At 38.8% G+C, this 72,089-nt stretch overlaps 1 protein-coding gene and 1 long non-coding RNA gene across 2 annotated transcripts; both read right to left on the bottom strand.

The window, feature by feature from the left end:
* Positions 1-37,229: 37,229 nt before the first annotated feature.
* On the bottom strand, positions 37,230-40,658 carry LOC110927054. The gene is made up of 5 exons (XR_002585487.2): positions 40,207-40,658; positions 38,802-39,149; positions 38,401-38,713; positions 37,793-38,064; positions 37,230-37,610 (listed from the first exon to the last, which is right to left on the bottom strand). It is a non-coding gene; the product is annotated as an uncharacterized LOC110927054 (long non-coding RNA).
* Positions 40,659-43,722: 3,064 nt separating this feature from the next.
* On the bottom strand, positions 43,723-52,693 carry LOC110927053 (ABC transporter G family member 28). Its single transcript, XM_022170645.2, has 14 exons — positions 52,527-52,693; positions 51,983-52,059; positions 51,398-51,682; positions 50,860-50,923; positions 50,633-50,779; positions 50,478-50,512; positions 49,398-49,471; positions 48,535-49,319; positions 47,714-48,010; positions 46,323-46,787; positions 45,523-45,671; positions 44,977-45,266; positions 44,547-44,683; positions 43,723-43,879 (listed from the first exon to the last, which is right to left on the bottom strand). The coding sequence occupies exons 1-14, from the start codon at positions 52,691-52,693 to the stop codon at positions 43,723-43,725; spliced, it is 3,129 nt and encodes a 1,042-aa protein (XP_022026337.2).
* Between the last annotated feature and the right edge of the window lie 19,396 nt (positions 52,694-72,089).

The raw sequence follows: 72,089 nt of genomic DNA, 5'->3' as shown, positions 1-72,089 counted from the left end.
ACGGGGCCGTGTCCAGCCTTCTGTTCAGCCTATAAATAGAGGAGCTTGGTTCCATTCTCTCTCATCCCTTGGCACACCACCTCTCTCACACTTCATCCACCACCCATCACCACCATAACACCATCATCCACCACCATCATCCATTGTCCATCGTAGAGTGTGTGAGTCGTCTCGGGATCCAAGATTGATAGTAAGAGTTCTTGACAATCAAGGCCATGTTTGCCTAAGTCTCTTACATCACTTGGTGAAGACAAGTGTTTAGTATAATACTTTTTATTTTTAATCTTTTGCACTTTTTATTTGGTTTTGTATTAATGACTTTAATAACTAGTTACTTATGTTGAAGGTGATCTTTCCTTATCGTTTGTCCGTGGTGTCTTGGCATTATTTTACTGTCTATATAAAATAAAAGATTTTCACCATTCATATCTCCACGGTCTATATGGAGGTATGTTGGCTACCTGGTCGGGGGTTAAGGGAACGGTTTGGTAAGGGTCTTGCCCTTGTTCAGCGTTTAGAGGTCCTGCTTGGGACCTGGTCAATTTTTGTAGGATCTCCTTCAATGCCCATAGGTATTGGATGGCGGGGATCCAAACTCTTTGACCCCCTCATAAGTTAACTACTATTAATACTATAACCCGGCTATTTAGGACTGTATCCCTGCTGACTCAGACTACTTAGCCGAGGGTAACGTCACCGCTAAAAGCGGGGCCTACCACAATTTGCATTAATAACTTAATTCATTATCTTTCAATAATCTGACCCTTTAGGATTGTATCCTTGCTGACTCAAACTACTGGGTTGAGGGTAACGTCGCCTTCAAAAGAGGGGCCTACTACAATAACTAAGATAATCTCTTAAACAAGTGCAAAAGTGCGAAAATAATCAAAGGTTATACTAATACACATGTCGGATCCAAGTGATTCATCTTGTCTATCTGTTTTTATTTTATTTTTATTTTTCAGCATTTAGTTAGTTTTTATTTTTCTTAGTTTAAAACATTTTTTTCACTTTTTGATTTGATTAGACGTTGAGGATAAACCGGTACTAAAAGCTCTTGTGTCCTTGGACGACCTCGGTATCTTACCAACACTATACTACGTCCACGATGGGTGCACTTGCCCATATGTGTGTTTAGTGTTAGTGAATATCGTGTTTTATAAATTTAAAACTTGGCTAAAAGTGTAAAAAAAAAGGGGCTTAAATACTCATCAAAAATATATCGCACCGACACACATCAAGTTTTTGGCGCCGTTGCCGGGGACACAAGGATTTTAAGAAAGTTAGGAATCAACGGCCTAATCATATTTTTATTTTTCTTTAATTTTTTTAGGATTTTTTCTTTAATTTCCAGCTTATGCAGAGCTCAACACGGGGCCGTGCCTGCTGAACACGCCCCGTGCTCAATCATTGGAACTGGCAATCCTGTTTTAAGTCAGACAGTAGGCTGAACACGGGGCCGTGTCCACTCAACACGCCCCCGTGCCCAAGATTCAGTTGCTGAAAACAGAACCGTTAGATCCCGGCGGTTGGTAACTTCTGACACAAACATGAGTGATAGTAATTCTTTTTACTTTTGGCACTCTTATGGTTTGTGGTGTCGATTATGTGGAGGCGAACATGAGGATTTAAAATGTTATTTTCTCACTTATAGGCCCCACTATATAGACCCACCGATCCCTTGTAACCTTAAGAGGGGCGAAAGTAAAAATAAGCACTATCTCTCCCTCGAATGCGCCCAGCCAGATATTCTAGGAGAAATGCTCCTTGACGAGTTATTTCAACTAGAAGAACTAATTCTAAATTGGTCAAAAGAACTTAGGAAGGATTTTATAGATCCATCCCAAGATGATGACCATGAGGAATTGTTGGAACCGCATTCCGACAACCTCGTTGCTCCCGAAAATACCTTCATACCTAGAAAAGACGTGGACGATAGTCGTCCCTGTGTCGATTGTGCCGTGAAGGACTCCCCATCGACTTCGTTCGGTGCATACATAGACCTGAGCGATTCGGCATACACCTTCTTTAACGAGAGCCCGGAAAAGGGTTGGACTTGTCCACCTAGAATGAAAATAGGAATTACCCTCACCGATAACCTCTTGCGTTCTCGCCTTAGTATAGGACAATTAAGGTATCTTAGGCACTTTGGGGTTGTTCCGACAAGTCAAGAGCCACCCGATATAAATTAACTCCTTAGTAGAGACAAAACTCCATAAAACAGCCTGCCGACACGGGGCCGTGCCCGGTCAACACGCCCCCGTGCTCACTCAGAAGATTCTCTGCTGATTCTGTCAGAATACGGACAAAATGTGTCAGGATTTTCTCTGCACACGGGGCCGTGTCCAGCGGACACGGGGCCGTGTCCAGTGTGCTATCGTTTTCTTTAAATGCAGCCTGAATCCTGCTCATTTTTTACCACTTCACCAAGCAGAGATTCCTGGGATCTTCACATATACCATCCTAGGTAAGTGCTAAAAGAAGGTTCCTAAGGATCATCTTGTCTTTTCCACTTTTGTTCATTTCTCCTTCTTCCAAAAATTTTTCAAACATCACCTCCATGGAAGCTTGGAAACTCATGATTCCAATCTTCTTTGAAAGTTTTGTAAGATTTTTGGCTACGGATTCTTGTTTAAAGTTAGTTCTATAACTTTATTTTAAATTATCTGAGCTTAGAACACAATAAAAGTGTATTAAAATAATTTAAAAACCTAGAATCGTTAGACAAAAATCCTGCAGACAGCTGAACACGGGGCCGTGCTCGCTGAGCACGGGGCCGTGTTCGAGGTACTGTTTTGCAAAAGTTTAGTTATCTTCGGCTTATTTCGCAGAAAATGGCCAGCAGAAACAGCGGAACATCTTCAAGAAATAACCGAAATGGAAGGAGGTCGTCCACGGCGGAGGATTCCCTAGTAAACTACGTTTACGCTTTGAGGGAAGCCATAGACGAGATGACGGGAGTAGAAGAAGCTTTGGTGGATCGTATTAGTCATCTGATGGTAGGTTTGGTGGGCTGCCTACGAGAAGTAAATCTCCTGCACCAGAGATTAAACCTTCTCGCTTCCCCACCTTTGGTTCCGGTGATAACCCAAAGGGCGTGGAATGTAGTACCCGAGGTCATCATTCCAGCCGAATGGCACGCCATGCACCAAGTACCTCAACCAAGGGTAGTGCAGGGAGTCCCGGTGAGCGTCCCTTCTCAAGAAACCGAAGAGAATGAAGCTACCTTCTACCTCCCAAGGGAGATAGAAGAATGGCTTTGAATGACAACCGAGGAGCCATCGGCTAGAGAGTGTTACTACATCGGGAAGTTATTCCCGAAATTTTCCTAAATAAGTAGAACCCTTATGATAACCTCATGTATCCCCTAGTTATTTAGCTAACTTTATGTAATGTCTCTCTATTTTCGCAATGCTATGATGGTTTTTAAGATTGATGGTTGTTTTGAGAATAAAACACACTCATGGTGGTAATGGATGAAAAAGGGAACGAGAAAAATGGAACCATGCACGAAGAACAGAGCAACCCGACAAAAATCTCCATCACAGAAGGCTCAACACGGGCCGTGCCCAACCAACACGGCCCCGTGCTGAGCCCCCTGCAGAAAATCACCCAGTTCAGGTAACTGGACACGGGCCGTGTTCAGCGGACACGCCCCCGTGTCCAGGCTTCTGTTTCAATTCTCTAATTTTTGTTACTGGCACTTGACCACGGGGCCGTGCCCGGTCAACACGGGGCCGTGTCCAGGATGCCAGTAACACAAAACTTTGTTTTTAAACCCACTTTTACACATTCTAATCAACCAAAAACATTATTTTTGGACACATTGAGGACAATGTGTAATTTAAGTGTGGGGGGGGGGGATGCTAAAACCTTGAATTTTGCAAATCCTAAACACAAGCCTTACACAAAACTCTATTGGAACCGCTAAACACCCCAAATTTTTTCAAAAACTTTTTTATTTTTTATTTATTTACTTGTCTTAGTTTAAGTTGGGAATAACAAGTTCTAAAAAGGTTATATTTTTACAAGTTTACAACCGATAGCGTCGTGATAACAAAGAACCAACATAAGAAAATTATGAAACGGCATAACAAGTCTAATTAAAAATTCGATTATATATACTTGATCACATTAAAAACCCATTCCCACAAAAGTGAGTTTTGAGCCTTTATTGAGCATAAAAATATACATATTTAGACTAAATGCTCATTTTTCGTTTCTTGTGTGAATAGCCGCTTGGTTCTTACAAATCTAGAACTTGCCACGACGATACATTCCTGGTCCTTACCAACTTAAACCCAAGTAAGTAAATGATAGAGGCATTAGGACTAACCATTTTTCTTTCAAAACCATTATTTTTCATTTTTTTATCACCTACCCAAAATCCCCCTAGATAGCCCCTTTGAGCCTAAACCTTTCATTTCATTACCCCAAAAACCCTTTTTTTTACCCACCAAAAACCTTTTTATTTTTCACCCTTTATTTTAGTAACAAGCTCGGTTTTTCGTAAACTCGCCTTTTTTATGTGAAAAAAAAATGATGAAGTAAAAAACAAACAAAAGCTATATAAAAGCTTGTTTGGAGAAATACTTCAAAATAAAAAGTCGCTAAAAACAAGGTATTTTACGAAAACCGACGCTTTTTACGATTTTCACCCTTTTTACTAACCACTAACCCAACCACCCACCTTTAACCCAAGCCTAACCCTTCACCCAAAAGTCCTCTTGATATTTACAAAGGTAAAAAGTTAAAAAGGAGGAGGATTGATTGCTTGGCAAGCCTATGGAAGGCGTAAGTTCCATGCCGCTCTCGAGTGATTCACTAAAAATATACACCTTCGGCCGAGTGTTGAGTGATCCCCCGTGAGGTATGTGAACTTGTATATAAATGGAATTTTAATAAGGCATGCTATGCCCAAATAAGTAATTTATCTTATGAAACGTTCAAAATAAATCATAACGAATAGGATTGTAAATAAATAAAAATAAAACTTACAAAGACCTTGGATTCCCGACACTCTAGGACAAGCTAAAAAAAACTTCTCTTCTACCTATTCCATTTGGGAGTGTAAGCCACATTTAAAGAGTTTTGCTCGAGGACAAGCAAAAGTTCAAGTGTGGGGGTATTTGATGTGTGTAAAATGCAACATATAAATCACATCAATTAAGGCATAAAACTAACCCTTTTTAAGTACAAATGTTGGAAAAAGAGTGTTTTTGTCTTCCTTTTGTATTTTCAGGATGAAATGAGCTCAAAATCACAAAAGAAGCAAAAAGACAACTAATTCTACCATAAATACAAGAAAAGGAACAAAAGTAGACTGCCCGGACCCTCAACGGCACCTCCCAAGGCAAAGGAGAAGAAACAGAGTCTGAACACGCCCCGTGTCCAGCGAACACGGGGGCGTGCCCAGGAAGCAGCAGAAAAGACAAACCAGTAGAAGCTTCCATTGCCCACCACGGGGCCGTGTCCAGCGGGCACGGGGGCGTGGTGAAAGTACAGCAGGCGCATTAATTGTAATTGCGAATTACAATTAATGAAGAGAGAGAATGTCAGACGGGCACGGGGCCGTGTCCAGCGTACACGGGGCCGTGTCCAGCCTTCTTTTCAGCCTATAAATAGAGGAGCTTGGTTCCATTCTCTCTCATCCCTTGGCACACCACCTCTCTCACACTTCATCCACCACCCATCACCACCATAACACCATCATCCACCACCATCATCCATTGTCCATCGTAGAGTGTGTGAGTCGTCTCGGGATCCAAGATTGATAGTAAGAGTTCTTGACAATCAAGGCCATGTTTGCCTAAGTCTCTTACATCACTTGGTGAAGACAAGTGTTTAGTATAATACTTTTTATTTTTAATCTTTTGCACTTTTTATTTGGTTTTGTATTAATGACTTTAATAACTAGTTACTTATGTTGAAGGTGATCTTTCCTTATCGTTTGTCCGTGGTGTCTTGGCATTATTTTACTGTCTATATAAAATAAAAGATTTTCACCATTCATATCTCCACGGTCTATATGGAGGTATGTTGGCTACCTGGTCGGGGGTTAAGGGAACGGTTTGGTAAGGGTCTTGCCCTTGTTCAGCGTTTAGAGGTCCTGCTTGGGACCTGGGTCAATTTTAGTAGGATCTCCTTCAATGCCCATAGGTATTGGATGGCGGGGATCCAAACTCTTTGACCCCCTCATAAGTTAACTACTATTAATACTATAACCCGGCTATTTAGGACTGTATCCCTGCTGACTCAGACTACTTAGCCGAGGGTAACGTCACCGCCAAAAGCGGGGCCTACCACAATAACTAAGATAATCTCTTAAACAAGTGCAAAAGTGCGAAAATAATCAAAGGTTATACTAATACACATGTCGGATCCAAGTGATTCATCTTGTCTATCTGTTTTTATTTTATTTTTATTTTTCAGCATTTAGTTAGTTTTTATTTTTCTTAGTTTAAAACATTTTTTTCACTTTTTGATTTGATTAGACGTTGAGGATAAACCGGTACTAAAAGCTCTTGTGTCCTTGGACGACCTCGGTATCTTACCAACACTATACTACGTCCACGATGGGTGCACTTGCCCATATGTGTGTTTAGTGTTAGTGAATATCGTGTTTTATAAATTTAAAACTTGGCTAAAAGTGTAAAAAAAAGGGGCCTAAATACTCATCAAAAATATATCGCACCGACACACATCAATTAAGAAGTCACACCAAATTAACCACGCTTCCGCAAAGCCAGGGTGTGACAAGTTGGGAGTACTCGGAGTACTCGGGGAGTACTCGGAGAGTACTCGGACATGTTAAATATAAAGAAATTAATTATTGGATATTTTATATCTGTCAAAATAAGCGTAATTCATGTCAAAACTATCATTATTCATGTCAAAATTAGCATAGCTCATGTCAAAATTAGCATAATCCCGAGTAGTTGCCGAGTAGGCCGAGTAGTCGGCCGAGTAATCCGAGTAGTCGGTGAGTATTCCAAGGTTCCCACCAAGTATTTGACCGAGTATTCCGAGTAGTTGGCCGAGTATTCCGAGTAGTCGCCGAGTAGGCCGAGTCTGACCGCCTCCGACTTATAAGGCCGACTTGTAGCAACTCTCCAAGGTATGGTTCCGAGTACCGAGTAGTCGCCGAGTACTCGGCCTTGGAATCCGACTTTTACAACACTGGGACCTAGTAACATGTTAGTATAACCCTCTGTGATTATACGGCTTAGTTCACTAGTTGTCTAATTATTATGCAAATTTCCGTTAAATGCCCATATGTTGACTATTATGCCCAAATGTCCATAAAATATGATTTTTGAAGATGTAAAAGGGTAAACATCTTAGTTACTGAATTATAGAATTGTAACCAAAATTTGACATCAGTTTGAGGTCTAGGTTAAGAGTTATGCTCATTAGCGAAATTAGAAGCTTTCTTAGTAATTAATTAGCATAATTAGCATATAGCCTATCTAAACCCGATTTTTATATCAAAACTTTATACCCACTGATATATAATAATATTTTGGGAATTTTGAAGATTTTTATTTAGTTTTAGGCTGAGCATAACTTAGTGTTCTAAGCTTAATTCGGCTAATGCCGATTTTGCCCTTTTGGGCTATAAAATGAGTTTTATAAATCCTTTTGACCTCAAACCTTTTTCTACTGATTTATTATGATAAATGTATTATTTTGAGCCTTCTAGAATTATAAAAGTATCGACTTTTCTTTGAAAACCCGGAAATGGCTCCAAATCGCCTTTTTAGGCATTTTACGACAGTATGTATCAAAACTAGTTTATATATATATGAGTTGATACCTACTGAAATATTTAGTAAAATTTTATATTATAACAGTAAACTAAGGTTTCAAACTCAGATTTCCAGTTTTGACCTTTTAGGCTTATGTGAAATTACCAAAATGCCCTTTCAATGCATAGGATGGTTATACTTAATAAAATTCACATACATATGATATCATACTGTTATAACATAGTAAACTAAGCATATTTACTGATTTATTCAGATATATAACTCAGGTTGCTAGTTTAACTCTTTTATACCCTTTTAAATGACCAAAACGCCCTTATGTGGCATAATTTGAGTTTAAACTTATTATGGGCATAATTGGACATATCTTACTGATATCACAACATATTTAGTGCATATAATCTCTAGAAACTTGAATATGATTCATATGGTTACCCGTTACGCATTTTCGCGTTCGGATCGGCTTATGTAACTAGTTTACGCATGTTAGCCGAAACGGGTCAAACCATATCATCTTTGTCTCAAAATCCAGAATGTGTTTAGTTTACCCATATTATACAAGTCTCCAAACTTGTTGGGTCTCAAATCATATTCCTTCCCAGTTTTCGCCTTCCATGCGATTAAACCGTATTTATCCTTTGAAACTAACCGGTCTAAGCTTCGGCTAAATAAAAGACCCGTTAGGATTCTAATAGGTTATTATAAACCTTCGTTCCAGAATAGGAGACCAGTAAAAGACACTTGCATTTGCTTGTTGTGGTTATTACTTGCTCAGGTAAATACTATTAACTTATCTTCCCTTATACGGGCTTGGGGTACGGTATATAAAATACCGCTTGGTCGGGCAATTGACCCTAACTCATTAGTAGTTGGGTATTATCAATGTGACCCGTTTAAAAATTGGTTTTGTTTGTTTTACGCCTTTGGGAGCTTAATGACCATGTCCTGGATATTCTTGGCATCATTCATGAAATGACCACGACCTTGACACGCGGGTGTAGGCGTACACCCGACAATGTGTCCATATTTATTAAGGTATAACTGTTGGTTTCCCACCGCGGATTTATACTATGTGGTGTGTCTATTAATCTTAAACCCGGCACGAACCGGGCGACTGTACGCATAACAGACATGTAATTCTTTTACAAGTTTAAAGTTTATTAATTACCCCAAGTTATTAAGAATTTTGTGCCATGTGCATTCAAATCAATTTTTAAAATATTTTCAAAATGAGTCAGTTAAATTGTATTTACCAGTGTAAACTGACGTATTTTCCCCAAAAAGATTAAGTGCAGGTTCTACACGTAATAGGCTGGCTACTCCTTAGCATCGTAGAGTCTCGTAAGCTTGGATGCCATTTATCTGTTGAACAATTCTCCTTTGTATTTTGATCCGCCTGTGGATCTATTTCAGCTACATTGTGATACTTGAATATTACATTATGTTTGGTTGAAATAAATCTATCTTATTGCTTCCGCTGTGCATTATAATTTGTGTTGTATGACTATGATGATATCAACTACGTCACGATAATCCCCCACCGGGCCCCCTGGTGACACGTGGAAATTAGGGGTGTGACACTTATGCTTCTCAAAAGCAGCCTTATCCTTTTCAAGCTGCTCCACACCCTCGCGAGCAGCTTTCACCAACTTTTCCGCCTCGGCCCGCAAGCGCGCAGCTTCCTCCTCCCTGCGGCCCAATGCCTGGTAGTCCTCCAAAATGGCATTCGCCATTATGGAACTCCCCACAAGCATGGAAGAGAGTTGGTTGACCCGGAGCTCACGCGGCAAAGCGCAGGCTCGGTTCACTTCGAACGGGGTGCCCACGCCACCCAAAATCTCCTTGCAGAAGAAAGGATTATTTGCAATATCATCCCCCTGCATAACACTCCATGGGGGGCGATGATAGTTCACAGCCCGGTCCTCCGTGTAGGTGCGGTAGTAGTGCTCCAATTCAGTCTCTCCAGGCTGAATCGGAGGCCCTTCATAACCCGCACCCCTAGAAGCGGAACCAGAAACCTTCTCGGCGGCAGGAGACTTGTGCTTTTCAGCATCAGATTTTTGTTTTCCAGCATCAGAAAACCTCAAATTCAGATCATCAGCATCAGTTGGGGTGATCAGATTATTAGAAGAATCAACAGTATTAAAAATCTGAGCCCCAGTCTTCTCCCCAGTACCCTCTACCTGCACAGAACGCTCGCTCACCACCTTGACAAAAGGAACGGCAAATTCTTTATTAACCCCCGCATCAGCAGCTGTGTCATGCGGGGGAGAAGAAGGCACATCAAACAAAGATGAGAAGTCCTCTTGTTGCGGTTCTGCAAACAAAAAAGCAATAACCATAAAAAACAAGTTGCAACTGAAAACACTTACAAAGGTTATAAATCGCTTACCAGAACTAGCCGCAGGTTTCTTTTGCGTCGCACCAGTTGACCTTTTGGTCTGTATCCGACGACGTTTTTTCTCACTAGAAGCAGCATCCTTCTCTTCTGGTTTCCTCTTCTCACCAGCAGGTTTGGAACCCGCAGAGGTCCCACCTGCAGCCGCACCACCACCTGGAACACCCAAACCCTCAAGGGTGTCAGATACTACCACGTAATCGGTATATCTGCGGTAACAAGAACGAGAGATACCTGCCACCTGCGACACCAAAGGAGGGGCAACAGAACCCTCAGGTTTTTCCTTACCGCGACCCCGCGCGGGTTTCTTTACATGCTTCTTCTCCGCATGTTTCTTAGGGACAGTTTTCGCTTCAAACTTCCCCAGGGCCCCAAGATTACCTACGTTTAAACAATCAAGCAAGCAAATCACAAGGGTGAACTTCAATTAACAAGGAAATCTTAGAATATACCTTTGCCTTGCGGCAGGGGTGCATTCAACACATCACGTGTGGGAACGCGGAAATTGCCAACAATCTCCAAGTTAAAGCCTTCACGTTCCCCACACGGAAGCAACTCAACCTTGCCCTCGAAGGTTGGATCAAACATCCTCCACAAGGGAGCATTCTCTGATAAAACACATGCAAAATCAGTACAACAAATAAGGACGCAAGGTAACCGCACAAGAGTGAAAATGCTTACCACCACTTTTTTCCCGCAGAACGGGCCTTGCCTTCCTATCCGGCCTGGTCAGCATCATCCGCAACACCCATAGCTCATTGTTGTCCAGTTTCTTGAGCTCAATAGCTCTCAGCCGTGGGAACCAACTCACTGTATCAGCAGTAGGAAGGGCAATATCTTCCGCAAGAATGGTCTCATTCATATTCCGAAAAGTCATCTTCGCGGCCACCGCAACAACTTTGACATAGAAGAACTTCGTCTTCCATTTTGTCAGACCCTTGGGAGGTGTCATCAACTTCATGTTCCCATATCGTTGATTAAAAGAAAAGAATCTGGTGTTTACCGTTAACTGGTAGAACCGTGTAACAACCCTCGTCAAAACCATTATGTATTGTATTATTTTATTCAAATAGGAAGACCTAATTGAAACACCCAAGTAATTCTGCACAAACCCTGAAAGTTTCAGAGCAATCGGAATCAGGATCAGGGCCCCTAAAACTCAGGGGGGGGGGGGGGGGGCAAAACCTAGTTGACGATTATCTTCATAAAAACGTTGTCTAAATGCTATTGGCCGAATTGTCGACTCAGCTAGCCTACCTATAAACGTGGCAACCCTATGGTGAAAAGTAACCTGTCGCGCCACGCGACAGGAACAAGGGGACCCCTCGCGTGGCGCGAGGGGGACTAATTTCCAGCTATAAATAGTAGAGGTTGGGACTGGCTTCTGGGCGTTGGTTCGACGAAGAAATTCACTTCAGGCACCGATTTCTGTTCTGTTTATCACAATTAACACACACAAACCTCAAAACGATGCCGCAATCAGGGTATTAGCACAATCGCTGCTACGATTCATTTTCCGACGATCAATATATCCAATGGATGTTTAAGTGCCGCCCATATTGGGTTATACTTTGTCGTTTGTCGTTAATTCGATAAATGAGTTGAAGTATTATACTTTGTCGTTTGTCGTTAATACGATAAATGAGTTGAAGTATTGCACTTTGTCGTTCGTTGTGAGAATTTGATCTCGTGAGTTATCGTAAATGCTGGATTGATTACTAACCCAGAATTGTGTGCTTGTTATTAAACTTAGGATAAAAAGGCAAATCAGTAGACTAGACTCTGCTCAAATTGAATCAGCAATATATCAAGGATATCTGTAGACTAAACCTTGCCCGTAGAAATCTGCAATGTGAGTTCATTTCTCTTTTCTCACCGTTTGTGAGTCCATACTCTTTTATCACATTTTTATCACCTTTTTGTGATACAATTATATTACAAATGCTTTCTAAAAATCCTAAATGGTTACCAGTTATACTTACAGTGATTAAGTTATTATATTTTATAATAACTACTGGTATGAGAGGTATTATACATTATTTGATTCTCGTTACTATTACCCCGAAAGTTAACATGACCACAATTATAACTAATATTATTCTTAAGATTAAATTATTATAAATCTAAATGGTGCATACCATAATAAAATAGTCAAGTATAATACTTTTAGTCAGGTTACTATACCCTGATATTACAATTAGTAAATTAACATATTTTGATAAGTTATAATAGTTGACATAAAATGTCATTATTCTGGATTGCATGATTTGGTGCTAGAGATAACATATTTGACAAAGTAATAAGACATCATTATGTCCAAAGTCACCAGCTGAAAGAATGATCAGCAGTGATATGTCCAAAGACACTAGTTGAAAGAATGATCAACAGTGTTATAATTAGAATCACTAGTTGAAAGAATGATCAACAGTGATAATGTCCAGAGACACTAGTTGAAAGAATGATCAACAGTGTCATGAAAGAATGATCAACAGTGATATGGCCGGAGTCACTAGTTGAAAGAATGATCAACAGTGATATGACCCAGTCATAGGAATCGCCTAACGACAGATAAATTGAATAACAGTAAAGTATAGTTATTTGATTAATTCACTATTAGATGAAAGTAAACCAATGAGTGATATTATTGCTGTTATATTGGAATTGCCATTATGGGACAAAATACTGATTAAGTAGGGTAAATGCAAATAAATATAAAACCTTAATACTGTAAGGTATAACAATATATTGTATAAAAATGGAATGAATTCACTCAGTATTCCCGCTGACAAAACCTTTTTCAAACATGTTTCAGGTAATTATCATAAGGCTGGATACGGCACTGAAAGGCATCAAGAAATGGCTTATTAAAGAAATATTGTTTTATAAAATAAAATTTATCTTTATTAAAGCTACCATTTTAAAATAGGGATTTATCCCATCTATTTAAATCAAATCCGGTGTTTTCTAAACTCTGATATTTTTCCTAACTCACGGTCTTGATGAAAATTCCGCTGCAATGTTTTTCAAAAATAATCACCGGTACCACGGGACTGCTCACGGCACCCGATTCCGTCCACGGTGGGTCGGGGGTCGTGACAGAAGGTGGTATCAGAGCTAAGCCACTACTTTGAGCCTATAAGTGTTGTGATAATAATATTTAAACTTAAATAAAAGAGTTAGGAGATTGCTATTAACTGGTAGCACATCTGATAATATTCAAAGGTTGAATAAGAAAAGATGCCTTAGTATAAGTTAAGCCATTTGTTTAAGCTAATTAGGTGTTCTTTAATACCTAAACAATAAAGTTAGGAAATTAATACAAATTAACTTATGTGTTGTACATGAATATGTATATGTCAATATGCACATATAATATCCTGGAGGTATTATTTGGTTTTAATTATTATGTGATATTAATAAGTGAAAATATTTGCAATCCAGATGTCGAATGAAGTATCATATAATCCAGAAGCTCATACTAATAATGAAAATCCTCTGGATAAAAATGCTATAGAAAATCTAATAGCTCAAGGAATAGCTAAGGCTTTACCTTTAATAATTAAAGCTGTTAAAAATCCCATAGAACCCACCAAAGATATGAGTAGTAAGCATACCCGTGACGATAGTTTTAACCATAGTGTCAATAGTGATAATAATGATATTATCAAAACCCCATTTCCTAAGAAGAAGAAGGCGATGACTCTCGGGTGTACCTACAAAGAATTTCTAGCCTGTAAACCAACCGAGTTCGCGGGCAGTGAAGGTGCCACGGCTGCTCTACGATGGTTGGAAAAGACGGAAGCTGTTCTTACGATCAGCAAATGTGCTGAAGAAGATAAGGTGATGTATGCATCTAATCTCTTTAAGGAAGAAGCCTTAGAATGGTGGAATACTATTCTTCAGGCAAAAGGAAGGACCATGGCTTATGCCATAAACTGGGAAGAATTCAAGGAAGTAGTAGAAAGAAAATTTTGTCCTCCTTATGAAAAGGAACGAATAACTAACAAGTTCCTAAATCATAAAATGATAGATGTGAATTGTCGTGAATATACAACAACATTCTTCGAATATGCAAGAATGGTACCAACTCTGGCTTCGCCAGAACCCGTACTAATTTCTCGTTATATTTGGGGATTAGTTAGCGAAATCCGAGACATAGTCAAGGCCGTTAGACCACAGACTATTGAGGAAGCAGTTGAACTAGCTAACATGCTGACAGATGGACTAATCCGCACAAGAGAAGAAAACAAGAAGAAAGAATTAGCCCAGAAAATTTCCCAAGAACTCAAGAAGAAAGAAACTGAACCGTCATTGGAGCAACCTATCTGCAGAAATAGTAACAAAACGCATTCAGGACGATGTCGTTTTAGGAACACACCCTACTGTGACTTCTGCAAAATGACTGGGCATATAGAGGAAGAATGTAGAAGGAAAACTAACGTCTGTTACAATTGCGGGGAAACCGGACACATCAAACCATATTGCCCGAAACTAACCAAAGCATCTGACAACAAGGCTAGAACAACAGACGGAGCTAAGAAGAACGCGCTAGCATACGCACTTACTACAAAAGAAGTAGAGATGATTCCAGACGTAGTCACTGATATATATCTAAGTTAAGTTATTATTTGACCCTAGTACAAATAAAAGTTCATAAATAAATACATTCCGTCAAATATTTCCTCTATTTCAGATCCATAACAAACTTGTTTGGTTTTCACTTTCGTCGAATCATTTATTTGGTCACGATCACCTTGTGGTGACGTTTTCACAAATTTGAAGCTTGTGCTAATCTCGTTGCACCTCTTACATACGAGTTTAATTATTCATTTATGTTGAATCCGCTTTGATTTATTCTATCAAATCAATCTTAACACAATCGTGTGCTAAGATAATGATACACAAATTCATTTCATATTTCCGTGTATCTGTTGAGCACTTCGTAATCTTTGTTGCTTTATCATTTTTGATCATTCCAATTTCAATCCAAAATCCTACTGGATTTATTTGAACCATTCGGATTTACTTCATTTGATTTACATCATGGTGAAACCTGTTTCATTCACCACTACTATTTCAATCCCTATGACACCTTGTGGTGTCATAATAAATTTGTAGCTTGAGCTATTTTCATTCCTAATATACGAAATTTTAATTTTTGGTTCATATACTTAATTAGTCTTAATACAACTATGTGTTAAGATAACAGTACACAAATTCGTAATCCGGTGTACTTCTTAAACGTTTCTTTCATTATTTATCGAAAATTTTAGAGTAATTCAATTGGTCTTTTTCATTATAAATTGAAACTCCTATTTTTGAATATCCAAGTTTTCTTCATTTAAACTTTCAGTTGATTATACGGTGAAATTGTTCGAACACCATAATTATTGAAATTATTCCGATCATTACGACACCTTGCGGAGTCGTTATAAACTTGTAACTTATCATAAACATACGAATCATTCAAAACCCACGTATATCTTCCGTTTGACTCATCATTTAAAAATAGTCTTGATACAATTGTGTATTAAGACAATGATACACTAAACTTTATTGCAGTCCAGTGTATCCTTGCAATGTCAACACACTGATTTTTCTCTTATAATTCGATAATTAACAATCATCTTCGTGCTATTATTTCATTCTGACCTTATTGATTCTGAGTCTTCCCCAGTTGCCAATCAAAGTAAGTTTTCTTTGGACCATGAATTTTATTCTAAAAAGTTATTCACTAACTGTAAACAGATATCTATTTGATCATATATCTGTTGACTTGAACCTAGTCCCATTTAAAACCATATCATTTCATCTCATTCGGTTATCATCAATTTCTTGAAATAATTCAGTTGAACCATTGAGTCCTATTTATTGGTATTCACAAAATTTGTATTCACTTCCGTGTCATTTGTTGACTAAATTAGGACATAAATCTAACTGAAATATCATAACCCAAATCTCGAGGACGAGATTTTTATTAAGGTGGGGAGGATGTAACAACCCTCGTCAAAACCATTATGTATTGTATTATTTTATTCAAATAGGAAGACCTAATTGAAACACCCAAGTAATTCTGCACAAACCCTGAAAGTTTCAGAGCAATCGGAATCAGGATCAGGGCCCCTAAAACTCAGGGGGGGGGGGGCAAAACCTAGTTGACGATTATCTTCATAAAAACGTTGTCTAAATGCTATTGGCCGAATTGTCGACTCAGCTAGCCTACCTATAAACGTGGCAACCCTATGGTGAAAAGTAACCTGTCGCGCCACGCGACAGGAACAAGGGGACCCCTCGCGTGGCGCGAGGGGGACTAATTTCCAGCTATAAATAGTAGAGGTTGGGACTGGCTTCTGGGCGTTGGTTCGACGAAGAAATTCACTTCAGGCACCGATTTCTGTTCTGTTTATCACAATTAACACACACAAACCTCAAAACGCTGCCGCAATCAGGGTATTAGCACAATCGCTGCTACGATTCATTTTCCGACGATCAATATATCCAATGGATGTTTAAGTGCCGCCCATATTGGGTTATACTTTGTCGTTTGTCGTTAATTCGATAAATGAGTTGAAGTATTATACTTTGTCGTTTGTCGTTAATACGATAAATGAGTTGAAGTATTGCACTTTGTCCTTCGTTGTGAGAATTTGATCTCGTGAGTTATCGTAAATGCTGGATTGATTACTAACCCAGAATTGTGTGCTTGTTATTAAACTTAGGATAAAAAGGCAAATCAGTAGACTAGACTCTGCTCAAATTGAATCAGCAATATATCAAGGATATCTGTAGACTAAACCTTGCCCGTAGAAATCTGCAATGTGAGTTCATTTCTCTTTTCTCACCGTTTGTGAGTCCATACTCTTTTATCACATTTTTATCACCTTTTTGTGATACAATTATATTACAAATGCTTTCTAAAAATCCTAAATGGTTACCAGTTATACTTACAGTGATTAAGTTATTATATTCTATAATAACTACTGGTATGGGAGGTATTATACATTATTTGATTCTCGTTACTATTACCCCGAAAGTTAACATGACCACAATTATAACTAATATTATTCTTAAGATTAAATTATTATAAATCTAAATGGTGCATACCATAATAAAATAGTCAAGTATAATACTTTTAGTCAGGTTACTATACCCTGATATTACAATTAGTAAATTAACATATTTTGATAAGTTATAATAGTTGACATAAAATGTCATTATTCTGGATTGCATGATTTGGTGCTAGAGATAATATATTTGACAAAGTAATAAGACATCATTATGTCCAAAGTCACTAGCTGAAAGAATGATCAGCAGTGATATGTCCAAAGACACTAGTTGAAAGAATGATCAACAGTGTTATAATTAGAATCACTAGTTGAAAGAATGATCAACAGTGATAATGTCCAGAGACACTAGTTGAAAGAATGATCAACAGTGTCATGAAAGAATGATCAACAGTGATATGGCCGGAGTCACTAGTTGAAAGAATGATCAACAGTGATATGACCCAGTCATAGGAATCGCCTAATGACAGATAAATTGAATAACAGTAAAGTATAGTTATTTGATTAATTCACTATTAGATGAAAGTAAACCAATGAGTGATATTATTGCTGTTATATTGGAATTGCCATTATGGGACAAAATACTGATTAAGTAGGGTAAATGCAAATAAATATAAAACCTTAATACTGTAAGGTATAACAATATATTGTATAAAAATGGAATGAATTCACTCAGTATTCCCGCTGACAAAACCTTTTTCAAACATGTTTCAGGTAATTATCATAAGGCTGGATACGGCACTGAAAGGCATCAAGAAATGGCTTATTAAAGAAATATTGTTTTATAAAATAAAATTTATCTTTATTAAAGCTACCATTTTAAAATAGGGATTTATCCCATCTATTTAAATCAAATCCGGTGTTTTCTAAACTCTGATATTTTTCCTAACTCACGGTCTTGATGAAAATTCCGCTGCAATGTTTTTCAAAAATAATCACCGGTACCACGGGACTGCTCACGGCACACGATTCCGTCCAGGGTGGGTCGGGGGCCATGACAAACCGCCGGAAATTCTCAACAGTAATTTCCAAACCAAGAGCACGGAAGGTGTACTCGAAATTCCTGATCCGAAACATCCCAAACGGACTCAGTTGGGAGATATGAAGGTGATAATATTCTAACACCTCGGAAACAAACACCGTCACAGGCAGTCAGAGGTTGCCATCATTGAAGAACTCAGCCCACAAGGTGATGAATCCCGCCGGAGCATCGGCACCGGTGTCACCCTCTTGTGGGTAGGTGGCCCCAAAATCCTTGGCCATTTGTATACTGGTCATCAGGATCTCAAATTGACCCTTTGACCACTTTAATACCGGTAGACCATCACCGGGTGCACCACCATCATCTTCATCTTTATCAGCCGCCGCCAATGACTGTTGTTCAGGGTTCTCACCCTCCACATTGTGTGGATTCGATGGTTCAGCCATTGAAATATAGAAGGAAGAAGAAGAAATGAGTACGAAAACTCAAGCAATCTCACCGGAATTTCAGAAAACTTATCGGAGATGACGAAGGAACTCTCTTTCTCTCACCGGAAAATTTTGAAATTTTGAAGCAAGTGAGGAGAAACCACAAACGGTTTCCCCTTATATACTCATCGCAATAAATGCGGAGGGGTAACTGAATCATCACGTTCAAAAAGGACGAATTACGCAACGCACGTGTTCAGCGACGGTTCCGCTGACGGTTACCACGCGCGCGTGGCCGCACTCGCGCCTGACAAAGGAGACGTTTACACTCCTGCTACAGTGCATTTATGACCTCGGGCAGAGCAAACGTCCTTTCATTTCAGCACATGCCAGGAAATCTCACCAACTTCCACCAACTCACACGTGCGCTCAGCCACGTATGCAACAAAAAGCGACAACATTATCCAAACACAAGCGGCATGCGGTTTCCTTGGTATACCGCACCATAACCCATACCGCACGTCGTTTTTTTACATACCCCTCAAAAAAAGCAAAAAATATATATCTCTACATTATATAATGGGATATAAATTATACCCGCACATACCCACGAGCACACGTGGAATATGCGGAAATGACACACACGAGCCCGGACAGGTGTGTCAGATGCTCAGAACCAGCGTTGTTCTTTGGACTGAACCGCATCTCAGAAACAGGTAAACCGCATTGCCTTCATTCTCTTCAAGCTTCAAATCGCTCGTGTCCGGTTCACAACCACAGAGGGTGCGCAAACAGCTTCTCCGTAGGGAAAAAGGATGGGAATGTACGCGGCCACACATCAGCAACCCTGACTCCTAATCCTTCAAGAGCCGCATCCGAGCAACACACTTTTTTCAAACGAGTCTTGGGTTACAAAACCGCAGACACTCATGAGTCGCTGCGGACACACCTACAGCTCCGCAAATGGTTGCTACGGAAGAGCCACAACTAAGTCATCACACAGATGAACGAAGCTACTTCAAGGAAAGCTCCCCGGTATTGGAGCGTGAAGGAAGATGGCTACAGAACAAATGCGGACGAAATTTCCAATCATCTAAAAAGATCTCGTTGAACAACAAGCGATCGAACCGCGGTAACAAGTCTGCTTATGACTTCGTTTGCCCACCTATGCGCCGCATAGAATAAACAATGGTGGGCACAACCTTGCCCATAACCATGTTTATTGGCCCATAGTACAGATTCAAATTGTTCGACCAAACATGGCCAAACAATGACGCAACGAGGTAACCGCAAAGGACGTGCGGTTACTTGAGAGCTAAACTGATGAACACGAACACCCCACAAAAAAGGGATCATCATTACATGTCCAATTGCTGAACATAGAGCTTGAGCAAAGCACTTGCAGCGTAGATATCTTCGATCACCGTCTCAAAGGTTGGTTCGAAGCCTCCTCTCTTCTTCATTCACCACCTCAGAGGTTGGTTCGAAGACGGAGACACGATCTCAGAGGTTGGTTCGACACACCAACAGGTGGCAACCAACCTGATGACATCAGAAAAAGGTAACCCGCTACCCAAACGGCTGAGAATTTCGCATCAGACGAAACTTGCTCACCGGTACGGAAGAGACGTCACATGACTCTACCAGATCTCCAGCTTGATTTACGAAAAGCGAACGCCATCTACATGGCCTAGAATTTTCTCCAGGCTGGAAACTACCTTCTAGACACCATAGTCCAGTGCTCCTCCCACATGCAACTTGCACGAGGCAACAACACTATACTGGGGGGACTTGAAGGGGTATGGTCCTAAATCTCGCGCCACCTGACCGCGAGCGACCATTACCCTTATCAAAAAAACCCCACCAGCAAAGAACTGCGTCCGCACGGACGCATCCTTCGAATCCAGTCGGTCAAAGGATAAGAAAAAGCCTTACCTTGTGTATGAAAATAGACGTGCATAGCGATGCGGCTGGCACCGCATCATATGGACATTTTCGTCACGACAAGGGATCTGGGCAACAGTCACCACAGACGGCGATGCGGCTTGGCACCGCATCCCGCATATGTCTTTGTCAAAGCATGGAGCGCGAGAACATCAAATTTTACCGCACGCACCGCATGCTACCCACAAGGCAAGTGGGACTGACAAACACAGAGCAAGTGGCACCATTGGCAGCCGCCTGTCAGGCCATACGTAGGTAGCAAACTGACACTGCAGTAGGACGTGGCTTCACCTCCACAACCGACAAGCCTGACACACCTGCAAAGGGGCAGCACGTCGTCAGTCCGTCCCTTCAGCTCCTCCTTCACTCCTCAGCTATAAATACCAACCCCAAACCAGGTTTGAGGTATCTCTTCACAACTCTCTCACTACTACTACTATCACACTTTGCTTCCCAAGCAAATTACTGATTCTCACGCCGGAAAGTGGTAACAAGGAGCTCCCCCACCCCTACCTCGTTGTTACGAGTCACGGCTTGTTTCCTTGTGCAGGAGATCAACCGGCGGACGATCCAGCCAGCGATCCTCGAGAGGAAGGGATTAACCCTTCTTGACGAGACCAGTGTGTTAACCCTGGCCGGTTAACCATTGTTTCATCAATGGCGAAAGACATTTTTGGCATCCCGATCACTACTGTGGCTTCTGAATCAGCCTTTAGTGTTGGGGGCGTATATTGGATGACTAACGGAGCTCTCTTTCAAAGAATATGATGGAACTTCTTGTTTGTAGAAGTGATTGGTTAAATGTCAGCTCAAAAACAACCTTAAAAACATTGAAAGTAAGCTTTTATTACATTTATAATTTACTTATACTTTTGTTGTTTAACAAACCATAAAAGTTGTTTTGTAATGTGTAGAACTTAATGGTTTTGTTTAATACTTGTGTTTATAGGTTATATATGTTGATTTGAAGTTGAATTTTGTGGATGTAGATGATCAAGCTTAAATAAGAAGTTTATGGCTTTTGAGCTAAATGACAATTTGTATTTCGCACTTTATTTTGTGCTTCTTGATATTATTAAGAACATTTTTAGAATTATGATTTTAGTTATGTATTGCTTTTTGTTAGTAAGGTGTTGGACATGTTTTAATTAAGTTAGGATTTGTTTTTGTTGAATGCAACCTTATAATAGTCTTGATTTTTTTTTTGTTTTGCTACACATGTTTTAATTTCGGTGCTGATAAAAAACGAGCGAAAACGATCCGCTCGATTCAAATTCAATCCGAGCATGAGCATCACTTTTGTGCTCGGTTTTGCAAATTTGATCCGATCCGATTGGATCAGTTGTAATTCAATCCGAGCACGAGCAGACCCTCGATCGGATAGGATCGGGCTCATGAACACCCCTAGTTTGACAAAGTGTGCCCGGGTACCAGTAGCGTAGCGGTACCACACAGAACGGGTATCGTAACAATATTCAGTATGACTTTTTATACGCACGTTTTTAAAAATTCAATATCAATATTTTTAGTTTGGTATCGATCTCGTCGTTGAACTAGTTATAACAATAAGAGAAAAAATGTGCTCTTTTATTAACTAGTGATAATAGGCGTTTATGTTCAATAAAAGTGGTGAGTATCCACTTTTATAAAGTAGTTATAGTACTTTAGAGCCAATGAGCTTGTGGTGGGGTGGTAAGGAAGAGATTTGGGTTTTTAAGAGACCCAAATTCAATTCTTGCTTCTTCGCATTTGTTTTCAGTGGCACCTGGTGATGATGGAAGACTAGGCGAGTAGGCGGCGATCGCTAGTTCGATTCTTGAACTGAATGAGTTTTACCTAACCGCATTGTCGTGCTTTTGGGCGAGTGTTCACTGGCTTCTACCCTAGGTTAGGGTTTTCCCCAGTTTGAAGGCGAGTGTATCCCGATATAGTGAATTTCGCCAGTAGTCCATTTATAGGATTTGTTACCTGTTTAAAAAAGAGTTATAATACTTTAGAAGTGTGTTTGTAATTTAAAAATTAAAAGTTAATAGATATTATTACGCTTTAATATATAGCATAGGACATTAATATAATGCTTTAATATATAGCATAGGCCATAGGATGACATAAACAAAGACTACAGAAGGAACAAACGTCACAGTGGGTTTTTCGACATCTTAAATGATGACGTAATCTTCGGTAGCTCCTATTCGGCTATTCTCCGTTTGCTCCTGTAATTGAGGTAGCAGATTAAAAAAAAAATTGATGTAGCAGCAGAATTATAATTTTAAATTGATCCATATTCATATACTTTTAATTATTGTTAACTTAAAATTTTTAAGCTTTTGCTATTTAGTGGAATTAAATTTTTGGCTAAGTTTGATTCTCATTTCTTAATGTTGATATTGTAAGCATTAAACCGACACGAGTTTGTCACGATATAGAAAAAAAATGCATAAAAATCTAACATGATACATTTTTTTTTTAACGGCGAAACTTCTATAGAAAATATAGAAAGACAGACCAGCAAGGAACTAGGACCCGATTACACAATTACATCCTGGATATTAAAGTCACACCATTTGTCCCATTTAAGATTACAAAATTTAGATCTAGAGCTAATTAAAAGAAAAGAAGTCTCTTTGATAATGTCCGTCGTTTAGTTGAAGTTGATGTGCCAGTCATTGAATGTCTTCTCATTTCGAGCTTTCCAAATCTCCCACCCCATTACTTGCACAATCGCCCTTATAACTTTCTTCCAAGACCTCGAGCCATTCATCTCCTTAGCCACTCCCAGAATTTGATTAAAGGAAGAAATACGGTCTGGAAAAGGAATCTTTATCCATGTGAAAATAGCCGACCCCACCGATTTCGCCATGAGGCAATCACACATAATATGAAAAAGAGTAAATTACGTTTTTGGCCCCTGTGGTTATGTCAGTTTTACTATATTAGCCCAAAATAAGATTTTTTAACGTTTCTGCCCCCATGGTCCTTATATCTAACCATTTTGGCCCCTAAGTCTAACCAAACCCCTAACCCTGGTTAATTAATTGGCACATGGGTTGCACATGATGGGTAAAATTGTAATTTCCCCTTCCCCTTTATAAATAAAACCCTAGATATTTTTTTGGCACTTCATCTTCTTTCTGATTTCATCTTCTTCCTCATTTCTTCTAAAACCCCCCCTCCTCCTTCTTCATCTTCCTGCAACTTCTCTCTCTACATTCTCCCTCTCCATCTGAAATCAAAAGCCATCATCATCCCTGTCATTCGCCAAATCAAAAGCCACCATCGCCACCAGATCTAGCCAAAAACCCCCCAACATCTCACTTGAAAAAACCGCTTCTTTCCCGGCGGTTTAAACATTTGATCACAACAACAACAAAGTAAGTATGTCGCAAAGCTATGACCCAAACAACCACCCCAAACCCGACCCGTTACCTTATGGTTCAGATTCAACTGGTTCACCTGCAATACCTCCGTTCAGATTCAACTGGTTAACCTGCAATACCTCCTTGTGAACTGTGACGAGCAAGGAAAGTTCCAGATGGATCAGAAGCAGTTTCTGTTCTTCGGCTCATAAAACAATGGCAGGTGGTTCTCGAGCTCAAGTCAACAAGTAGCCTAAGACTCGTTTTGCTTGTTCATCCGGATGAAAACTCATTCAATCAAAAATTTTCATACGAGCATCACTGGATTTGATAACAAATTTTCATGATGAAAATCGCATTCAATCAAAAATTTTCATGGTGAAAATAGCATTCTTGTTCATACGAGCATCACTGGACCTGATCATACATGATAAGCTTCAGATCTGGATCTGAGATCGATTTTAGATTTGAATAATCTATATTTTTTGAACGATTTCAGTAATTTTGTTGATTCGATATAGCTTTTGATTGCATTTCTTGAATTCTTGATGAGGCTAGTGATTATGGTCCAGATTTGTGGTTTAAATACTTCAAAAATTGCTGAATCGGTGGCTTTCAATTGCAGTTCTGGGTTTGAAGATCTGAAAGTGGGTTTGAAGATATGGGTTTGAAGTTCTGGGTTTGAAAGTGGGTTTGAAGATCTGATGTGCAGATGATAATTATTGTTTCTTTTATTTTTTATAAAGTCAATAAAGTAATGGGGAGGGGAAATTACAATTTTACTCATCATGTGCAACCCATGTGCCAATTAATTAACCAGGGTTAGGGGTTTGGTTAGACTTAGGGGTCAAAATGGTTAGATATAGGGACCATGGGGCAGAAATGTTAAAAAATCTTATTTTGGGCTAATATAATAAAACTGACATAACCACAGGGGCCAAAAACGTAATTTACTCTATGAAAAACGGTTTCAACTCTAAGCCCACATCTTGAACAAAGCATATTATTAAGCGAAACCGCTCTGCAACTCAGGCCCGTTTTGGAAGGAATCCGGTTCAAACCCGCCCTCCAACTTACTTTTGGGCTGGTCCAGTTATTCAAGAACATCCACGGGTCGGAAGTAGGATATAACAAATTAAAAAGTTTCCTTCTAATTGCGGCCACATTAAGAGAATCATGCCCATCATCACTCCAGGCCCAAAGGTCCATATTATTGCTTAACGATACTCCTTGCAGAATGTTTTTAAGTTCCGAAAAGGCTAATTAATCGGCTCCTTATCCACATGTTTGTGCTCCTCTCATCGACATAATCTCTGATCTTAGCACGTTTATTACAAGCCAGTTTGAACAAATCTTTAAAACGATCCTTGAGCAGTCCTCCGGCTAACTAATTATCAATCCAAAAACTAATGTTTTTACCCGACCTGACTATACCTTTAAGGTTAGACTTTAAGGATAGGTTGAGACTAGCAAAATCTTTTTCAACCATACTGATGTCTTTCTAAACTCTCCCGAACCAGTTGTTAAAAGGGTAGGAATGGTACCCATTTTTCTTGAAATGGACTGCGTGAACCACTTTAGTCCAAAGCAGGGGCGGACCCACACTTAGTGGGTCGGGGTCCACGGACCCCAATCTTTTTTAAAAAAAGCAATAGAAACGAGATATAAATTTTTTGAAGGACCCCATAAAATTATTTCAAAGGACCCCATTGAATGAACTTCAATCTTGTTGCACTTGTAAACCCCTTGCATCTTAAACGAAAGGTCTCAGTTTCGAGACTCCCTACCAACTGTTTTTTTTTTTTTAATTTCCCTACTAGCATGCAAGTGTCTTCTCTAGCTTCTCTATACAGATCACTAAGTAAAAGTCAACAGCTTATGTTGAGCATTGGTAGTTTTGGTAACTATCCATATTTAAATAAAAGTCAACGGGTTTATATATTCTTAGTTGTAAATGTGAAAATAATGTATTCTTTGATATTAATTATTGCTAATGCTAAAGTTGTTTTTTATTGATGAATCTAATACTAATACTAATAAAGAAGTCCTCTTAATGCCACATGACATTTTCTTATAATAAAACATTTTATCAAAATGTCATGTGTCAATTTATTATACTACATCAACCATAATAAATAATAACAATAACTAAATATCAACCATAATAAATAATAATAATAATAACTAAATTAATATAAAAACCATTCTCCACCTTAATAAATAATTTTTTATGCTTCATCTCATTCAAAAAAAAAAAAATTGATATACCATGATGCTTAAGTTAATAAATTATACTATATGATATATAGATAAAAATATAAGAATTACTTTATCTCTTGAGTATACTGATTTTACATATTAAAGATCAAGATTATCATCACCTCTATGACATACGATAAAAGGTCATTATATTTTTTTAATATGTCTGTATTTTAGATGAATATCCTTTAAAATCAAAAGCCTTTTAATCATAGGTTTATCATCTATAACAAAACTATAATTATTTTATTATTATTATTATTAATATCCCCGATTTAATTATTTATACATTATTATATTTACTTTATTTGATAATATAACACTTCATTAAGATTAACCACGTATATTTTTAAAACTAAATGATTTAAAATATTAATTATTAATAAAGATGATAAAGTAACAAATCTACTAATAAAAAAGTCTCCTTAATGTCACATGTCACTCTAATTTAAATTTTAATAAAATAAAATCTTATTTAACTTTAATATAAGATTTCAATTATTGTCACGGGTTACCCTCTCCTTCAACTTTACAATTTAGACTTACATTTTATTTAAAAATATTTCTTTAATCCTTATCCTTACTAATATAATAAATTTAATTTAAAGATGTTAATAACCATATTAGGATGCACTATTTAATTAATTTTATAGATAAATACAATATATTTTCTTAAATGTTATCGTAAAATAAAAAAAAAGACAATAATTAGATCTTAATACTAATTAGAAACATGCAATAATTAGATTATACTATTATTACATTTTTAACTATGTAATCAGGATTATATAAAAGTATGATTTACAAAAGAATTTTTATTTTACGTGTGTAATACACGGATTTATAACACTTATTAAATAAAATATTATTCAATCTAAGTTTTTTTATATTTAATTCGTGTAATACACGGGTTTATAAACTAGTCCAATGTATATAACAGTGTTGATGTGTCACACCCCCAAAATCCACCTGCGGAGTATCACCGCTTGGGAGCGTGACTGACCAGGATCAAGCCATCAATCATATTGAACATAGCATAATATAAATAAGATAGTTCGTAAAACCCAATTCAATACAATCGATGTTCTAAACCAAACATAGTATCAATAGCGGAAGCGTAATAATTAAAATCCAAAGTATGTAAGTGTAAACCCAAAGTAATGTTAAGTTCGATTGTTTAAACGTTTTAACATGGCATCCCCGATCCATGCTCCACAACGACATGCTCCTTCCTAGTGCAAGCTCCATAAATACCTAAGGTCCTGCAAGGCATGCAGCAGAGAGTCAACAACTAGTTGAGCGAGTTCACAGTTAACAGTTCAGTAATAGTATAGTGTAAGTAGTAGTATGTTCGTTCGTTATGTCACATATCGTATTAGTTTCCATCGCGGCCTCCCAGGCAGGTGTGTGAAGCTAGTAGGGGATGTTCTTCCCAAGTATTCTAGACTAGGTTTATTTGTATCGCGGCCCCCCAGGCAGGTGTGCGAAGATTAGTAAATTTAGTTCGCGGCCTTCCTAAGGCAGGTGTGCGAAGTCAGTCATAATATCGCGGCCAACCCTTGGCAGGTGTGCGAAGATCAGTTCAATAAGTGTTACTAGTCTAGTCGTATCTTGTTGTTAGGTTCTATCATTCGAGTATATACAATAAGTCATCCAATCCCATTCCCACCCGGGAACCCATGCCTTGGCTGTGTGAACTCACCTTGGTTTGCTCGGCAGATACACAGAAAGTTCGAGTAAGCTATAGGGTGATCAACCACGTCCTAGCATGGTTATCATACAAGTCAGGTTCGTATTCGAATATAGCACATAGGTTCTACACGTATTGTGGCAAATGTAATCATGGCATACACAAGTATTTATAGCAGTCCAATAGCAGTCACGTAAACAAGTCCAAGTATCCGGCCCAATCAATTGGGCTCGTGACAGTGCAAGACCAATAATAATGTGCAAGTGTTCATGATCTCGAGTCGAGACTAACGATCCCGAGTCGAGACTAAGCGGTCTCGAGTTGTACTGGTTTCGAGGTCTCGAGTCGCAACAAGGAGGTCTCGAGTGGTCATGGTCAAGTCGAGACTACACGGTCTCGAATCGCAACGGGACTCGCAAACGCTGGTCTCGAGTTGTGCTGTTTGTGTGCGAGTGTTGTGGTCTCGAGTCGAGACTAAGGGTTCTCGACTCGCAACCCTGGTCGAGACAAGCAGATTGTAACAGTTTCCTTATAATCAGCTCAATCAGTTCCGTAATATCAGCAAACAGATTAGGCAGTTTCGCAAACAGATCAAATCAACAATTAATCGATATTCAAGCATGTTCATAAACATCATCATCAAGAACAAACAATCGGATCAACATACAACCCTAAACCGAATCATTTAACTATTATGTAACCGGATTCTAGACCAAACATGCCATCCTAACCCGAAATCATATTATCACAGCCGGTTTAACAAGCAATATTCGGAATAATTATCATATTGCCAATCATACATGCAGCCGATTTCATGAACACTAAGAATCAACAACATAATAATTCATGCTAACAAGAACCCTAGATCATGTAATCCGATTAATAACAACATCATACTAAACATGAAATCAGTAAACATACACTAACCGGATTCGAAGAATAAAAACCCGTAAGGTCTCGAGTTGCAAGAGGGTTGTCGCCGGCTTCAAGAGAGAGAAGGAGAGTGTGTAGGGTTTGTGTGTGTGAGGATGTTTTGTAAAAGTGTGAGATAGTTACCACATCTCAAAGTTTATGCGATTAGGGAATGGGGCGAACCCTCTCTTGGGCTGCCCCATGGTCTCGAGTCGGATGTGTGTGGCCCGAATGGGCTTGTGTAGTCGAGTGGGTCACGCAAGCATATAAACAAACATTCACAATTTCACACAAGGCACGTATAACAAGTTATTCAAATAGAGTTCACATAATCACGTAACGTTACACAAAAGTAGGTTCGAAATACGAGTTGTCACATTATCCCCAACTTAAAAGAAATTTCGTCCCGAAATTTGGTACGCACTCACTGAGGAAGCTAGGTGAGTTGTATCGTTCACTGGTTTTCCTGGGGTGTCACATCCTCCCCCCGTTGATCTGGAATTTCGTCCCAAAATTCCGCAGTAGTAGCTTCAGCCTCAGTAGTGGTTGTATTGGTTCCGAATAACTAGGGATACTTTTCTGTCATCTGGTCTTCGCGTTCCCAGGTGTACTCTGGGCCACGTTTGGAGTTCCAACGAACTCGGACAAGAGGGATTCTCTTGTGTTTGAGGACCTTAACATCCCGGTCCGTGATTTCAACTGGTTCCTCGACGAAGTGCAGCTGTTCGTCGATAGTGAGCTCTTTCAAAGGAATTACGAGGGTCTCATCTGACAAGCATTTCTTTAGATTCGACACATGGAATACGTTGTGAACTGCCCCGAGTTCAGCTGGTAGGTTCAGTCTGTAGGCTACTTTGCCTATTTTCTCTATGATTTCGAACGGTCCGACGTACCGCGGATTTAGTTTGCCCCGTTTGCCAAAACGTACCACACCCTTCCAGGGTGAGACTTTAAGTAAAACCCGGTCCCCGACCTGAAATTCCAGAGGCTTCCTACGCTTATCCGCGTATGCTTTCTGACGGTCGCGTGCTGCCGCCATGCATTGTCGTATCTGTGCAATCTTTTCCGTGGTGTCCACTATAAGTTCTGGACCCGTGATCTGACTATCCCCCACCTCTGCCCAACAGAGAGGTGACCGGCATTTACGCCCGTACAATGCCTCGAATGGAGCGGCTTGGATGCTGGTGTGATAGCTATTATTGTATGAGAACTCCACCAAAGGGAGATGCTTTTCCCAGCCGTTGCCGAAATCGATAACACATGCCCGAAGCATGTCTTCTAGAGTTTGTATCGTGCGTTCAGACTGTCCATCCGTCTGAGGGTGATATGCTGTGCTCATGTCTAACTGTGAACCAAAAGCTTTGTGTATCGCTTGCCATAGCTCTGACGTGAATCGTGCATCCCGATCCGAAATGATAGAGGTGGGCACCCCGTGCCTTGAGACTACTTCCTTCAAGTATATGTCTGCAAGTGTGGAAAACTTGTCCGTTTCTTTGTTTGCCAAGAAGTGAGCCGACTTGGTGAGTCGATCCACGATCACCCAAATAGTATCGTTACCACGCTGAGATCTAGGCAGGCCTGTAACAAAATCCATGGAAATCTCCTCCCATTTCCACTGTGGTATCTTTGGTTGCTGAAGTAAGCCTGCTGGTTTCTGATATTCTGCCTTGACTCTTGCACAGGTCAAGCATTTGCCGACATAAGTGGCAATGTGGGCCTTCATGCTAGGCCACCAATAAGTAGTTCTGATGTCGTGGTACATCTTATCCGAACCTGGATGTATCGAGTAGCGAGACTTGTGTGCTTCATCCATCACAAGTTCTCGTAACCCGCCATAAAGTGGGACCCAAATACGCCCTGTTACATAGTAGGCGCCGTCTTCCTTTTGTTCCATTCGTTGCCTTGAGCCGCGTAAGGCTTCAGCCTTGACATTTTCTGGTTTCAATGCTTCCACCTGAGCATCTCGTATTTGTGCAGGAAGTTCTGACTGAATAGTGAGCTGCAAAGCTCGTACACGGCTAGGTAGAGTGTCTTTCCGACTGAGAGCGTCAGCCACAACATTGGCTTTGCCTGGATGGTACTTGATGGCGCATTCATAATCGTTCAGAAGTTCAACCCATCTTCGTTGACGCATGTTCAAATCCTTTTGCTTAAGGATATGCTCGAGGCTCCTGTGATCGGTGTAAATTGTGCACTTGGTACCGTACAGGTAGTGTCGCCATATCTTAAGCGCGAAAACAACAGCTCCCAGCTCTAAATCGTGTGTCGTGTAGTTCCGTTCGTGAACCTTAAGTTGACGAGAAGCGTAGGCTATAACTTTATCCCGCTGCATCAATACACAACCAAGACCCTGTATCGACTCGTCACAATAAACCACAAAATCGTCCGTGCCCTCTGGTAATGAGAGAATAGGTGCGCTGCAAAGCCTATCCTTTAGGTACTGAAAAGCGGTTTCCTGGGGACCTCCCCAACGGTAGGTGACACCCTTCTGGGTCAGTAGTGTAAGCGGTTGTGCGATCTTGGAGAAATCTTTGATGAACCGTCTGTAGTAACCCGCCAAACCCAAGAATTGGCGTATTTCCATTGGTGTACGCGGTGCAGGCCAGTTCCGGATCGAATCTACCTTGGATGGATCGACATGAATCCCATCCCTGTTCACCACATGGCCTAAGAAGTGGACTTCACGAAGCCAGAAGTCGCATTTAGAAAACTTGGCGTACAATTGCTCCTTTCGTAGCAGTTCCAAGATAAGACGTAAGTGCTGCTCGTGTTCCTCCTGACTCTTGGAGTAGATCAGAATGTCGTCGATGAAAACAATGACGAACTTGTCTAGATAGGGTTTGCACACCTGTTCATAAGATCCATGAAAACTGCAGGCGCGTTCGTAAGCCCAAATGGCATGACTAGAAACTCGTAGTGACCGTAACGAGTTCTGACTGCTGTCTTGGAGACGTCCTCCTCTCGGACTCTCAGCTGATGGTAACCCGACCTTAAGTCGATCTTGGAGTAGTAGCACGACCCTTGCAACTGGTCGAATAAGTCGTCTATGCGCGGAAGAGGGTAACGGTTCTTCACCGTCACCTTGTTCAGTTCCCGGTAATCTATGCACATCCTGAAAGTGCCGTCCTTCTTTTTCACAAATAACACTGGGGCTCCCCAAGGCGAAGAGCTTGGATGAATAAAACCCTTTTCCAGGAGCTCTTGTAGTTGCTTTGACAGTTCTTCCAGTTCAGTTGGAGCTAAGCGATACGGTGCTCGAGCTATGGGTGCTGCTCCTGGAGCGAGCTCGATTTGAAATTCGACCTGACGATGAGGCGGTAGACCTGGTGGATCTTCAGGAAACACATGAGGAAAGTCGCGTACAACTGGAATGTCCTCTAATCTCTTTTCCCTCGCTGATGCATCAGTAACGAGTGCCAAAATAGCGGTGTGACCCTTGCGCAAACATTTCTGCGCCTTCAAGAAAGAGATGATGCCAACCACAGCACCACTCTTGTCGCCTTGAACTTCGAGAGGTTCTTGACCAGAACGTGGAATACGAATGATCTTCTCGCTGCACAAGATCTCTGCCTGATATTGGGACAACCAATCCATCCCTATAACGATATCGAAGCTTCCCAAGACTATGGGAATAAGGTCGATGGAGAACGCTTGACCGGCTAAGACAATCTTACAACCCCTGACTACTTGCGTGGCTTCTAGACTCTTACCATTAGCTAATTCTACTACATGTTTGGTGGGTAAGAGTGTTGGTGCACGTTTTAACAATTTACTGACTTTTAGCGATATATAACTTGTATCAGCACCCGAATCAAACAAAACGGTAACATAAATATCGTCGAGAAGAAACTTACCCATAACCACATTGGGGTCATTCATTGCGTCGCCCCGACCCAGCACAAAAGCACGACCCCGAGCTTCGTTGCCATTGTTGTTGTTGTTTCCTCCATTGTTGTTGTTCCCATTGCCCTGGTTATTGTTGTTGTTGCGATTCTGGTTCTGGTTCAATTGAGGGCAATCACGTTTGAAGTGGCTTTCTGCCCCACACTGGAAACACCCCCGGTTTCCACGCTGTGGCTGCTGCTGTTGATTCTGTGGAGCTGGCGGTGGGAGTTGCTGGTTCTGATTTGCTGGTCGCGCACTTCTACAATCCTTGGCCTCATGACCCATCTTGAGGCATCTCTGACAACGTTCCCTGCGACATCTTCCACTGTGGTGTTTGTTGCACCTACTACACCATGGGTGAACTCCCCGATATCCACCCTGTCCCTGACTGCCTGATGATTGCTGATTCGGACTCTGGTAGTCATTTGGCTTGCGCTGCTGTGCTTGAGACTGAACAGAAACTGATCCCTTGCTGGAATCCCCTCCCATTTTCTCTTGTTGTCGCTGGGAGTAGCAGAAGTAGTGACAGCAGTAGTGGTAGCACTGATGCGTTTGGGCAGCTTGTTCTGTTCCACCGCCTGATCCGTAAGGCGATGAGCAAGAGGCTGGATGTCTTGGATGTTGTCGAGGTTTGCCGATGTAACATGGCTCTGAATCTCTGAGGCTAGACCCTTGAGGTACAATTCGATACGCTTGATTGGAGGGTCCACCATGGTTGGACACAAGATGGCCAGTTCGTTCGACCGTTTCGTGTAGGCTTCAATTTCTGACCCCGTCATTTTTAGATGGTAAAACTCATCTTCCAACTTGTGGATGTCATCCCGCGTGCAGTATTCTCGTTTGATGAGTTCCTTAAAATCGTTCCAAGGTGTGGCGTTAGCAGCTGCCAACCCTAGAATCTGAACTTGCGCGTTCCACCAGGTTAGCGCGATTCCTTCCAACGTACCAGTGGCGTACTTGACCCTGCGAGCCTCAGGGCATTCACACATCTCGAACACTGACTCGAGCTTCTCAAACCAATGGAGTAGTCCCACTGCTCCTTCCGTGCCACTGAACGTACTTGGACGACAGTCCATGAAGTTCTTGAAAGTGCAAACTGGTTGCGGTGCGTGTTGACCTCCTGCTTGTGCGGCTGCAAATGCCGCAGCAACTTGTTCGTTAATGAGAGCCGTCAACTGGGCTTGAGTCATGTTAATTCGTCCAGACATGATCTTCATAGCAAAGATAACATCGGTAAGAGAGAGGTTCGCGTAAAGTGCGATGACAGAAGAGTGTAAGCACATAAGTATTCTCATGTAATAGGGTCATGTGTATCTAGGCATACTACGAGCAAAGTTCTACGAAATTCTAGCAAGCAGGTAATAAACATAAACCATATTACCTAGGATGTCGAGTCTTGCACGTGGAGCGAAGCGTCGTTGTGGATCGTTGAGAGCACTGCTCTGGTTATAGTCTGGTTTTAATAAAACGTTTTTCCCCTTATTAAAACCAAGTTCTCTATAACCAATGGCTCTGATACCAATCTGTCACACCCCCAAAATCCACCTGCGGAGTATCACCGCTTGGGAGCGTGACTGACCAGGATCAAGCCATCAATCATATTGAACATAGCATAATATAAATAAGGTAGTTCGTAAAACCCAATTCAATACAATCGATGTTCTAAACCAAACATAGTATCAATAGCGGAAGCGTAATAATGAAAATCCAAAGTATGTAAGTGTAACCCAAAGTAATGTTAAGTTCGATTGTTTAAACGTTTTAACATGGCATCCCCGATCCATGCTCCACAACGACCTGCTCCTTCCTAGTGCAAGCTCCATAAATACCTAAGGTCCTGCAAGGCATGCAGCAGAGAGTCAACAACTAGTTGAGCGAGTTCATAGTTAACAGTTCAGTAATAGTATAGTGTAAGTAGTAGTATGTTCGTTCGTTATGTCACATATCGTATTAGTTTCCATCGCGGCCTCCCAGGCAGGTGTGCGAAGCTAGTAGGGGATGTTCTTCCCAAGTATTCTAGACTAGGTTTATTTGTATCGCGGCCCCCCCAGGCAGGTGTGCGAAGATTAGTAAATTTAGTTCGCGGCCTTCCTAAGGCAGGTGTGCGAAGTCAGTCATAATATCGCGGCCAACCCTTGGCAGGTGTGCGAAGATCAGTTCAATAAGTGTTACTAGTCTAGTCGTATCTTGTTGTTAGGTTCTATCATTCGAGTATATACAATAAGTCATCCAATCCCATTCCCACCCGGGAACCCATGCCTTGGCTGTGTGAACTCACCTTGGTTTGCTCAGCAGATACACAGAAAGTTCGAGTAAGCTATAGGGTGATCAACCACGTCCTAGCATGGTTATCATACAAGTCAGGTTCGTATTCGAATATAGCACATAGGTTCTACACGTATTGTGGCAAATGTAATCATGGCATACACAAGTATTCATAGCAGTCCAATAGCAGTCACGTAAACAAGTCCAAGTATCCGGCCCAATCAATTGGGCTCGTGACAGTGCAAGACCAATAATAATGTGCAAGTGTTCATGATCTCGAGTCGAGACTAACGATCCCGAGTCGAGACTAAGCGGTCTCGAGTTGTACTGGTTTCGAGGTCTCGAGTCGCAACAAGGAGGTCTCGAGTGGTCATGGTCAAGTCGAGACTACACGGTCTCGAATCGCAACGGGACTCGCAAACGCTGGTCTCGAGTTGTGCTGTTTGTGTGCGAGTGTTGTGGTCTCGAGTCGAGACTAAGGGTTCTCGACTCGCAACCCTGGTCGAGACAAGCAGATTGTAACAGTTTCCTTATAATCAGCTCAATCAGTTCCGTAATATCAGCAAACAGATTAGGCAGTTTCGCAAACAGATCAAATCAACAATTAATCGATATTCAAGCATGTTCATAAACATCATCATCAAGAACAAACAATCGGATCAACATACAACCCTAAACCGAATCATTTAACTATTATGTAACCGGATTCTAGACCAAACATGCCATCCTAACCCGAAATCATATTATCACAGCCGGTTTAACAAGCAATATTCGGAATAATTATCATATTGCCAATCATACATGCAGCCGATTTCATGAACACTAAGAATCAACAACATAATAATTCATGCTAACAAGAACCCTAGATCATGTAATCCGATTAATAACAACATCATACTAAACATGAAATCAGTAAACATACACTAACCGGATTCGAAGAATAAAAACCCGTAAGGTCTCGAGTTGCAAGAGGGTTGTCGCCGGCTTCAAGAGAGAGAAGGAGAGTGTGTAGGGTTTGTGTGTGTGAGGATGTTTTGTAAAAGTGTGAGATAGTTACCACATCTCAAAGTTTATGCGATTAGGGAATGGGGCGAACCCTCTCTTGGGCTGCCCCATGGTCTCGAGTCGGATGTGTGTGGCCCGAATGGGCTTGTGTAGTCGAGTGGGTCACGCAAGCATATAAACAAACATTCACAATTTCACACAAGGCACGTATAACATGTTATTCAAATAGAGTTCACATAATCACGTAACGTTACACAAAAGTAGGTTCGAAATATGAGTTGTCACATGATGTTACTCCAAATCTTCTGAATTCATTAACAAAAATAAGCACCATCAACAACAAAGTCATGAAAAATAAATTTTGAAACTCCAACATATTTGAATCATTAAGACACTTCTGATGGTATATGGGTTTAAGAACTACTTAGTCGCCCCGCCCCGAAATTCTAACTTTTGTTGTAAAAAATTTGAACACTGAAAAAAGAGGACCCCATTGAAAAAAAATCCTGGGTCCGCCACTGGTCCAAAGAGCCGTATCATTAGTCTTTAACTTCCACCACCATTTAGCGAGAAGCGCTAAATTCAATCTACGAATAACATGATACAGTTCAAACAAAGTTGAAATTATTTATTACTAAAAACTACGTTGTTTCAAAATCAAATGATATAACTGAATCAGTTCAAACTGTCACATACACTTCGTTTTCGTTGAGGGATTTGCTATTTATTGAAATTAAAATTTTGGTTAATATTAGTTCTCACTTCTTAATCTTGAATTCGTAACTATTAGGACACCCGGGGTGGTGCAAATTTTGTGCGTGATGGATTTTCTTCACGCGTGGAACAAGGCCAAACACCACTGCCACCCCTCTAATCACTACTAGAAAACCGGGTATTTCCGACCGCATTTACAGTCGCAAAACAGTCGCAATTGCCTTGTTGCGACCGTTTTGCAACTGAAAATGTGATTGGAAAAACACTTGTCGCAATTGCCCTATTGCGACCTAGTTGCGACCACTACTGCATTTTCTGCGACTTGTGTTTGCGACCATAAGAACGGTCACAAAATTTGCGACTGTCCTGATTTTTATAACATTCTTCGACTTGTTGCGACTGTTTTGCGACCGCCTAATTTTTGCAACCGTTTTGCGACCCTTTACGATTTACAGACTTTGCGACTGTCGTTTAATGGTCGCAAAATTCTGTTATTTTAGTATTATTATTATTTTTTGCATTTTCAGCTTGTTTCTCTTTTAAACCTGCTAATAATATTCATATTTTCAATATATATAATAACATTCCACTTAAGAGTTACAAACTCAAACATCAAAAACTCGAGTTATGTTAACATAATTCATATGTAATATAAAGAGTTTATATCCTAACATCAAATACTTGGTACAGAGTTTCAAAACTAGCCATGCCTTCGTTAGCTGCCCCATGTTGAGTAGATTATAACCAGTCCGTAGCTGCCATTGCCATACCGCTTCACATGATCACACCACATGGCCTTAGTTTCCAACAATTTGCTAGATAGAGCACTGTAAGATGTATACCTCCCCATGATTTGTTAAAAAGACGGTATCTCCATGGCTTCCTTTCCGATGGTTATGGCCATCATTAGTTGGGATGATATGTAGGAACATATGATGATGCCTGCATCAATCATAAGAAGGGTTCTATCAATAAAGCTTTTATAAACATCTGTTGCATAGAAAAATGGCACCAAATTTTCACAAACAAATAAGAATATCTACACCAAACCACATAGAGATCTGGCCACGCATACCGCTCCTGCATGTAATTTGTTACTAAATACATCACTATTAGAATTTCACCTTCTTACTCTTGGCTGATTTAGCAAAATTTGCAGCTTTTCCGATAAAATTCGAAATCTTTTTAGTTGGGTCTTTTCCTGGAGGATGGCTTTCCTCTTGGCTTGTGGAACGGGTAGTTTGAAATTTTTCTAGGTGTATCATCTCACCTATCCTGCCCAAGACGGAACTTTTCAACTGATTAAAAAGAGGAAATTTGAGAAACAATTGCTTTATACCACCCAGTGATGTGGCATAGTTTCAAGAATTAATTCTCTAAACTCCCTGCATTCAAACTACAGTTGAAGAATGCTCAGCTAAAGATAATATCAAATATTTAGCAATAGACATTGTTTATATACCAAACTTATGTTGTGAAATAAGGACATCTCCTGGTTGGCGTCTATTAAGAACATGGACATCAAGCTTATAGTTATGTTGTGAAATAAGTGTTGATTCATCTAATGGAACTGCTTCAATTTTCTATTATTACATAGATCAATTGTTAATAAGCGTAGAAGATTTAAGATAGTATACTTTCATGCTCAACATTAATTTGAAGTAAAAACAAATTCCCATTTCAGCTGTATGCTACCAACCAAAGTTCAAATAAAATATAAAATTCAAAATACCTCATTTTTTCTACTCCAGCGGAGTGTACCGGTTCGCCCCGCAAAAGCATAAAGGGCAAAAGGGCAAAATGGCACGAGCTAAATCGGTGCACATTTTTTCTGCTGTTGCTAATAAAGGTGCTTGTTCCTCATCATCTGTGGGCCCGTTTTCATCAACTGCACGAGCTAAATCGGTGCAAGATGAGGGGCCCGCCATCTCCTCTGCCTGACCGGAAGCTGCTTTTGATCAAACCGAGAGTCTTTTCACCACGGACCAAATCAAAAGTGTAACCGCTAACGCCAGGCAAGGAAGTTAGCGTTTTGAATGCTTCAGCTGGAGCACATCAGAACACATACAGTATAACAATCAAATTACGGTGCAAATCAACATACGAAAACCTCAGTGTGATTACGGAACTTACGAGTTGGTGTCAAACCACTTGGCCATTTCCATAGCAGGAACCGAAGCGTTTCCTCTAGCCATGGAGAAGTAAGTGTCGAAACCGATTTCACCGTCGTTCTAGTTGTATCTTGCGGGGACGGCACCGAGCATGGCGGTGGTGTCGAGAACTTGATCGTAGTACGAAAATGTGTTGCTAGAGATGTACTTAATGCCAGCATCGGACATCTGTTTCCAGATGGATGATCTGAGATCAGCAGCCACCTTTTGCAAATCTTCGGCGGTGCTCTTGCCGTCCCAGAACGATTCGAGAGCAATTTCAGCTCTCTCTTGGGGCCCATACGTGGATATCCAACAATGTGAGATGCCACTGTTTTAAAGGTCGTGTAAATAAGGGTCGGTTCAAAGAAGACTAGATTATTTATCTAGTCTTCTTTGAACCGACCCTTATTTACACAACCTGTTTTTGGCCCTCGTAATGAAAAACATTGGATCCGCCACTGTTTTAAAGGTTGTCCTACACTGCTACTCTCCAGATTTCGTTACACTTAAAGTCACCAAGAATTCATCTATCTCATATGAAAGCGAATCAATCAAAATGTATGATGAGAAGCTCTATTCTATATATAGGAGAACGAACTACAATGGAGCTACCTAACAGACTAACCGAAAGGTAACTGACAATCTCAGGCTATACAACTACTCCTATACAAACACTAATACAGTAATACACTACCTCTAAAATGGCATGTTATGAAACAGTATAGACATACTCAAATGTAAAAATAAAAACATTACTTGTGTCGCACACTCACACTAATCATGATCATAGTAAAAAAAAACCTCTGTGTGTATATATATAATAACATGAAGTTATCATGTCACACCTAATATATTGATCTACTTTACGAAACCGAGGCAGATGAAAACTTGTTCGATTTGCAGCAAAGCAAGAACAGAACAAATCATTTCATATACAAATTATACGTAAAATCAAGATCCAGTTATCGATCGATAGCTCTCGAAACCGTAGATCACCACATATTATCCCATTATCATTCCATCTATGTGTAAAAATACGATATAGATCAAAGGATCCGGACATCCTGTGATCTTAATAATCCATTTACTAAACCTAAAATCTCACAAATCTTATAAAAACCCTAACTAGAACTAGAATGCATAAAACATTCTACACAAATCACTAAATGTGATAGTCTACATGCATATGTGATACCTAATCCACATACACAACGAAACATGGAAGCAGATCACGGACGCTTACATTCAGATCTAACTATATTACTTAAAATTTTTCAGAATTGAATTTAGATTCACATATAAACCTAAATTGAACTCGTAATCAATTTCATTTAAACTTCTACCAAATCCATATCCAAATCAAGATAGAAAACAGATCTAATAACCTGAAAGCAACTGAAAAGCTATTTGGATTCAATGCCGTAACAATAACCAGCTTATAATTGACACGAATCCGAGAGCCGATAGAAGCAATGGAAGAAGAAGATGCAGTTGAATTAGAATAGAGATTGATCATCATACTGGAATCAGGATGAACCCTAGAAATCACGACTGTTGAAAGAGCTTGAGAAACCCTAGAAATTTGTTAAAATGACGCCTGCTGATGGTGATAGTAGATTGGGGAATAAAAGAGGAAAAGCATCTCATGTGCATCGCCGGTGATTCGCGTCGGAGATGAGTGACGATCGACCGGATTTGTGTCTTTCTAGCGACAGGATCCGAATTTTGGTGAATTGATGGATGAATTTGGGGAATTTGGTGATTTAGAACCGAAGTGGTGAAAATTTGAAGATTTTGGGTTTTGAATTGGGGGTTGAAAGGTTAAGAGCATTCACATCCATTCCACTAAATTGTGTGAGTGGGGTTTTTATAATATGAAGAGTATAAAAAGTGGTTGTGAGTAGAGGAGAGAGAAAATGTTACTGTTCATCTGTATATTTGAAAAGATACTGTTCACCCCCTATAATTTTTTAATATATTTTGAAAGTGATTGTGAGTGAAGGAGAGAGAAAAGATAATGATAAATGTATAAAAATATATTATTTAATTGAAAAGGAGAGAGAAAATATAGTGTATTTTAGTGTAATTTAGGGTGAAAAAATGGTGGAATGGATGTGAATGCTCTAACAGGTGATCGCAGAAGTGTAAATAGTTCGACTATTAGGGGTATATTGTAATCGAGAAGAGAAGACGTAGAACGTTGGTTTTTACCCTTCATTTTGTACGAGTGGATTAAATTGTGAATTTCAATAACTTTTTCATGTTTTATTTATTATATAATATAATGTTAAATGTTAAATAACTTACTATTGTTTTTAAAAATTACTTTTTTCTAATTAATAAGATATTTGTTTTTATTTTTTATTAACAATAATAAGCGGGTTATGCTCGTGCGTTGCGATGGTTTTTTAATGTTTCGTATACAATTGTTTACATTTAGATATTCTCGTATTTGCGACCGCTTTAGACGGTCGCAACTTTTTCCATTTATATATTGCTCGTATTTGCAACCGCTTTAGACGGTTGCAACTTTGGTTTTTTTGTATATTTCTATTATTTGCGACCGCTTTAGACGGTCGCAACTTTTGCTTTTTATATTTTTCTCGTATTTGCAACCGTTTTGCGACCGAATCTGGGTTGGTTTTTAGTTTTGTGACTGTTTTGCTTTTGGTCGCAAAAAGGTCGGTACTTTTCCGACTGTCTTGTGTTGGTCGCAAATTTTGGTCACAATTGCTTAGTTTTCTAGTAGTGAATTCAACGCGTGAAACTTAATTCGCGTTACATTTTTAACGCGTTATAAATTCTTAAATCCGACCGTTTGCATGTTATGTTTAATTAAAAACTTTAAACAAGTGATGACCATTTCCACTAAAAAAAGTTGTGAGCGATGGAATAATAATTGATGACATGACGAACTTGATCGGATGTTGTGAGTGATGAGTGAGTGATTAGTGATGACCACCCCTACCCCTTAGACCGAAACAAAAATAATGCATAAAATTCTAACAGGATACATGTCATAGTCATTTAGGCATTTGTTCAAATAAAGTTGAAATTATTTATTATTGAAAACTATCTAGTTTCAAAATCAAATAATGTAATTGTTTCAGTCCAAACTGTGTCATATATACATCGCTGAATTAATTTTTGTTACATTATTATTTACCATCTTTTTGATGATATGATTATAACTGTGAATTAAGATTTGTGTGTCGGAAGAAAGAGTAGTTTTGTTCCACGCAATTTCTAGGAGTTTATAGACGTGCCTTTATGTAATATTGAGTCCGACCTCCTATTTTTTCTTTCTCCACCACTATAGATAAGCTCATCCTTATAAATAACTATAAAAAATAAAATAAAAAATAAGCACACTTTTATGAATATTAATTAAAGAACACACGTTTACAAATATAATTTACGATATATACTATTTACCTTGTCAAGTTGATGTATCAAAAAAAAAAAAAAAAAAAAAAAAAAAAAAAAAACCAAACATGTTGTATTATAAGTTATAACGATTTATCTAACGTTACAACATTGGATTCAACGTTTGCAGTTTTAAAACTTGAACAAACTATGCAATAACAATGTTGCATTCAAACCGTTATAATTTATAATGGCCTGTCTAAGACGATTAAAGGATTTGCCTCTCTTCACCTTAAAATTACGTCTTTCATCTTCAGATCACTTTGTACCCTTCACACTTCACACACAATTTTTACTTTGAAAATCAACTAACCTCATCATGAGAAAACTTATTTAAATGAGAAAACTAAAAAAGCTTAAAAAACACACCAAATTTATTTTACAATTTTTTTAATTAAAATTAGCTATTTTTAATATATAAAAAATCACAACATATACATATAATGCAAATGTGTAATACAATTTAAAAAAAAAGTTTTTTATATATTAAAATAGCGGTTTTTAAAAAAAAATTGTAAAAAAATGTGTGTTTTTAAGGTTTTTTTTTTGTTTTCTTCTTTATATCTAGTTTTCTTATCATCATCTCTCTTATATAATAACTATTTTAGAGTCTAATCTTGATTAAAGCAGTGTTAATCCCAATTATTGAGTGACACTTTACTTTATTATTTTTTAATTAAAAGAACAACCAGAACAAAAAAGCTAAAATAAAAAATGTTTATGGTGTTTGTAAGTTGTAACTCAGAATTTTTCAATCTAACATTTGAGACCAACCAAGTACCTTGGGCTATAGAGAGCACTAATTTTCAATCTTACAGAGTTAGGCACTGTTTGGCCCAAAGGCCCATTAAGTGGAATTCTAGTGCATAACTTTTGACATAAATTCAGACCAAATTACATAATTAATACTACAAATACTATTAAATATTTAAATCGTTATGCCATCAAAACTTGACATATTTTAGGGGTACCATAGATAATACACAAACAATTTCAAGTGGTTGATGGTTCCATAATTGATAAAACAATATTAAAGAGGCACTAAGATAAACATTATTACATGTGAAATAGTAAATCAAAATTTATCACCTCTCTAATTGTTTATCAAAAATCAGCCTCAAGTAACCTCAGCATACATCATTCTTGGTTCATACCACCAATCAGACGGTTTATATTTTGCAGAACACAATAAAATTTATTAATTAAACTCTAACAAACGATGCATGTTGCATGCACATCAGAAATCTCGATCAAACACAAAACATACTTTTCGTTCTGCGGAATCCAAACCAGAAAACAAAAACTTCTCGACCGCATCGGATGAGGGAAAAGCCTCCAGATCCGCGGTTACCGCCAAAATTGTGTTGTATTTATTTGCATGTTCATCCATTTATTTTTCCAAGATTCTTGTGTTTCACTTTGAGTTGATCACCTTATGGTTTGATCGTGTTTGCATGGCCGGGTGGACACCTTGACTACTTCTTCTGGCAGAACACTAACAAGAACAAAGCCAAAGCGCGAAACCCTAATCCAGCGAGTAGTAAACGCATCAAGCAATATTTCCAGTCACGTAGATCGTAGCCTCTTTTGGCGATCGCGGCACATCTTGTTAGCAACCACACCGCGCGGTACCTGAAGTTTAATGACTTTTAAAATTGTGCAAAATATGCATAAAAAAAGTTCTAGATGTATTGCCACATGCTAATAAGAAGCTTAACGCATTTAAATTAGATTAGACGGGTCGGGTCAACATGACTAATCTTTCTTACACTTGGTTTTTAAACCTTTAGATGTCAAATATGATTACAAAGTTTATATCACTTTAGTAATACTATACTACTTTGTGAACAAATTGATTTAGAGGGTTTGATGCACTAAAAATACGGGCCGACCAATTTTCAACCCAATTCCTTTTATAAAACAAAATATTTTGCCCGTTTGACTTGTTATGGATAGTCCTTGTACCCATTTGTAAGTAAATGAGTTGAAAACGACACCTGATATTTTTAATGATTTTTTTAATCTCTAGTAGTTAAAAAAAAAAAAAAAAAAAAAAAAAAAAAAAAAAAAAAAAAAAAAAAAAACTTGTTAAGCCGAGGTACTTAGCTCTTCACTAGAAACAAACCATAAAGTTTATAAAATGCAAATAAAACACCACATTTTGCAAGAATGAGATAATTATCTTGACAAAAAAAAAAATTAAGAAACCTAGCCTATGCTTATTATTCTTGTAGTTGGTAGATGTGGTATGCTTATGAGAATAATAAAAGATGAAAGAAAATATGAAATGATGTCAAACCTTTCTGCATTAGCTAGCACAAAGGCTTCTAAAGCCCATGAAGGGTAGGACAATTTTTTGAGAAGAGGTATTATTGATCCCTTTTCATCATTTTGGGTTGAAATAAGAGTCAACACAACTGGAAGCAACACTGACCACTGTAAAACAAAACAAGCTTGTAAACTAAAGTGATCATACTCAATTTACTTGAAATTAGATGTAACAATCAAAACCAAATTATTTTCATGCATTGCTAGAAATTGTCACCCCTAATTTTAATGCATAAAACCTCGTAACACATTATTCAGAAAATTTTGACACGAGAATTTAAATTTTCGTAGTAACTTTAAAAAAAATGTTTCATATAAACTAACTTTACCCTTTTTAGCGATTATCCAACCCGCCCGATACACTAGTGGGGAAAAAATAATCTTGGGTTAGAATCACTCACCAGTTGGGCAGCACCAGCGTCAAGGTAGATGGCTAGTGCATAAGCGAAGCCGGATACACAATACAACAAGCAAAGTAAAACGACGTAGTTATCGAGTAATGAAGATCTTGGAGGGTTAAAATAGTAAAATGTGCATAGATAAACCGCGGGTTTTATTATGGTGCTGAACTGATCGATTGTATCTTTGGAGAAAAAATATGCAAAACAACTCATTCCAGAACTTCGTTCTCGCCAAAATTGTAATTTATCCGATGTAAATGATCTCATAGCCGAAATCTTGCCGAGTAAAGCTGAAAGACATCAATAAATGTTTACACATATATCTAATACCTTAAGATAATGAAAACTTCAATGTATATGAGAATCAATTTTGTGTGTATTAAATAGAATATACTATGTATTGTAACTTGTAAGTAATTAGGAAATACAGCTACTATTGTTGTATTTCCCCCTTCTCCAAATTAACATATTCTATCTAATAATGAGTATTTATTTATTTATTTATTTATTTTTCGCGTTTTCTTGGATTAGAGTAATGAAACTTACAATATGCAATAATGGTGTAAGTATATCCGACTGCCCCAAAGTTTTCATCACTAACTTTAGCAAGTGTTCCTAGAGAGATTCCTGCTATTAGCAAAAGCAGTAAATCTACAGCTTGTAACCTAGCTTCACGTATTCGCTGTTTTGCCACCCTGTAACAAATGTTTACGTTAAATACGCTCTATAAGAGCATTCACAGTGCGTATATATTATAAGGATCCCGAAGGATGGAAGCTAAAACGACTTGGACTACACTTGGTATAGCTCGGATATATTTTTGGAAAGGAATTAGAAACTGAAGTGATAACAGTAAAGAAGGCTAGCTTGGGTTTGCTTTTAAAGTTATCAGTATTTAAAATTTGACATGATAGTGATAAGATGAAAGCTAACAATGATGGAATTTTTTTTAAAGAAGTAGGTTGTTTAGAAACGTGACCATTATTCTATGTGCGTTTTAGAACTTCATGTACTTTCAGGTAGTTCCCTACCTGTAAGGGAAACTCGACAAGCTAACTTAGATAACAATCAAACTCCATAGGTTTTTTCTCACCAAATTCTATGGAGTTCACTTGCCACCCAGTTCAACTTACCGAGTTTCGCTTCAAGGGGTAGCAAACCACCTACAAGTACAAGAAGTTCAAAAACCAACTAGAAGTACCAGTCTCGTTCCTAAACCATACCAGTCTTATTAAAAATAACTTAAAACTTAAATTCTCTTTATTGCATATTTAACAAATGTAGTGCTAAGTTTAACATTAAAAAAACATCTTTAAACTAAACAAAATTTAAATATCCATGATTACCTTCCAAGAAAGAATCGATATTGTTGAACCGCACCAGGGGTTATGCGATTAGACAAATCTTTTCGCCTCGAAAAATAACTTAAAAAGCTATCGTTTTTCATATGAATAATGTCCTTAAACTCTTGCCATAACTCGGTCACAAAAGACCGATCATCATGCCCACCAACAGTTGAAGTCGAGCCGTGTGAAGATTCGGGCTTTAAATCAGGATCTTGCATGTCAGGTGGTATGGGGTAACCATTATGAGTCATCCATTTGAGTGGGAGATCTTTGTAGTTGACACCTGATGTAGTGTTAATACCCTCCAAGATATCAATGTAATGATCCGGAGGGTTGACCCGTTCGGGTACATGGATACCGATGCCTGAAAAGTATTCTTCAACTTGACTCACTGGTCCAAGATAGGCAACAAGACCACCTTTTGCCAGCAGTATCAAATCATCAAACATCCGGAATAGACTATAGCTGAAAACAAATATAGATATATATTAGTTTTGTAATCATATATGAAATAATTACATGTTGAGTATAAAACTAAATTATCACGAGAAAAAGAACAATTGAAACCGTTTAATTTTATTTTAATCACTATAATTTTTTTCGTTTAACTTTTGTACCACACACACATATACAAGGGATTATAAGAAAATTCAAAAGATACTAGAAAACTTTGAGAAAATAACTTTAAAAAAAAAGAAGTTCACTTGTTTTTTACTCTTTTTACATGTTATTGATAATTGCCATATATATATATATATATATATATATATATATATATATATATATATATATATATATATATAGGGAGCGGTTAACATACTTCAGACTTATCCTACTTCACGTACGCGACAAGCGTAACCATCAGATCAGAGAATTAATCACGCATGGATCAGTTAATCACACATGGGAGTAGTTAATCACGCATGGGAGCATTTTAATCACGCATGGGAGCATTTTATCACGCATGGGAGCAAAATCACGCACGTTCAATTGAACAAAAAATAATCACGCATGTTATTTATATATTATCACGCAAGTTATGTTTGTGTCGCGTACGTTAACGTACGTTAAGGCGTTTTGTACATTATACTTTCTATATATATATATATATATATATATATAATTCCTCACGAGATACTTTTGTAGCTTCTAAGTTATAATATACATGCAATTAAAAAAAATATATGCGCAAATTTCTTTTATTTATAGAACCTACACGTGTCCAAGTTTATCTGCGCACATGTATAGGTTATGTGTATGTAATATAACTATTACATACACATAGCGCAGACAATCTTTTTGCTCTTACAATAACTATGTGTTCCACAATCACTAAATTATTGGGAGAAGTGTGTGTATATATATCAAAATAAAAAGAAAAAAAAATCTACCTAGGTTGGTGAACCACCATGCACACATTTACTCCTTCATGAGCTTCACGGCGAAGTGCTTTAAGTAATAACTGAGAAGATGAACTGTCCAGACCAGAAGTGGGTTCATCTAAGATTAATAAAGAAGGTTCCATCACCATTTCCAGACCAACATTTACACGTTTTCTTTGACCCCCTGATATTCCCCTCTTCTCCACTGTACCAACTAAAGAATCCCTCACATGTTGTAACCCTAAAGACTCTATAGTTCTTTCTACAACAAGAACCTTTTCAGCTCGAGAAAGTTTTGCTGGAAGCCTGCATAAGTATATGGACAAATTAATACACAATCATAAATAAACAAACTACTGATAAATATTTGATTTTGTAGCATATAGTTACCTGTCACAAAAAGGGAAAATATTCAGTAACCAATTTTCTAAATACTCCATTAAAGTTACTCAAACATTACTATTTAATAGTTCAATTTTTTTTTTTCAGTTTTAGTTAAATAAAATAATTATGAAATTTGGTCATTATTTAATAATTTTTTTCTTACAATTATCTCATACTTCAAGTAAAATTTCAAGAAATAATCACTAAATAGTAAGCAAGATTCATATATGTTTTATGCAAGTCCCTTAATTTAAATAAAAGTAATTTATAAAATTTGAATTATTTTTTCTATATAGAAAATGTTTTGAGTAACATTAATGTAACACTTTAGAAACTTAATTACTATTAATCTCAATATAAAATTTTCACATTTTTTTCGTAGCCAGGAAAAATATGTGTAGATTATATATAAACCTTAAACCATAAACCGTAAACCTTTACTATACCTGCATCTTGCACTAAACCAAAGATTCTCTTCGACGGTCAAATCACCATGTACAATATCGTCTTGGGGTACGAACCCGATTATTCTCTTATAAGAATTCATCGATTCGCGTTTCCCGTTTATAAGAATCGATCCATTCACTGTGCATCCCCTTGCTTTTCCGGTTAAGGCCGAAAGAAATGTTGTTTTACCAGCTCCAGAAGGACCCATAACAGCTGATACATGACCAGGTGATATTTTTCCACTCACACTTCTTAACAAATGTTTCTTTGTACCCTTTAATGTAAGAGTCAAATCTTCAAAAGAAACTTCAATTTTTGGCCTACTTCTATAGCTTGCTTCAGTAGCCATAGAAATCACCCCAGAGAATGTTAAATCTGCTTGTTCTTGTTCCATTGCCTTTTCTTTTTCGATCTGACCATACGCGTACTTAAAAATTTCGCTACGCGTGTGTAATTTTTTAGCTTTTAATTCCTTTTTCGCTTTTTTCGCTTCAATGTCTACACTAACAGTATCGCGATCTTCCGGATCTTCTTCAATATCATGCATTTCTTCTTTTGATGATGTTGCACCTTGTGACGGTTCGGGCATAGAAGATTTCTTGCGCGAAAATGTTCTTGATAGCCCTCTCTTTGCGGTTTCTTTTGCGGATCTCCATCTTTCTTGTGCTAATTCTTTTGCACTTTGTGCAGCAGCTTCTCTTGATTTTGCTTTCCTTTTCTCTCTAGTGGTGATAACTTGATCAGTACAATTGTAAAAAATGAGCAGCAAGAGTATTAACCCAGCCTGGATTTACATAAAACAATAATCATGATGTTTAAATGTGTTTATATATAATTTTAATTGAGTAAGATACGCACTTACACAAGTCATTATTCCATAGGCAGTGATATTTTGATTTACAGACCCTCTATTACATGTAGCAAACTGAAAACACTCTGCAAGTTCATAAAAGTTGTAAGTAATCCGATGGTAAGACTTGATTATATCAAGATAATGCAATTTTATATTCACTTTTTATTGATACATTTTACTACATAAATAGGCAATTTCTAATCATTTAATGTAATGTGCTTATTTGTTCAAGCATTCAAAGCAAACTTAACATGTACTACCAAAATATGCAATTTGTAACATACTCCACAAAATTATAGCCCATGAAGTGATGCAAATTAGTATATATACAATTAATTTTTTTTGAACGGTTAACGGTTCACTCCCCTTAAGAAATTCGCCCGCACTGCTGGTTCGAATCCCAGGCCCCCCCTAAGGTCCAGCCGCACTGGAATTACCCAATATTGGTACTAGAATGGACTCGAACCTGCACCCCTCCAGAAGAAACCCCCAAGGGGAAAACTCCTGACTTAATTAACAGAATGCCAACTTTACTCTTAATGCATTAACGATACCAAACATTTTTTTTTTAACATCAAAGGCACACTCCCTTCTAAAATCCACCTAATGCCTATTTTCTGGGACTTGAACCCGCATCATTTTAATGGGGATAAACACTCGATGCCACACTGCTGCTAGGCAAAGAGGCCGCCAACACTAAACATTTGATGATGAGGGTAATTAAGGATCAATTCTCAAACTAGTAAATTCTAGCAAGACACATTTGATAATGGATAGTTATTTTAGGTCGAATTAAAGTTGAAACGTAGATAATAATTTTGGGACGGTAAAGAATGATTTTTTTTATAAGTTAACGCAATAAGTTCACATTTAGGACTTTGATAAAATGGTAAGCATGTTATCTCATATAGTAAAAAAAAAAGTGTTGCATATATAGATAGATAAATTAAGCGGTAAGCATGTTCTATCAAATAGTAAAAAAGGATGTTGCATTTGTGGATAAAAAGAGAATAGTATATTATAGTTTCTTGGAGTTTATTCTAGGCTAACTAATCATGTAATGTTTGCAAGTTTGTGTACATATTTTACCTGTTTCATATGTTGATCCAAGTCTGCAATAATGTCTGAAATAAGATGAATGTATGTTAAGTAAATAGTTGTGCAAAAGAATGTTAGAATAGACTCATGATGCTACAAACTGTGAGGAAATTTATAATATTGATAGCATGAAACAAAATGTATACCCGGGTTCGCAAGAATGTTTCTCAACTGAACTTGGACAGAAGTACCCTCCTGGACAAAATACCTCACGACTACTGGTTACATCTGCCCAGACATCGGCTCCACCACAAGTATGGTTAGTTGCACCGGGCGGAGGTTGGTAGCGATATCTGTTTAATTTAATTTATTCAGATCCTAAAGGCCAATGTGAAGTAAAACAACATCACATATGTTTTAGAAAATAACTTACGGATCGCATATGTTAGTTTGGGGGTTTAGCTGAGCAAGAGGACAGTATGATCCAGAAGGACAAGCTTCAAAGGCAAATATAAATGAGCAAAATTAGAACACTTGGTTTTGATACTAAAAATGGAAATTGGATCTCAATAATCTAGACTATGATATTGGTTGATATTAGTCGATACTGACAATTTGACCAGTAACACTCCTAACTTTCAATTTTGTTGTAAAAAACAACTTTGTTTGCCCCTAACTTTCATTTATTTTGTTTCAAAACAATTTACAACATTCTGATTGGGACATAAATAAGTCACGTGTTCATTAGAGGTAGATAGAGTTACTTTTCTGTAGGGTGGGTTTGCCCTTGACAACAAAAGTGAAAGTTGAGATTGTCATTCGTCGCGTTGCCAATTTGGATTATTATCATATCGGCCAATGCATCATGGTTTGGATAATTGAAATCCAATTTGCCTAATAAAAACCTCAAGATGTATAAATATAGAGCATGATTTTGGTATGTGATTTAAAAAACTGGACACGAAACTTACGGATCATACAGGTGAGTCCAGTTGGACAAAAGAAACCCTCACAACAAGGTTCACAATTTGAAGTTCTATAAGGCATATCTTCTTTGTTTGTTAGGTCAACTTGGACATCTTTGGGAGCGGCACAAGACCAGCCTGGTTCGCATCCAGAAACCCAAGAAGTAAGATTGCAGTTCTTGTTACCTTTGACATAACTTGAAGTCTTAAACCCTTGTTTCTCGGCCTCTGAAATAGTACTTATATAGAACTTTATATCTGCTGCGGTACACAACCGCTGAGCGAGATTGCCTACAAATTCATGAATTCGCCATCAACTAAGGAACACCACAAGAAAGCATTATCAAAACAACTAATTCTACACTAAACTTATGAAAATAATCGTTTTAGTAACGGTCAGCAAATGGTTCTCTTCTCTTCTAGAAGGGGTCCAACTCATGTTTGTAATAAAAGAATCAAATTTTATGTATAAAAACCCATTAAATTCTCAACTTCTCGCGATTGGGGGATCAACACACCCTCTTGATCCCCTGGTTCCGCCCCTGTTGCTAGTTTATAACATCTAGAAAGATTGATGAAAGTGGTGGTTACCATTGTTCTTTTGGATGCAATTCGCCAAGAATCTCGTATCATGTGAGAAATCGAAAGCTTCATTCCACTCCTCAGTTCTGGAAATTAAGATAAGAATTCAATAATTAAAAATAAGTCTCTTGGACAACTTAAGCATGCTTGTTTATCATTGTTAACTTGAAACTAAAATTAGACGGCCGCTCGACCTTATAAAAAAAATAAGCTGAAGATTGAGAGCTCATATTTTAACGAGCCTTGTATATAGAATTCAACTTCGTTTAAATTTTAGATTTTGACACGGACAACAAAAAATCAGTATACTAGTTTTTTTATTGAAAAAAAAAACTAGTATACTGATTTTTTGACACGTGTTAGTGTGTGCCTTTTGGAAATCATATACAAAAAAAAATATTTAATAAAATATATGCATGCAGTTTCCATGTGTTAGGATCGTAAAATATAGAGATCCTAATTTTAGAATCCGATTTCTGAACTTAGATTTATGAAAAATATACAATAGAATCATGAAAGAAAAACTTTGAAAAAAAGAAAACCTACAACTTACATATTTTTCATGCAGAAGCTAAGATCATTGACATCATCTTGATGAAAAAGAAGTGCCATAGCATTAAACTGAGTAAATATGGATTTGGTGAGGGGATCGGATGAGGCGGGATTATTCTGTTGGGCGTTAGCGAAACGGTTCGTACGCTCCAGCCAAGGTATCCCCATGACTATGATGACCAACACGGTGAAAATCTGAGTTTTGATCATCCTGTTCCTTTGATTATTCGGACAGCGATCAAAATATGCGATTTCTTGACAGAATGTTGTTGTTCATCAAAGAGTTTATCGTAGGTAGGATTGATCCAAAGGAAGAAAATGTGTTGCAGTTTTGAGTTTTTCATTTTTTTTGTTCCGTGGTTTTCTTCGGTGAAAGAAATGGTAGGGAGACAATATAGGATTAATGTTGAAAACTGTTAACGAACTATTGAACGAACTACTGATGACGCATGGTCTTCGTGGCTTCTTTATAGGTCATTATATAAAGTTTTCTTAATAAGGTAACATTTTGTTATGTCTAACGAAAACAAAGGGAATCTTATAAACCTTAAAAGATGACAAAGTTATAAGACAAATGTAAAAGTGAATCACTTAACATCAAATTAATGTTATGAGTTATAATGGTCGGTGTAGACTCAAGGTAAGGAAGCGAGATGGCTGATGTGAACAGCGTTTGTGACGGATCCATGAATTTTTAATACGGGGTCAGAAATTTTTTGATACTTGGATGTCTATAAAAGATGATTTATTACGGGGTCAAGTATTTGATTTATTTTCTTACCACGTTGGGTGATGACTGTCGTAAGGGTCAATCAAAAACCTAATTAAACTACGTAGATAGTGTAAGTAGGGTATCGTATCCACGGGGAATTTGTGGTTAGCGTTAAAGAAATTAATTAAACTAAATTATCTAATTTGGGGGTTTGTTTGTAGATTTAAAAGAAAACACAATTTGTCACGAAAAGTGTAATCAATACGAGAAAGAGTAACCTCTACCCGGAATCCCAATTACCCGTTTAACATCAAAACCTGTGTACTGATTCAAAACACCACATAGACATGGCCTCGGAATTAATGAATCTGATCAGTTATCAAGGATAGTTTTTAAGATTCACTATGCAACCTAATAACCCGTTTAATTGTATCAACTACCCACCAATTTACTAACCCGCTAACAACGCAAGGAAGTTGCCAATACGCTTAATAAATGACAAATAATTCAAACACAATAAACGTTTACCAAGAATCCAACACGAGTGGTCAAGCTGTACCAGTTACAAGAATCCGTAAACACAGTTCAATGCAAAACAAAGCAAAAGTTCATCCGGGTAGAAGTCACAAGAGGTTTAGCCGCTCATGCTTGTCTTCACCGCATCAGTTGTCATCCCGAGTTGGTTAGACTTCATCAAACAGCCTTGAGAGATGTTAGAAAAATCGTAAATTCGTCCCTGATATTCGATGTTGACGGCTGTGCATGAATGCTTCCCTAAAACTTGCGACTCCCCATATATCCATGATCTTCCGCCACTAAGTCAAGCCCAATTAATGAAGTCTGCTCCAATAGTTGTTCGTGGCCCAAGTCCTCTTTGCTGCCAAACAATTCGTGGATGATGAAGTGTGAGTATGGGCCCAAGAAGTCAATGGAAACTGCTCCTTAACATGTGATGGTGGCTCCAAAATTCGAGATAATGGGCTACCCCATATTCGATCCTCCTCTTGTAATTTGACGGCTGCCACTTCTTAATTTGTGTGATGATGATATACATTAATAAAATTGATCCCCCACCACTCAATTGTATACGGCTCCTTTTTAAGAATTGTGAATTGGGTCTTTTGAATTACAATATTTAGCCGACTTCCACATATTCTCGTTTGATCGCTTCTGCGAGTCGCGGAGTAAAACAGCAACTACCGTGTGTTGTCGGACGTTTCTCATCTCGTGTTAGCTTGTCAACTCCGTTTTTAACCTCGTTTCCATCGTTAATTTCATATCACATGTTTAAGCACAAAAACATAAACACATTATAAGTATAAAAATCTTTACGACTTACTATATTTAACACGCTAAGAACCGACACAAACTATATACAAAACGCCTTATTTCGACCTGACATCACATCCCCACACTTATCTTTTTTCGTCCCCGAAAAAATTATTCGCAATGGAATCACAATCAAAACAAATGGCTTTCAATATATTCAATTATTTTAGTAAAACAAATCTCACCACACGTTAACCAAGATTGTGAATATACGGTCCACTTAAACCCAACCGCCGGTTTCGAAGCCCTTATTTTCGATCCATTAAGTTCAAGTAATATGTAGTCATCTATGGATCCCACACTCAAAAGACTACGACTCCACCTATTCCCGTTTCAAGCTTATGAGATTAAAAGATATTAAATCTACCGTCTTATATAAAAAACTCTTATGTTAGTCCGATTAAACTTTATGATGGAAGAATGGATGATATTGCGAGCTTACATGCTTTTGTATACGATCAGTTTAGCGGACATACGCCACACGAGTCACCATCCCCATGGTTAATGCCATAAACTTCACGTTTTTTTTTTCTTTTTACATGTGCTCAGATGAATGAATGGATGGATGGAATGAAATTCTTTTTTTTTTTTCGGGCGCCACACTGTTTCGGATTTGTTTTCACAAAAAGAAACAGGTGTGCCAGTTTAATCGGAGAAACTTATAAGTTTTTTACTTATGACGTACCCCTTATACTTTCCACAGTTTCAGTTTTACCCTAGCTCCTAAGGCGGGAACCCACAAGACTCCTATTTTAAGTTATTTTATATCAAGCCTAAGGAACCTTTCAACCGGCTGGGCCTACCCACATATCCTAAGTTAGACGTGTGACCGATTTTTTTATTATCTCATATATATAGTAATTGAAAAGCCACTGATTTAATTACACCTATCATTTTCCATTTTTGTGCGAAACCTTTACAGGACATTTTCTAATTTTTTCATTTTTTTTTCACTTTGTTTTTTTTATATCTTTTTTTGTATCTTTTTATTATTTTTACGACACGACTGACACAACTGACACGAGACACACTAGACGCTAGTCTCCCCTCCCCACACTTATTTCCTTCATTGTCCTCAATGGAGCGAGAAACTATTGACACACTAAAAATATAAATGCAATACAAAGATAAATGGAACAGACTCCCCTGATTTGACGTGGTTGGATCCTTTGAGCCTTGTTCCACAGCAACCGTATAGCATTCCATTCGCGGCTGCTTCAACACGGGATGCTTGTCTGGAAATCGTTCGAATCACTTTCGTCCAAATGGAGATTGAGTATGGACAAAAGCGATCGACCTGCAAAATAAAACTCACAAGCTTCCAAACAGGTTAAACGGTTAGTAACAAAGAGAAACGAGAGAAAAACAAGTTTTTTTTTTTCATATACCCGAGCCACGACTACCAACCAGTCTAACTTTTCACTCAACTTACTCGCCGTGACACTAATCATCCGCTCATCGACATTACCGCCTAATAAACATGCACCGAATACAGCATCGATGTCATCGACCCTTTTCCACACTTTACTTCCCAAACCAATGCCTATATGCCGACTATCATTTCATATTCCTTAAACACTCATCAAACACTTGATATCCGCATCACATTCTCAACTCGCTTCCTTAACCACAATACACCTCGCGCCTATATCCGACATAATGCAACTAAATGATTATACCTCAATAACTACCCACATTAAACAACCTTCATGGCAAACATACCACAGTTGTCAATTAACCAAAAATCAAAACCTCATAACTCGCCTTAATCGTCTAGACATGTACTTCGACTTTATCACACGTTCTATCAAACCACTGTGCTAATTACCCAACTCGCACCTAAATCCCTGTTTTGCAATGTGTCTCACTCAAAATCAATTTCCGCACAATTTACATTCACTACCCCTGCTCAACAAAATCCCAAAACTCTCATCATTTAAATTAAGTCCGCCTAAAACGTTGTTCCTGACCCATCTCTTTCCACTCAACACAACTCTTTCAATAGACAATTTTATCACCCACAAAACAATCCCACCAACTAATTTCCAAAAATTCAAGAACACGATATGACAGTTTTGCATAACTGTAACAAATAATAATGCTTTCATACCTGGATTCCTTTCAAACTGACAAACAGATAATTTATGAAGCTTTTAATCAGAAAGATCTAGTCGTCGCTCGGAGGTCGAAAATTCCGACGGTGGTCGGTCGGAGGTGGATTTTATGATCGGAGGTGGGTATGGCCGTGATTCGCCGAAGATGGTAGGTGGTGGTCACCGCCGTCATTAATGATGATCGACGGTGGTTATGGTGGTCGCCGGCGAGGGTAATCGGAGGTGAGGGTAGTCTCGGTTATGGAGGGGAAGAAAGAGGTGGGTGGTGTTGGTTGTTTACGTGTACCAGAGAAGACAAGGATAGGAGAAAAGGATTTTTTTTTGTTGTGTAGTATCTGAATTGAGATTGAAAAAGAGGATTTTGTATCTGGAGTCAGTCCGCGACACGTGACATCTGCCATGAATTCCCCCACGACATGCCTACGGGCACGTTTTCCAGCAGTTTGGTGAAATTTTGGGGCTCCATGCCTTAGAAATTTATTTTTTTCTCTTTTTTTTTTTTTATGTTTTCACCTCTCAAACCTCCCGAACGAATTTTTATGATAAGTTTATAATCAAAACGTACCTGGAACTCCTCTTTTCATAGTTTTCCTTCTACGAATCATCTCTTTTTTCCTGCGACACTCCGAAAATATACCGAAAACAACCGAAAATATGTCCAAAAACTCTCCAAAAGTCATTTTTCGGGCCAATTTTTTTATGTAAACTTATAACCACTTTGCCCCACCCCCAAACAAGTGTGCGTTGCCCTCAACTGCACTAGAGCTTAACCAAACCTCCTCGAACTTCCCCACACTTGAACGATTGCAAGGTTTTGACACAAACTAAACTAAACTAAACTAATACGAAAAATAAAATAAACTACAAACCTTAGGTTGCCTCCTAAGGGCGCTAAGTTTTAGATCTTCAGCCAGATCATACCTGCGATCTTCAAGGTGGTTCAAAGATATGCTTACCTCCAGACTTCTCCAAATTACCTAGTTTCGCATAGTCTGGAAAGTTTGCATCTTCACGCGAATTATATTCAACCTTAACCTCATCTCTCCATAAATTTCCACGGTCGGGTGGTTTACCCGCTTTTCCTTTCTTCTTCACTTTCACCTTGTTCACCGATTCTTCGTTTATCTCTTGTTTAGACCTGTCACACTTATTACCAATCTCATCAGTAGCAACTGCTTCATATAAATTATCAATAATTTCGTAAGTAATAGATTTTGAATAAACATTAAAAATCAACTTACGGTTTTCAGAACTCATTGTAATCAATCCTTCTCTACAGTTGATTTGAGCATTGGCAGTGTTCAAGAACGGACGTCCCAATATTACCTTTTGTTGCTCGCTCGTCCCTGTCGGTGCATAATCCAACACTAAGAAGTCTACCGAATAATAGAACTCACCCAACTGGATCTTCACATCCTTAAAAACCCCACGCGGTTTCTTCCAAGTATCATCTGCCAGGATCACCTTTCTATCAAAATCTTGCAACTGACCAAACTCATACTGATCAAACAAGCTGCCAGGTAGAATGTTCGTGCTCGCCCCATAATCCAACAGCGCCTTGTGAGTTTTCAGCTTCCCTACCTTAATAGGTACGTGTGGCGCTCCTAATTCACTTTCTTCACTTCCATCACTTATACCTGCAACTACTTGGGAAGAAGAAGTAAGATCTGTACTAACATTTTCAGAAACAGGAATGGTACTTACCGAATTAATCCTCGCGTGATGTTGCGGATTCTTTGTGGTGTCACTCGGTAATTTCCCCGGATCTCTTCTCACCTCCTTCACATCAACTGCCAACTGAGCAACTTGTTTTTCCAAAGCTTGATATGCCTTAGCTTGCACTTCTTGGTCTTTTTTCATTTGCTTCAACATTTCCATAATCTCCCGATTGGAAACCTCCTCGTTTGAAGTATTTGCCTTGCCCTGCTCCTGTTGCTGCTGATAACTTCTTTGGTTGCCCTTGTTGTAATTTCCTTGAGGGTAATTCTGATTATAATTCGATTGACGGTTCTGATACGGCTGGCTTCCTTGATTCGGTACCTGAAAATGAGGATTCAATTGATTAGTATTACTGTACCGAAAGTTTGGATGATTACGCAAACCTGGATGATATGTGTTTGAATTCATATCGTAATTCCTTTGCTCTCCATAAACCATGTTCACGTCCTCCTCAGCCGCTACAAACTGACCCGGGCATGCATCCAACGTATGTCCCAAATCTCCACATGAATCACAAACCGGGAAGGTTTGCGCCGCATGCAATGCATCCCGTTCGCCCAAACCTCGAAATTTCGCTAACTGGCGTTCCAATGCCTCCTTTTCTCTCTTTAGCTGAGCAACCCTTGCATTAGAGGCTCCTGCACTTGATGGTGCCACAATTGGATACTTTTTATTCCTATCCGACTGTGCTTGCCTCTTTGAATCTGCTGCAACAATATCCAAGTAATCCCAATCTACATCCACATGATTTTTCAAAAAGGTACCCCCAGTGATAGCCTTAATATCCCGTCTATCCTCATTTGAAATCCCATCGTGGAATGCGGTAATCAACTCCCATCTTTGAATACCGTGGTGAGGACAATTACGGATCAATTGATTGAACCGTTTCTAAGCCTCGTAAAGAAGCTCACCCGGTAATTGTTGGAACTCTCTAATTGCTAATCTCCCCGTTTTAGTTCTTTGCGGGGTATAGTACTCATCCAAAAATTGTTGCTGCAGCTCTTGCCATGTATAAATGCTAGCATATGGCAACGATGTAAACCAATCCCTCGCAGCATCCTTTAATGAAAACTGAAACAATACCAACTTAACCTGATCTGGCGTGAAACCGTGTCCAGCAATCATACCACAAACTGCCTCAAAATCTGCTATGTGTGCATATGGCTCCTCAGTACCTTTCGCGTGAAAGGTAGGTAGCATGTTCAGAATATGTGGTTTTGCTTCAAACGAGCGTTCCACATTACCCGGTTCTACTGGCATCACTATCGGGGATGCATGTTCAGAAATGTGCGGCCTAAAGTGGCTCTCAACTCCTCGAATATTCAGATCCGGAAATCGAGGGTCTCTTTGTCTTTGGCGAGGTGCAATCGGTGCCCTATGAACCTGTGGCGGGGTCTGATAAGCATCCACTCCCCGTGGCTGTCTCTGTTGCTGATACAACGGCTGATTACGATTAAGTGCCTGATGTTGAAACCCACCTGGATAACCCATATACCCCTCATTTATCCCCCATTCCTCGTCTCCATAACCATCATCCCATGTTTCGGTTCTCGCCCTATTGTCCACTTGCTCAAACATAGCACCCGACCGGTTCGGGTGTGGTATTAAATTCGGTTGATTCGTGGCCCGCAACGGCTCGGGCTGTGGTGGTAATCGGCTTTCTAGAGAGTAAAGTGGTCCACCAATAAAATGAAATTCTCCAGTTGGAGCAGAGGTTGGTTGGGTGGTTGTGCTTGATGATGGTGCAATGGGTGTGGTCTGTTGTTGTGGTTCAGATGTAAATAGAGGCGGTGGCATTGGTGGCAATTCAGTAGTTGATGTTTGTTGTGGTGTTTGCTGTTGTGGGGTGGATTGGTTTTCTGATGGATTCATGGTGTCTTGAATTGCTTTTCCTTTCAAGGCTGAACGAAGAAGCAGATTTTGGCGTGCGGTCTTTTCAATTTCGAGATCAAACCAGAGCTGGGAAGATCTTCCTGAAAACCTAGTATGCATGCAAAAAGATCACCTGCACACAAAGAACCAAGAAAACGAAGTGTAATACTGAACAAGACAAAAATAAACAAAAAGAAATATTTTTGGGTTTTTATGATTTTTTCAAAAACAATAAAAGAAACGACTACTACTAAACTAACACTAAGCGCACGAATTCCCCGGCAACGGCGCCATTTTGATGACTGTCGTAAGGGTCAATCAAAAACCTAATTAAACTACGCAGATAGTGTAAGTAGGGTATCGTATCCACGGGGAATTTGTGGTTAGCGTTAAAGAAATTAATTAAACTAAATTATCTAATTTAGGGGTTTGTTTGTAGATTTAAAAGAAAACACAATTTGTCACGAAAAGTGTAATCAATACGAGAAAGAGTAACCTCTACCCGGAATCCCAATTACCCGTTTAACATCAAAACCTGTGTACTGATTCAAAACACCACATAGACATGGCCTCGGAATTAATGAATCTGATCAGTTATCAAGGATAGTTTTTAAGATTCACTATGCAACCTAATAACCCGTTTAATTGTATCTACTACCCACCAATTTACTAACCCGCTAACAACGCAAGGAAGTTGCCAATACGCTTAATAAATGACAAATAATTCAAACACAATAAACGTTTACCAAGAATCCAACACGAGTGGTCAAGCTGTACCAGTTACAAGAATCCGTAAACACAGTTCAATGCAAAACAAAGCAAAAGTTCATCCGGGTAGAAGTCACAAGAGGTTTAGCCGCTCATGCTTGTCTTCACCGCATCAGTTGTCATCCCGAGTTGGTTAGACTTCATCAAACAGCCTTGAGAGATGTTAGAAAAATCGTAAATTCGTCCCTGATATTCGATGTTGACGGCTGTGCATGAATGCTTCCCTAAAACTTGCGACTCCCCATATATCCATGATCTTCCGCCACTAAGTCAAGCCCAATTAATGAAGTCTGCTCCAATAGTTGTTCGTGGCCCAAGTCCTCTTTGCTGCAAAACAATTCGTGGATGATGAAGTGTGAGTATGGGCCCAAGAAGTCAATGGAAACTGCTCCTTAACATGTGATGGTGGCTCCAAAATTCGAGATAATGGGCTACCCCATATTCGATCCTCCTCTTGTAATTTGACGGCTGCCACTTCTTAATTTGTGTGAAGATGATATACATTAATAAAATTGATCCCCCACCACTCAATTGTATACGGCTCCTTTTTAAGAATTGTGAATTGGGTCTTTTGAATAACAATATTTAGCCGACTTCCACATATTCTCGTTTGATCGCTTCTGCGAGTCGCGGAGTAAAACAGCAACTACCGTGTGTTGTCGGACGTTTCTCATCTCGTGTTAGCTTGTCAACTCCGTTTTTAACCTCGTTTCCATCGTTAATTTCATATCACCTGTTTAAGCACAAAAACATAAACACATTATAAGTATAAAAATCTTTACGACTTACTATATTTAACACGCTAAGAACCGACACAAACTATATACAAAACGCCTTATTTCGACCTGATATCATTGGGTTAGGTCGTAAAACTTTTTTTTTTAACCGGATTGAGTCGAGCGGCCCAAGTACATTACGTTTTTTATTGGTTCGTAAATTGATATAGTTTTTTTTTATTTGGTCCACAACTTAAATTTGTTTATTTTTTTTCATAACACTTTAGTTCAAGCAACTAACAAGTTTAAACCTACATCAATTACCAAATCTTTCATGGGGCCAGTGTTAAAATTTATTAAGGGTCACTCGGAGTTAAATCTCTCTCTCTCTCACACACACACACACACACACACACACACACACATATATATATATATATATATATATATATATATATTAAACAAAAAAAATCATGGGGTGCGGACCATCCCAACTCCCACACTTAGGTCTACTATTGACACCGCCCACCCTATGTAGTACCACAAAAATTAATAAATGAGATCAAGGAGTGGGATGGCCATAACAATGGGTGATGAAAACAATGAAGGAAAAGGAGACTCGGGTTAGTCTTTGGTAAGTTGGGTGATGTGGCTTCGATATAAGGGTGAGCAGCGGGATGACACCCTTCGCCCCTTATGAGAACTTAAATGAGATCTAACTAACGAATCTGCGTGGTGTTATTGGAGAACGGCTTGACAACAAACTAAATGTATTTGGTTTTGAGATTTGAAGTGTTTCTATATAGTCTGCTAATTAGGGGAGTGGACTTCTCAAAGCTCATTTGTGTGAGAGTGAGCTTTAAATTCAATTCATTGATTTTTTTTTCATTTTTTTTTCAATAATTCTTTTAACATAAAAATTGTTTTTTTTTTCTCAATTGAGGCCTGCTCCCCCAACTGGCAGACTTGTTACCTCCAACTAGCGGACTACTTATAAATACTTGGAATTTACTAACCAACTCACAAAGACTTCTTATTTTTCTTAACATCCAAAAAATATACTGACATAGACTGTGGTGCCTTTGTTTTGTTTTTTGGTTCATTGATGTTGAATTGGATTTCCGGTTTGGTTATTGGCACTGACGTTTTCACAATAGACAAGTGTGGCATGAGTGGGAAGGTGGTGTAGTTCCAATAGTAGATTTTGAATCCCACGCACTTCGAAAACAACATTTGCAACTCCCTTATATTCTGCCTCTGCACTAGATCTAGATATTGTAGGTTATATTTTATAAGACCAAGACAATAAATTATCATTCAATTAGACATAGTTCCCTAATGTGGAGTGATGTGTGTCATGACATCCCCCAACTTGCATCAATGTAAGCAATCATGGACTGAACAGTGGATTTGGTAAGGGTGAGTCTGAATTCAAGTGTCCCCTTTACATAGCGCATGATACGCTTCAATGCATGCAAGTGAGAACTCCTAGGGGTGCGCATGCCCAGACAAATTTATTGAAGAACATAAGTAATATCAGGACAAGTAAAAGTCAAGTATTGAGGTGTAGGGCCGACTCATTAGGCTTATCAACCTAAGCTAAGGCCTAGGGTTACCAAAAAAACAAGGCCTCCAATTTTTTCTTTTCATATATTAGACATGTTTTGGCCCATTTAAACAACGTTTCTAGGCCCAAGATATAGGATTTTACTACAGGAGTTCACACTGTCCGCGCACGCTTCATTCCAGAATCCAAAAACAACGTTATAACACGCCCATCCTCATTACTTGCGACGTCTTTTGAGTAACCAATGTGAAAATGATTACGGATTGGGAGAAATTAGGATCAACATTAGGAAAAATCATCCCTATGGTTATTCAATATCTCAAATCTCAATTGTTGATTTTCTTTATACCAATTCAATAGGGCCTCGACTTTGTAGTTTGCTTAGGGCCTACAAAAATGTTGGAACGGCCCTGTTGGGGTGTAGTATCCCATTGACGATAATGGGTGTTGTCGTCTTTGGGATCTCCTTCGTTAGCACCCAGCTTGGCATTCGTAGACGGGTGTGGCGCAAGGGTTGCAATAAGTCATGTCGGCTTGTTTTATTAACTCAGTAATATACGTATGTTGTGACAAGAACAAAGAATGGTCAGTATTAGTAACATACATCTCCAATTGAGTGGTCCTAAATCCTTCATCGCGAATTTACGTGCTAGTAAGGACATAAGATGCCGGGTGTCTGATGAAGTAGTGAGGATAATGTAATTCATGCAAAGAAAATTGAAGGCGATGTCCCAACCTTTTTTGCACATACACAAAGAATGATCACACGGACTGCTAAAAGCCCAAAGTGTAGACATAATCTATGAAACGTTGTACCAAGCCCAAGGGGCTAGTTTTAAGCCATAAACAAAGTGCTTAAGTAAACAAACATGGTCTAAGTACTCTTGATCATGAAGCCTCGGGGGTTGATGCATATAAATTGTTTCCCGTGTAAAAAAGCATCATTTACATAAGGTGATGTATAGGCCAAGAATGCGGCATTGCAATGCTTAATATTGTCCGACTTGCAAATGATTTGACTTTCGGGTTAAAATTCTCTCCACAGTTCATGCCCACCTATTGCAATCTGGCATCACAGACTAAGCAAAACTCATATCACTCAAGTACCCCATTTCAATTTGTTTTATGGCGGTAAATCCACATACACCGAATAATGTTCATATGTGATTGGCAAAGCCATTAAAGTTAAAGTGTTGCTCCCCTCGAGTTCAAGGGGAATGACAATGGGTGATGAAAACAATGAAGGAAAAGGAGAATCGGGTTATTCTTTGGTAAGTTGGGTGATGTGGCTTCGGTATAAGGGTGAGCAGCGGGATGACACCCTTCGTCCTTATGAGAACTTAAATGAGATCTAATTGACGGATCTGCGTGGTGTTATTGGAGAACGGCTTGACAACAAACTAAATGTATTTGGTTTTGAGATTTGAAGTGTTTCTATGTAGTCTGCTAATTAGGGGAGTGGACTTCTCAAAGCTCATTTGTGAGAGAGTGAGCTTTAAATTCAATTCATTGATTTTTTTTTCATTTTTTATTCAGTAATTCTTTTAACATAAAAATTGTTTTTTTTTTCCTCAATTGAGGCCTGCTCCCCTAACTGGCAGACTTGTTACCTCCAACTAGCGGACTACTTATAAATACTTGGAATTTACTAACCAACTTACAAAGACTTCTTATTTTTCTTAACATCCAAAAAATATACTGACATAGACTGTGGTGCCTTTGTTTTGTTTTTTGGTTCATTGATGTTGAATTGGATTCCCGGTTTGGTTATTGGCACTGACGTTTTCACAATAGACAAGTGTGGCATGAGTGGGAAGGTGGTGTAGTTCCAATAATAGATTTTGAATCCCACGCACTTCGAAAACAACATTTGCAACTCCCTTATATTCTGCCTCTGCACTAGATCTAGATATTGTAGGTTATATTTTATAAGACCAAGACAATAAATTATCATTCAATTAGACATAGTTCCCTAATGTGGAGTGATATGTGTCATGACATTCCCCAACTTGCATCAATGTAAGCAATCATGGACTGAACAGTGGATTTGGTAAGGGTGAGTCTGAAGCCAAGTGTCCCCTTTACGTAGCGCATGATACGCTTCAATGCATGCAAGTGAGAACTCCTAGGGGTGCGCATGCCCAAACAAATTTATTGAAGAACATAAGTAATATCAGGACAAGTAAAAGTCAAGTATTGAGGTGTAGGGCCGACTCATTAGGCTTATCAACCTAAGCTAAGGCCTAGGGTTACCAAAAACACAAGGCCTCCAATTTTTTATTTTCATATATTAGACATGTTTTGGCCCATTTAAACAACGTTTCTAGGCCCAAGATAGAGGATTTTACTGCAGGAGTTCACACTGTCCGCGCATGCTTCATTCCAGAATCCAAAAACAACGCTATAACACGCCCATCCTCATTACTTGCGACGTCTTTTGAGTAACCAATGTGAAAATGATTACGGATTGGGAGAAATTAGGATCAACATTAGGAAAAATCATCGCTATGGTTATTCAATATCTCAAATCACAATTGTTGATTTTCTTTATACCAATTCAACAGGGCCTCGACTTTGTAGTTTGCTTAGGGCCTACAAAAATGTTGGAACGGCCCTGTTGGGGTGTAGTATCCCATTGACGATAATGGGTGTTGTCGTCTTTGGGATCTCCTTCGTTAGCACCCAGCTTGGCATTCGTAGACGGGTGTGGCGCAAGGGTTGCAATAAGTCATGTCGGCTTGTTTTATTAACTCAGTAACATACGTATGTTGTGACAAGAACAAAGAATGGTCAGTATCAGTAACATACATCTCCAATTGAGTGGTCCTAAATCCTTCATCGCGAATTTACGTGCTAGTAAGGACATAAGATGCCGGGTGTCTGATGAAGTAGTGAGGATAATGTAATTCATTGTAACACCTCGAAATTTTGTGTCCAATAATGTGTTAACACGTGTCATGAGTTTACACGTGGCATTAAATATTAAATAAAGGACTAAAGTTGACAAACCTTGAAAGTATGTAAATTCGAGGGTTATGAATGTCAACAAAGGGTAAATATACTGTATAATAACCCTAAACGATGCTCGTACCTTCAAACGAATAAATCATGGATCGTACGGAGCGAAACGCGGAAGAAAGTGAGAGATTACAAGCTACAGGGGTTAACTGTGTCAACATGTTTAATTATACCTCTGAGTGACCCTTTGACGAACCCGAGGCTTTGTAACAGTAAAATATACTCACTAGAATATACTATATAAATTTCGTGAAGTTCCGTTTTAAAACGAGAAAGTTATGATCAAATTCGTACGAGAGGGGTTAAAAGCGTCAACAATGAAAGTTAAGGCTTTTCGGATAGTAATTAAACTAACCGGGGACTTAATAATGCGAGTAAAGGTCACGAGGCCCTTAACGGTAAATAATCGAGGGCCAAATCGCAAAGTTACCCCTTCGAAACCGAAAGGTCAGGTTAATGATTACAAAAGATTTGAAAATCTTGGAAATCAGGCCTCAGGCGGCCCGCCTGAGTGAAATAAGCAAGTTAATGCGGGCCGCGAGCCACCTATAGATACGTTTCCTGACATGAAGATCCAGGCGGCCCACGTGCATATGGCCTAAATCTAATGCGGGCCGCGTACAAGTCCCAGATGCAGAATTCTTGGACAGACTTGCTGTTTGAAGTTGTGAACGATCATTTGAGCAATAAATGAAGCATGGGCGCCCTCTACATGACCCCTAGCATCCAGGGCCACCTGCTGAACATCCATGATGCCTTGTAGGTTGATGTGTAATGATCTTATGCATGAAACGTTACTATAAAAGGCCATACATTGTGCATAAGTGAAACACACCTCAAAACCTGCCTTCTGATCATTCTTGGAGCTCTCAAGCATTCCTCTATCATTCTTAGTCGTGCACCAAGCTTCTGTAAGTTGCCTAACCCTTTGTGGTTTCGTTTTTCCATAGTTTTAGCCTAAAAGTCTATCCGTCGTAATTAACGATTGAATTTGCGATAAATCACGAATGGTCCAGTGATTTGTCGAATCAAAGATAGTTATATGATGGTAATCATGTGGGCATTAAACCCCTAAAAGGGCACCCTCTGATTCCGCTCTAACTAGTTCAAATATCGAGTCAAACGTGCTTAGAAAAAGTCAACAGAAATGTCATTTTGCGATTTCTTGCATAATCTGTAATGTAGATGATATGTAACCTGTTTGAACACTCATAAAACATGATAATAAGTATATAAACTAGTCTAAGCTTGTTTGATCCGACCATTTATTATTTTGACCCGGTTCGGAGCCGAATATCGCAAAAGTTTGACTTTTGCTTTGACTTTAGTTCTGACCCGCTAAAGTAAGATTTAGATATGCCTTAGGACTCTCTTAGGACCAGGTTACATGATGGTATAACCCTCTGTGACCGGTTCGTCTGTTGTCCGAGTCTTTTACACATTTCCGTTAAATGCTTAAAAGTTGACCGTAACGCCCTTTTTAAATTAAAACGAGAATTTCGGACATATGAAAGAATCATAACCTTAGTTACTGATTTCTAAGCATGTCCCTAAAATTTCATGTCAATCCGAGGTCCAGAATAGGAGTTATGCTAAATAGCGCAAATTGCGAAACTTTAGTAATTATATAGCGCAATTAGCATAACGCCTATCTAAACCCGGATTTCGACACCAAACCTTTTACTCACTGATGTAAAATAATATTTTGTGATTATTAAAGATTTTTAATTATTTTTAGCCTGCTCATAACCTGCGGTTATGGCAACGGTTCGGTAAATACCGAATATACCCTTTTCGGCCATAACTTGAGTTCTACAAGGTCTTTTGACCCGATTCCAGTTGCCACTGATTTTAAATAATAAATAAAGTATTTTAGAGTTTATAAACTGGTCAGGAAACTCAGATTTCCTGCAGAACTCAGAAACCTCTTTTATAATCTTTAAAAAGACCGAAATACCCCTACGGGGCATAATATTAACTTAAACTCGTTACGGGCATTATGGAAGGTATCCTACTGATACCACAACCTCTTTAGGACATATTGACTTAGGAAAACAGTGTAGGACTCTTACGGATTACCCCTTGCGCCTTTTGCGCGCACGGTTCGGCTTATGTAACTAGTTTACATAAATTAGCCGAAACGGGTCAAACCATATTGTTTTGACCCCAAAATCCAGAGTATGATTATTATACCCATATAAAACAAGTCTTCAAACTTGTTGGGTCAAAATCACACTCCATTCACGGTTTTCGTCTTTCACGCGATTAAACCGTAACTATCCATTGAAACTGACCGGTCTAAGCTACGGCTAAATTAAAGACCCGTTAGGATTCTAATAGGTTAATTTAAACCTTCGTTCCAGAATAGGGGACCAGTAAAATCTATCTGCAATTTATTTCAATTAAGGAATTATACTTGCAAAGGTAAATACTTTTAACTTATTTTCCGTTATACGGGCTTGGGTTACGGTATCTAAAATACCGCTTGGTCGGGCAATGACCCCAACTCATTAGTAGTTGGGTATTATCAATGTGACCCGTTTAAAAACTTGTTTTGTTGGCTTTACGCCTTTGGGGGCTTAATGACCATGTCCCGGATATCCTTGGCAGCATTTTACGAAATGTCCACGAACTTGACATCCCGGTGTAGGCGTACACCCGGCATTATGTCCATGACTATAAAAGTATAGTCGTTGGTTACCCGCCACGGTTTTATGCTATGTGGCGTGTCTATTAAACTTTATCCCGGCACGACCCGGGCGACCGAACGCATAGTAACATGTAATTCTTTACAAGATTTGATTATAAATTATCCCAATTTATAAAGAGTTTGTGCCTTGTGCATTTAAACCAATTTTATTAAACATTTTACAAAAGTGTCAGTTGAATGTATTTACCAGTATAAACTGACGTATTTTCCCCAAAAAGACTAAATGCAGGTACTATGCAAAATTGGCTGGGATTTCTCCTTAGCATCATTAGAAGTCTCGCAAGCTTAAGATGCCTGAAGTCTGTTGAACAATACTTTGTTATTATTATTATTGATCCTCTGTGGATTTTTATTTCAACGATGGTGATACTTTGATATTACAGTAAATGTTGAAATATATTTATCTTTATGCTTCCGCTGTGCATTCATATATATTGTGTGGTTTGACTATAATGTTGCCAACTACGTCACGGTAATCCCCCACCGGGCCCACCGGTGAGACACGTGGAAATCGGGGTGTGACAGGTTGGTATCAGAGCCAACACCGAGTGAATCAAACACTAACCTTTGTGTTTAATCTCAGTTACACAATTGCACATACTTGAGTCTAGACAAGAACATAGGACAAATTCGAATTGTTATTCCAGTTTGTCTTTTTATTGTTTATTGTTATTTAAAGTTTTGAAAGCAGGAAATATGCCACCTGCAATCAGACGAGGAAGAGGAGGAAGAGGCAGAGGAACGGTCATTACTTACAATGATCACGAGGCTGGACCTTCGAACATGCGAGCTCCTTCCAGTACAAGAAGGGAGGAACCACAGAGACGAAGAAGAAACCTTTTTGAACCTGCGAGACATTCTACCTCGCATAGCTCAACACCCTCATACCGCCATTCATTTGGACCAGATTCAGATAATAATCCCAATAACCCTCAACCATCCTTTATACCTCTACAGTGATCTGCTTCGCACCGATCTTCTGGCGATCCTTCACCTTTCTTCATAGGACAGTTTAACCCGGCGGATTATGTCCAAGAGCCAATAGGGTATAACCCTCTAGGACCAGAGGATCACTTCTCTGAAGATAATGCAGTGGATATGGACGAGGATACAGACCCCGTCGAGCCTGCAAGGGGTACTCCCAATCATCCAATCGAGATCTCCGATGGGTCATCCTTTCATGGAACACCCTACCAAGGTCCCGATAGCTACCAGGCGAGGTTTGACCAATGTAATTGGTACTTTACACCTTCACATCATTTCTCGCCTCACGATCAACAGCAACAACAGGATCCTTCTGAGGATTCGTGGTTTGTGGCAGTTACACCACCGCCACCGCCACCGATTCAACCAGTAATTCTAGATCCGCCAAGGCGTAGAAGATCAGGAGCACGGATGTCCACCCGAGGAGGGGAATTCTATTTCAGCACCCCTCGCCACTCGAGTGCGAGTCACTTTCCGTCAGTGCTTGAAGAAGAACCATAATTAGGGGAACCTTCTGGTCACCCTGCAGAGGTGAATTCTGCACCAGTTGCACCACCTCCGCCACCATTCGGATATGACAATCCGATACCAGCGTACGGCGCTTCCACGGCGTAGAATCCGTTTGAGCAGCCGACCCACACGCACTACAACTATAACTATGATGCCGATCCATATGTGGTAGCGGCAAATTATAATGCCCTCCATGGAACCTCTTGGAGACCAGATTACTCAGCTCATGGGTATCCTATACCTCCTAGACCTCCGGTTCAGCAACCGTCGCAGCAGCCACGTTTTTCTCCACCGGAGCAAGAAGAAATACTCCACCGTCTAAACCGTGTGGAAAGAGACTTCGAACAAGAACGTAAGAGTAATCGTGGATTTCTCAAGGGCCTAGCAAACCTACTAAAAGGGAGGAAGAAACGAGACCATTAGTCTCCTTATGTAATGTTGTATTTGCAATTTAGTCCCTGCGTGGACATTTATCATATTTCAGTCCCTACGTGGACTTATCTTTTAGTCCCTGCGCGGACATCTATCTTGTATTGGTCCCTACGTGGACTTGTCTTTCTATAAACCTCTGCGTAGGTACTTATTTAATTAAAAGTCCCGTTAGGGCAGCGTGTAATCGTATTTGAAGTTTATGGAATGTTATGTTATAAATTTCATTTTTGTTATTACTATATATGAAATAAATCAAAATCATTCCTTTTAAATTTAAATCTGCCTAAATAAAGAATCTTAAGAGTGAAACCTAGCCAGGTGTCTTTATAAGATCCGGCCAAGATGGTAAGACCTGATTAAAAGATTGAGATTCCCAGTTAACCTCTGTAATCATGTTAACGTGCATGGCAGATGTGATTCGTTAAAAATCACACGCGTCATTCTTATATAAGAATCCTTCTAAGGATTTCAAAGCCCAAATTAATGATTTATAAATCATGGGTTAAATCATCAATAAAGATGATCATTTATTAAACATCCATTAGTGATGTAGTGCCTACGGGCCGAATTATTAAGCATCCATTAGTGATGTAGTGCCTATGGGCCATAATGATTGTCATATAAGACAAAAGACAGTGGTGGTCTATGACTCCCTGTCAGAAAGGGTAAAAGGACTACGGTTCAAACCTTCGTACCTTGATTCTCTGTAATCTCGGCTAATATTATAAAAACGTCCTCGTGACTAGGCTTTTATGCCACTAGCAATATTATTTGTAATTAGGATAAGTATGTTCAAATCCTAAATAAAAGTGAGTAACAAATTAACCAGATATGGTCTCTGTTACCATGGTTAATGAATTGCCATAAAAGACAATTCCATAATAAACTCCTAAATAAAAATTTTTCGTTATCTCCTGTAACAGATTCACGTTACCATGGCTGATCCTAGTGGGGAAAATAGCCACTCGAAAGAAGACGAATATGATAACGCCCAGGTTCATTTGACGGCCGCAGAACTGAAAGCTCTTGTCGACAATGCTGTTAAGGCAGCTCTGGATCGACAATACGAGGAATATACTGAATCTCGGAGCAGAACCATATCCAAACCACACT

The sequence above is a fragment of the Helianthus annuus genome, chromosome 2 (assembly GCF_002127325.2).
Source record: "Helianthus annuus cultivar XRQ/B chromosome 2, HanXRQr2.0-SUNRISE, whole genome shotgun sequence".
NCBI classification, from domain to species: domain Eukaryota; kingdom Viridiplantae; phylum Streptophyta; class Magnoliopsida; order Asterales; family Asteraceae; genus Helianthus; species Helianthus annuus.
This window is presented reverse-complemented; position numbering and strand designations above follow the sequence as displayed.

Coding starts and splice junctions, on each gene's coding strand:
- LOC110927053 (XM_022170645.2), bottom strand. CDS start 52,693: ATGGGGATACCTTGGCTGGAGCGTACGAACCGTTTCGCTAACGCCCAA. Junction 52,060..52,526: donor AGCTTCTGCATGAAAAATAT/GTAAGTTGTAGG, acceptor CTTAATTTCCAG/AACTGAGGAGTGGAATGAAG. Junction 45,267..45,522: donor TTACACCATTATTGCATATT/GTAAGTTTCATT, acceptor GATGTCTTTCAG/CTTTACTCGGCAAGATTTCG.